At 39.8% G+C, this 72089-nt stretch overlaps 3 protein-coding genes across 4 annotated transcripts in view; 2 read left to right on the top strand and 1 right to left on the bottom strand.

The window, feature by feature from the left end:
• The window catches only part of LOC145410174 (diacylglycerol lipase-beta-like), a 20419-nt gene extending 10939 nt beyond the window's left edge, over nt 1-9480 (top strand). Inside the window, exons 8-16 of the mRNA XM_080280373.1 lie at nt 414-537; nt 1116-1226; nt 2584-2728; nt 4757-4887; nt 5382-5498; nt 6011-6145; nt 6568-6600; nt 8432-8568; nt 9318-9480. Coding sequence (XP_080136499.1) covers nt 414-537; nt 1116-1226; nt 2584-2728; nt 4757-4887; nt 5382-5498; nt 6011-6145; nt 6568-6600; nt 8432-8568; nt 9318-9480 — 1096 coding nt within the window. The remainder of the gene's footprint in view (nt 1-413; nt 538-1115; nt 1227-2583; nt 2729-4756; nt 4888-5381; nt 5499-6010; nt 6146-6567; nt 6601-8431; nt 8569-9317) is intronic.
• A 15062-nt stretch (nt 9481-24542) lies between these two features.
• On the bottom strand, nt 24543-25521 carry LOC145410173 (uncharacterized). The gene has a single exon (XM_080280372.1). The coding sequence runs from the start codon at nt 25467-25469 to the stop codon at nt 24543-24545; it is 927 nt and encodes a 308-aa protein (XP_080136498.1). The 5' UTR covers nt 25470-25521.
• A 452-nt stretch (nt 25522-25973) lies between these two features.
• Nucleotides 25974-58184, top strand: Snx6 (sorting nexin 6). Of its 2 annotated transcripts, XM_080280264.1 has the most exons (13): nt 25974-25989; nt 26092-26136; nt 28870-28974; nt 35162-35272; nt 37034-37155; nt 37604-37727; nt 39513-39717; nt 41090-41205; nt 41951-42133; nt 46713-46730; nt 50974-51037; nt 52021-52106; nt 53507-58184. In XM_080280264.1, exons 1-13 carry the CDS (start codon nt 25984-25986, stop codon nt 53555-53557), a joined length of 1236 nt encoding a protein of 411 aa, XP_080136390.1. In that variant the 5' UTR covers nt 25974-25983; the 3' UTR covers nt 53558-58184. The 2 variants fall into 2 exon arrangements, with proteins under 2 accessions (XP_080136390.1, XP_080136391.1); XM_080280265.1 differs by lacking the exon at nt 46713-46730.
• The last annotated feature ends 13905 nt before the right edge of the window (nt 58185-72089 follow it).

Below are 72089 nucleotides of genomic sequence, written 5' to 3'. Positions count from 1 at the left end.
CCCAATATCATTTTAAGTGCTTATTTAATGATCATGTACATATGTCAAATGTTTTCAAAGAGCCCTCCCAGTAGTTCAAGAAAACCAGTAGTCCAAAAGACCCTCAGTCCCCTGCGATTCGGATTACAGGACTTTTACTGTACCTTTGTTTCAAGATATTTTTCATCCCTAGTAACCAACTTAGCTAAGTTTTTCATTTTACTCTTCCTACCATGAGACAGTTTTATTTGACATAGCAAAGGACTTCCAAAGGTGAAAGGGTTAATGAAGCCAGTGTTTAACCTCTGCAGTTTCAAAAGTTTTCTCCAGGCTCAATAAAACATAAAATTAACAAGAAAAGAAAAATGGACTCTAGGGATTAATATTTAGAAAAGTTTTTTTTACCACTTCCATTTTTATTACTTTTTTTGCAGAAGTGGGGTAAGGGATATAGAAGAAGACAATTGCTGCCAGTGTCACACTGCTGCTGCCAGGGCCATCACTGGGTTACAGCAAGAGAACTTTACCTTCATCACCTTTCACAACTCCATCTATGAGGTCTGTGCCCAATTAAGTTTGGCATTCCTTATTGACATCCTTATGTATTGATCATTGTACAGTAAGTTCTGGTGGTTTAGTAGTTAGAATGTCCCAGTGAGAGTAATGACCTTCCTTAGGTATGATCCACAAGAAGTGATAGAAGGCTTTTCAGTCATGTAATGTTACTGAGGGAGGTAGATGCAAGGTTGTCTGAAATAATGCATATTTGATCCCAGGCTGGGGGTAGAGAATAGTTTCATTTTAATTTAATTAAAATACTACTTCACAGATCTGCAAGACCCCCCAGCATTGTATGAAAACACCCTTGCTATTGATATAATGCCGCTTCTGAATGAAACAACCCAAGCTTACTGTATGTTGAATTGTTCAATATGAACAGTAGACTTTAGTGTTGAAGTGGCTTTTGTGAAGGTATGTGATGTACAGGAAGGGTGCTGGTCCTTTGGGAACAAATTGACAAGTCTATGCCCAGAGTTAGACAGATACAAATTAAACTCCACTTTCATTTGAAGTCCTCAGCCTCATCCCCTTTCCTCAACTTCTGTTCCCATCCCCTCTCTCTAACTCTTGCTCAGGTACCTTTCTTTGTCGCCCTGGATGACGAGAGTGAGAACATTGTGGTGGCCATCCGAGGAACTCTCTCCCTACATGATGCCATCACCGACCTCAATGCTGTTTCCACTGCGGTCAGTGCACCACATTGTCTACTGTGCAAATGATCTTAATATATCACTCTTAAGTATAGTAATCCATCCATCCATCCATCATCCAATCCTTTGTTGCCCCATGAGGAGTGGAGGAGCCCAGGGCTAGGCAAGTTGCTCCTGACATTTAAGATGAGAGTGACCAGCCACGCTCATCCCTGAGTGGTACCATGTGAGCAACAAACCCCAACCATCCCTTGGATATAAACCTACACAGGCTTAATCCGATTGGAGCGCCTTAAATACTTAACCACCAGGATCTGTAATTTGGTTATATGGTTACCACCCAGCGATGTAAATGATTTCCTGGTGCACAGGAAACCATTTGGCTTGTCACTCAGTGTAGAGTCACCCATAGGCAGAAGGAAGAGAAGAGAATAAAGGAAAGAAAGACAGAAGAGGGAGTGTAAAGTCACTCGTAGGCAGAGGGAATTGGAATAAATGAAGGAAAGAATGACAGAAGGAGAAGGAAGGACAAGAGGAAAGGGCAGACGCCCAAAACAGCACTACATCGAGTGAGTGGATGGTGAGCGCCCCCACCTACCACCAAAGGATAGTAATACATACATACATTATAATTCATGGATTGGTCCCTAAATATTAAAACTTTTTCCCTACAGTTACATGAATCTACCTTGATAGTCAGATTAATAATAAGTCGTCACTTTAAGCCAGGGATTTGTTCTGGACTACAGTACAGTGTCATAACATTTCCATGCAATTGATTCTATAAATAACAATAATCCTACTGTATTTGAGGTGTGGGATGGAGAACTTTTTAGTTTAGCAAAGTTTCTCATTACTGTACAGAAAATTATGTTACATAGTTGTTTAATAACTGGAATCTAATGATACATTGTATTCCGCTGGTTTATTCTTCTTACCTCCAGACAAATTTACTAAGTGTGGAGGAGATCTCTTGAAATGAAATGATTAATGAAGTCTTTGTTTAACCTCTCCATTTCAAAAAGTATCCCCTAAACTACCTGTAAGTAAAACATTTTGGTGGTAATATGATTCGAATGAAGAATATGTGACTGAATTCAAGGGATTCAGTTTTTTAGTCATTATGTTCTAAAATTCTGTCTGTCAATGGCCAGATGCCTTAGTCTCAGAGAGGGTGGCCACAAACAAATCACCTCCATACCTCCCCATCCTCTGATATTATGCTGCTGTACCTCTAACACCACCCTCATTTACATACTTCTCTATCCCATCCTTTCACCCCATCCTCAGCCTCTCCTTCCCTCTCCACCCCTCCTCCTTACATAAACCCGCCTAATCAATCATTTATTCTCCATTCCCACAACATTGTAATATTTTGTCCATGTTACATTAGGTTGAAGGTGAGGGAGTACCTGGTGGTTGGGTGGCCCACAAAGGAGTAGTAGAGTCGGCAAGGAGTGTGCGTCGCCGCCTGGAACTGACTCGTGCTTTGCCTGAAGCGCTTGCTGTCAGACCTGGCTATGGCATAGTCATCACAGGTACAGGATGAGGAGGCAGTGAGAGTCTGAATTAAAATACATTATAGAGCTTTATTTCTCTAGTTAGTTTATTTATACCTGATGAAACTCAGCCAGTCCCACAGGTCCAATACTAAGCTGAGGTTGCATGGAATTCAGTGAACTTTAGTTATGAAGTTGGTTACTTTTAAAGTCAACCCTCCAGCTTGACTGCACTTTGCCATCAATTGGGCAGGTGGAGGTTCGGGATCTTTGTCAGGTTAGAACAAATATGTCATAGTAAGGGATGAAGTTGATATATAGGGCTGTATTTGTAGTTGACATTAAATATTATAGCCCCTCTTTCTCAGTAATTTATTTTGCATATTATACCTTAATGTGGTAGGTGGAAGTGCCCACCTTCTTGTTTAATGTCGTGATGCCTTCAAGTGACTGAATACCATGTGACAAGCCAAATGATTTACTGTAGCTCAGGAAACCATTTACCACACTGGATGGTAACCACATAGTCAAGTGTTGCATGGTGGCCTAGTGGGTTAAGGTGCTCAGACTAGATGAGTTCTGCAGGGGTTTACACATGAGGGAAGTTGAGTGTTATTGTTCACATAATGTTACTAAGGGGTGATTGGGGCTGGTCATGCTCATCTTAAATGTCAGGACTAAGTAGACTATCCCCAGGCCCCTGTGCTCCTAATGGGACAGAAGAAGATTGAACAATGGATGGATAGACACCTTAGTAACCCGTCTGTATGTTACTTATTCAGATTGTTCTGATGTTAAACAAATATCTATCTAATACAAAAGAAAGTAAGGTGTAAGACAGAATATATATTGCTAAGGAAAGGGCAGTATGAAGTTTCCTATGCCAACCAGAATACAGTTAATATAATGATGGTTGACTTCTCAGTCTGTACAGTATATATTAGATAAAGTGGATGATTATGAAACCAGCCCTTTAGCCAGGAGAACAGATGAAGGTAGATTAAAGTATTGTGTGTTTGAAAAGGTGGATTACTTTTACATATATTTGGTATGAATGGAAAACTACTAAATACTGTCAAGATTTTTCTGATGGTGATGAAGCTTGTGGAGGAGTAGGTGGATGTCTGAGTGATTCAATATACGTGTTACGAGTGAGACGGGGGTGTACAATACCCTCACAGCTCTTCAGTGTGCAGGTATATAAGTATGAATAGGGTTATGAGAGTGTAAAGCTCAGTTTGTGAAATGAGCAGTGGGGATGATGATTAATACTAATAATGAGCAGAACCTCTGCAGACTGGTTTAGAGTTTTATCAGTATCTGTAAGAAGTATTGTCGAAAGGAAGAGTAAAATGATGATCATTGAGAGAAAATGTAATTCATTGTGTTTTTCTGGTGAATGGAGAGAAATTTTCTTTGGTGAGAAAATTTTGGCCATGTGGAGAGGATGGAGAGCGAGAGACTGATGAGGAGAGTGTATGTGAGTGAGGTGGAGGGGGGAAGAGGGAGGGGGAACCCAAGGATGAGATGGAGGCTTGGAGTGGAGAGGTATATGAGAGAGGCATGTGTGAGTTGAGAGCAGGGCAGTGAAATGGCGGGGGACAGAGCAACATGGAGGCGATTTATTTGTGGCCACCTCTTACGGGATTAAGGCGTCTGGCAATAGACAGATAGATAGATAAAAAATTTAGATACCTCAGTACAGTAATAGAAAAGAGGTTGGTGTGCAAAAGAAGTGAAAAGTAGACTAGCATAGAGAAGGAAGGTGACTAGTGCTTAACAACCTTGATACTAACCAGACATTTTGAGTGTGAAGGATGCAAGGATTGTGTGAAGGTGTGGTCGTCCCGACCTTAATGTATGGGTGTGAGATTTTGGTGTGAAATGAGAATGAAAAGCCATGAAAAAGAACAGTGGAAGTGGGATTATTGTGGAATATGTGTGGAGTCCATAGAGTGATTAAAATAAGAAACGGTGTCATTTATGAAAGATATGGACTTATTATGGAGTAAGGGAGTCTGTTGACAGTAGGGTTGAAGAGCCTCTGTTTTACTTTCACTGTTCTAGGTCACAGCCTTGGTGCAGGAACAGCAGTGGTGCTGGCTGCCCTGCTGCGACCTCAGTATCCTACATTGAAGTGCTTTGCTTTCTCTCCGCCCGGTGGTCTCTGCTCTAGAGAATTTGCCATTGCCACTCAGGTTGGTACCATAAGAAAACATAGCACAACAGGTATTATGCATCAAGACAGCAAAATAAACCACAGTTAATTGCAGTACTAAACTTTCCAGCTCATCACCGTATAATACCTTCAGTGTAAAAGGTTGTTGACACCTAGAGAGTTTACAATCTCTTAGACCATGGCCACACCGAATGGTTGCTGGCGTGGGTGGTAGTTTTGCTTACTGTAGTCCATACACTTGGCCCCACTGGATGTGGGAGGGTGGGTGAGTAATTTAATAGGTTACAGTGGAGCAGAACTCCCACCTGCACCTGCAAGCATTTGGTGTGGACATGGCCTGAGAAACTCAATAAACTCTCCAGATGTCAACAGTTTTCTAATTAAATCTTTGGTGTTGTACTTGCACCAGCACTGAATGTATTATTTTATATTATTTTTTTGTGTAGTTTTATGTCAGGGTCCTAATTATTCTTCTTTTTCATTATCCCTCCCCTCTCCTTTTTTTTTTTTCAGAAGTTTGTGATGTCTGTAGTTGTGGGTGATGACCTTGTCCCTCGACTGTCCATGAATTCCCTCCATGATTTGAGACACAAAATCACATGCGTCCTCCACACCTGTCCCCAACCCAAGGTCAGAACATAGAGTATGTTACTATTTTAGGTTAGAAAGCTCTTGAGTTCCATAGCAGTTGGGTGGCCACCACCGACCATGTAAGGTATTGCTATAAGAATGTTGTGTGGCTGCGAACATGGTAATAAGCTGTTAGGTCGTCACTCTTAGGGAGGAATCTCAGTCCCAGGCACATTGAATGACAGTCCAAGCTGAGACATTGCAGTAAGCAGTATTACACACCCTAGATTTCTTTTTCCATTTTCTCAGCAAGAGAAACAGAGCAAAGTAAGTACAGTATGGTAGAGTTGTTTTTAAATATGCTAATGTAGACGGTATTTTAAAGGAAACTTGAATGACTTCAGTGGAGGAAAAGCATAGCCCATTTTTTCATTCAGTTGATCACTTTTCTGAATATTTTGTTTTTCCTTTCTTGCTGCTGGATTCTGCATACCACATTTTAATATGGAAAATGAGATTGAAGTGATGTTGTTGATAGTCATTTAGCTTCAGAACGTTTTCCTCCTCCTCAGTATCGAGTGTTGGCACGAGGATGTTGGTATCTGCTGTTTGGCATCTCTTCAGCTCATCTACATTCTTCAGGAAGTGGGGAAAGTCCTGCCATTGACCGACCACTTCTCCAGGGCTCTGGCAACTCCTGCACCTACGTAAGTTTTCTAAGATTGAGTTTTAGGGGAAGGGAATATATTGTTTGTTGGCTAAAACAAACTCCTGACTGTTCATATAAAACTGTTTCTGAGATGAATTCACAGTACTGTATTTGGAAAGAAGACATCTAACTTAATTCATTGAAGTCTAGAATTTCCTTTAGATCTTTCCTGAGGAGTTGTGGGTCACATGAAGTCCAGATTGGTGGAAGAAAAACAATGACTTCATATGGTAGGTTTTCAGTTATTAATATAGAGTTGATCCTGAGGTATTTGCCATTTGGGAGTGCTTGAATTCAGAATAATCAGTCTTGACTACCATTGGCTAGTCATTTATGTTGGAAGGTTTTAACATAAGTGATAAATACCGGTACAGGACATCTATCAATAAGGCTATTAATGACATTTGTTTTCCCTTGAAGTTCAACCCTGTATTTGGCTTTCACGATGAGCAGGTGATTATTTGTGGTTAGAGTATATGATTCTGTTTTGTAGAGCCAGGCACAAATATGTTTTCTAGCACCACACTGCAGAATAGCCACAAAAAATGAGCATAAACACTTGTTCCTTATGAAAATGATAAAGAGAAATGTTAATACACAGGATTGTTCCAGTGTGTGCATGTTTGTGTTTATCATTAAAAACATACTATACCAGTAATGTAAAAGATGAAGGTCTCTGTTATATTTGCAGTACAGTACAATACCGTTGCCCTTTTTTTTTTTTTCTGAGAGTTGTTTAATGTGTCAGGTACTGTTTTTGCTTTTTACTTGTGGTTCATCTGCAGTTGTGTATTTCATTGGTAAAACTGAAGCACTGTAGAGTTGAAGTAGGACTAGTGATTAAATTATATTGTAGACCTTCCCAGTAATGTATCAGGTATACTGTATATATATTAGACTTTCCATAACATGACATAACTACCTTATCTATATATATAAAAAAAAAGCAATAAGAACTGCTTCACGTCACAGAAACCATTCTGTACTGAATTAACCCCAGTCCCCATTCAGCAGATGTATGGCATTTACTGACCTTTCTTTCAGTTAATCTCATTGTTGTAATCTGCCTGTAAAACTGTAATATTAACTTCTTCAATCTGATGACATAGTTTTTTGTTAAATTCGTAATAATGCCACTTGGTTTTATTCAGTCTCGGAGAGACTTTTCAAACTATAGGGGTTAGGTATACTGTAGCCATCATTAAGCCTTTTACTACTAGGGTCTGTCTTTAAGCAGCTGGTGACAACAGAGAAAAAAAATGCCATCAGATTGAAGTGGCTAACTCCTTCCATCCAAGGACATCAAATGTCGTTATATTCTTTGCTTTTTTTTTTTTTTTCCCCTTAATATATATAGGAGATGTTCTCACAGCGCTTCTCATGGGGAAACAGTTGATGAAGACCATATCAGTTCCTGTACAGTCAACAAATCTCTCATAAGTTTAATATGTCTGGAGAGTAGCACAAATAAAGTACAAATACATGTACTGTATGTCCTTTGATTGAGGGGGTTACATTTCTTTGATAATATGAAAACCTGCACACTGCATCAGGTTTTAGGATAAACACTGCAATAACTCTTGTTGTTTTTATTATTGGGGTATTATTGTATTTTTTTAACCCATAAATTGCAAGGCATAATATAATGTGTAAGAGTTTAGTGCACTCAATAACATTGTAAATTTCTTGTTGGTAGAGCTGATACAAAGCAAATGAGTTTAATCCAGGTGTTGGGTATGTGTTCCTGAAGTACAGTAATCTTTGAAACACTCTTAGTAATGTTATTCTTTATGTTATTTGCATTTTGATACTGCACACTGCAGATAGAAAAGTGAAATATTGGCACAGTTTCAAGCATTTGCTGTGGAATTTTTTTGTTGTGTGCAATTCATTATAGCATTTGCTGAGGGGAATAGGACAAAGCTGACCTTTCAGAAGCCCTTGCGCTTAGGGAAACCTCACATAAGCTGTCCTAAGTGAGTGGACTCAAGGAGCTGGTGACTGATTTTGCAAATCTCCCAGAATAACAAACCCAGTAAAACTGAGCCAAGATGCAGTAAAGCCCCTCCCCTCTAGTGACAGCTACGTTATTCGAGGCTGTAATGATGACTTGCAGTACAATACCATCTCATTTCCTCATTGAGAGTAAAATTGATGTTATTATTTCATCACTAAGATTTCATTTCATTTGTATTATGGGTAGGAGTACAAGTACATTACAGGTACAAAATGTCCTGCCATCAGTATTTTAACATATTCATACCTTCCCTTCCCACCCCCACAGGAGAGTGTAGAGGATGTGCGTACAAACTTCACTGAAAGAACCAGTTCTCCCCCTGTACCCCCACGTCACACAGAAACTCCTCTTGTTCCCCCAGGCCGCATTCTCTATTGCTTCCCGAGTCTTCCCATCGAGGACAGGTCAGTCATTATTAACTTCTGTCTTTCTCAAGTTCGTCTGATAATCTTTGAAATTTTTGCCACCTCTTCTATATTTCTTCCTTTACCTGTCTTACAGAATACAGCCATAGTCTATCTATCAGTCTATCTATTGCCAGACGTCTCAGTCCCATGTGGGGTGGCCACAGACAAATCGCCTCCACGTCGCCCTGTCCAGTACCACTTCATTGCCTTGCTCCCAGCTTATACTGTACCTCCCTTTATGATATACCTCTCCACTCCATCCCTTCATCTCATCCTAGGCCTCCCACTTCCTCTCCCCCACTCCACCTCACTCGCATACACTTTCCTTGTCACTTCATTATTATCTGACATCTTGCTCCCTCATGGGAACCCCCCACTGGGATGTCCCAGTAGGAACCACATGCTTTATCATCATTTCTGATGACTTGTTCCTTTGTGGAAGCCACATGCATTGCAAAACTATGGCCATGTGATTCATGGTCCATGGATTCATCCTTTTGTGATTTATTTCACTTAGCAACATGCATCCCATTCCACAACACTTTTTACAGTTGAGCATTCAAAATGGAGAGGTGGCAGCTTTAGGCCAGTTTAAAGTGGCAATAGTATCAATAATCTGTTGTGTGCCCTTTTTTTTTTCTTTTCCAGTTTTAATAGTAAACCATTTTTAGGACTGAACATTCAGGATGGAGAGATGGCAGCTTTAGGCTAGTTGAATGTATAAAGAATACAATATTTTTTTCCAGGCTTGATGGGAGTTTAGGGGAATGGGAGTTCACATGGTGCGAGGCACGAGAGTTCTCTGACATCCTCATCTCTCCCTTCATGCTTCGCCACCACCTTCCTGAGGTGGTGCTAGCCGCATTGAAAGAGGCTGCTGCCCTTGCTGCACAGGATGCAGAACCTTAGCCCATGAAACCTGATGATGTGTCTTCAATTTTATTTTTGCTACATCCAGATATTATTATTTTTGGAGGGATAGTTGTGAAGTGGTTAATGAAAGCTACATGTAACCTGTTCATCTGAGAAAGTCTTCCTAAAGTGAATTAAAATGTAGGGAGACAATGAGAATAAAATGTGAAAGCACATCATTGGACTGAAGGGGTTAAAACTGTCAGCATGTAGGAGCTGGTCTCAGGCATGTCACGTAGGGGTCATCCGTAACCCCTTCAGTCTAATGACATATTTTATACGGTATATTGCTATCACTGTTACTGGATGATTTCCTTTAGCTTCGGAGTGACTTGTGGTAGCAAAAGGAATAGAAATAAATTACATTAACCTTATTTGCAGTGAGAAATCTCCCTTTCAATAAAATTGTCTGTTGGTAGCAAAAAAATACCATAGACTGAATCATTGTAGTGAAGGGGTTAAATATTGTATTATACTGTACTTCTGTATTTCAGTTAGTTTCCCAGAGATGATCCTAAAATTTTGTAATCATTTGTCTTGTGTCCTTGGATTCTTCAGTTTTATAGATGGGTTTTATATAATGTACATATTTCAGTTTAGTAGGTTATATATACAGTATTTATATTCCCCATATCTTTACAGGACTAATGCAGTAACTTTAGCTCTTTTTGCATCATTCTCATGATAACCAATATTATATTTATAGCATTTATGATCATCTCTGTTCTCTCTCCAGACTTTACTGTGACCTTCCAAGGTGAACCAGGATGACCCATTTAACTGTCTAATATGAAGTATAGTTATTGCTGTGATAAGTGCAATTTTGCGGTTCATCCTTGGCCTTTATTCTTGTTAGTTAAGGAAGCTCAGTAGCACTTCTTTCTTACCATTATGTTCCTGTTTCTGGTGCATTAATAAATTCTTGTATGCTGTTTATGTAATCTGTGTCGGTATAAGATAGATGTAAGCAATATTCAAGAGATGTATGAGGTGTAATGACTGAAATAAATTTTTTAGGAAGAGGTGCTAGAATGCCTCCCAAGACAGTGAGAATATGGCCCTTTGTCCAATTCCTCTCGTCCAGCTGTCAGTGGAAATACAATTCCATCTTCAGCATACTTTTTATTTGTAAATTTACTCACACAATGCCTTCCTGCAGTTTGAATCAAAGTTTGTCTCTGCAGTTTAGTCACAAGAAAGTAAATAACATTTGATCTGGATATTCATAAACTTATGCTAAAGTTTGGACTGGCATATTGATTACATTCTTCAATTTTCTTATGAAAAATGACTGTTGTTACTCAAAACTGAATGTGTGTGAATATCAGGCAAAGAATTTCCGTTGCTGTTGAAATGCTCATCCTCATGCCTGACACACTGTTGTTTGTGTTAGGTCATATCAGATGGCAGTTTAAAACTAGTGATTTTAATGTTCATCCACTTCCATGGTTGCCTTGATATTGTGAGGGTATGTGGTGTTGAACTTTTTTTTTTATGTTGATTGTAGAAATTGTCCATAGTTGTATCAGAGTGCAATTGGTATTTCTCCATATACAAATGAGAGCAGTCATGTATGTTTATGTTTGATTAGGTAATGGTTTATGTATGCAGCTGTAATGTTTACAGGAATACTTTGTCACATTATGATTATCTGGAATCACCCACCCACACACAAACAAATGGAAGATGTATATTTGTAATTTAAGCTGTACATTTAGCAGGAGCATGAATGTGCTGTACATGATCTCCCAGTTTTTTGCTCATGTAGTTGTAGCAGTTCCATGGCATTGGTATGTTATTAATTCAGGTTTTGTATGGTGGTGACTGGGTAGCAACTCTATGCATTTTATGAAGCCAAATATCTGTATTGTTCAAGACCATTGTAGCCATGGGTCTTTGTATACTTGTGGATGTTTTGCTTACATTAGTCATGTGATTTTTGTCCATAGAATTAACCCCTGCAGCCTGAGGAGTCTCTCCTGAGCTGAAACAAGTATTTTTCATTAATCAGAATAAATACATGTATAAAGTACATCCTGAGACTGAAGGTGTTAATACATAAATAATTAAGTGTACAGCATTTTGTTATTTTTAATACTCCATTAATTGAGATTATTGAGTTAGGTATATTGTGAATTAGTGTCATAAGAGATGTTTCCTTATTTTAGATATATGTTATGCTGTATGCAGGTTATGATAAAGATAATGGTTTAATAGTTACATTATTACACCAGTATGGTTACTGTGTCTGTTTTTTTTAAGTTAAGGTTTTATTTTCTAGCTCTGCTTCTCTGTATTCTATGAAGTACTGTATATCAACATAATAGTGTATTAATATTTTCTTCAAGAATACCAGCTTTATATATATATATATATATATATATATATATATATATATATATATATATATATATATATATATATATATGTATATGTATATATATTGCTAGTCGTCATTGTTCTTGGCTTGGTACTTCCTTAGTCACTGTTGGGAAACTATAGTACTATATATGGGCCTATCTCAGCATAATTACAGCTTGCAGTAACATTTAACTCATATGCCTGTATTCAGTGCCAGACAGGAACTCTGGTCATTGTTTTGCAACATCTATTAGCTTTCAGATACCATGCATTTGCTTTCTTAATGAATACGCATGGTGGTCTGGTGGTTTAAAGGCACCATTCGAGGTGATGGTCCTGTTCTTTGTGTAGAGACAGATCCCCAAGAGGCAGCTGGAGATTTTTTGATGTGTAACAGCACCAGAATCATTACCAGTTACCTACCCCTCAAGGTTTTTGGCTGTGATAGCTTGGCATCTGGCACATGCACCTCAAACTGGTGCTGGAGAGAAGGCCTTTTCACAGTGGCATTGCTGTAACTAAGCTGCTCTGCTGCCTGGTTTTACAGTCATCCCTCAGCACCCTCCCTCTCCCTCAAAAGAAAGGTGGTGTCCTGCAGCAGGAGTATAGCCTCAGGCTGCAGTCCTTTGGGCTCATGTTTAGATGAACTTGGGGTGCAACCTCAGGCTGGGTAATACAGTACAGAACTGGCTGGCATAATTTTTATTGCCTGTTTAATGGATTGTAATTTTCACACATCATAGGTATTAGATTACAGTATGATAAACTTGACATCTGATGTTCTTGACGATTTTGCTTGTCTGTGTGCTTCTAATGCTTTTATTGGCTGAGTGTATATATATATATATATATATATATATATATATATATATATATATATATATATAGTGTATGTGCAAGGCTGAGGACCTATAAATGGTGTAAACACAGAAGTAGGACAATATTGTTGTGAATAAACTTAATTGTTTAACTCTTGAATCCAGCAACATACATATATTTTCTTTGTTTACTACTGCTGCCAGATTATTTCATTGAACTTAGGAAAGGCCCCCCCTCACTAAATGGGTCTAACTCCTCTGGTTCAAAATGTCTCTCCTTAGCAGAATAGAAGCACCTGAAGGTAGCAAAAATAAAGTAAATACTGTCGTTTGAAACCATAGTGTAGTGGTTAATATAATGGTATATTCAGTGATATATTTTTTCCTGTACTTTTGCTATTTACAGACAATTGCATTCAGGTTCAGAGAGAATTTTTGAACTGGAGGGGAGAGAACTATAACCTATATTAACTAATTCAGTAGAAGAGATTCCTCCTAAACTTTGATAAAATTCATTTAGTGGCAGCTTGATTAAGCCCTTGACTCCAATGAATTTTTTTTGCTATATCCAGTTACATATTCAGCCTTGGAGAGACTTCTTTCTCAGGGTAGCTATAGCAGTCATTTACCTCTTCACCAGAAGACATCTCCCAGAAGCTGAATATAATCATCTGTAGGTAACAAGTATAAAGCAATAAAACAGGTGATGAGATTGAAGAGGTTAAACTGAATAATACGATATGTCACTGAAGAAGTTGAAATGTAGTTGCCCTGGCTTCCATGTGATCAGATTTTGTCCTAAAGTTGCCCTCTTGATGAACAGTGAGGGCAGCTTCCAATCTGAGACATATGATATTGCAGTTTCTTTATAACATAATTTTCCTTAGTTTAGAGTTTGTGATAATGTTTTATTGTGATGTATCCTGGAATTTGGTAGGTATTAAATATGAATAATTGTGTTGTACTGACTTAGCATTAGTTTTTCAATAGTCCTCTGCCTATAAGTTAGGGTGAGCTGATAATGGAATGCCTCAGAAATTTATTACCATCCTTCATACTACTGTTTATACATTCTTCTATCATACAAGCACAGTTTATATTCACCTAAAGATGTCCTGGATTATTTAAATTTTTAAACGGTCACCACAGTGGCTTGGTAGATAAAGGTTTCACATTGAAGGAGAGTGTGTGCCAGTCTACCACAATTCAAATCCAAGAGATGGCTTGAAGTTTTTCTATTATCTAAATCCTACCAGGGATGTAGGGTGATCTATGGCTTAAATGACCTAGACTGTGGCAAAGTAAGCTCAGATCCTCCTGCACCCTTTGATAGGGTTAATAAAGGATTGGCCTTTTTTCCACAAATGTAGCACCCATCTTTATTCCTGTACCTGTGGACATTTTTTGGTCATTGTATGTGCTACCACCTCCACTTCTTGGTCAGTGTTGAATGTATAAAACAGTTTAGCCAGCCTGTCCAGTGTGTTTTCTCATGCACTTGCATGGAGTGGCTGTGTTTTATATAGAGTACCTTAGCTACTGGTAGTTGTTACCATGTCCAATACAGCAAAGTGTCCATAAATATATGCTGTGGTACAGCTGGGGACACATGTTCATCTAATATATCATTGTGTTTGTTTCTCACTTCCCTTTCCTAGTAAATATTACTAATCTGATAGAGGCTCGATATGTTGTTCTGCCCATAGATACATCAGGGAGAAAAGTGACAGATATATCACAAGTATGAAGTAGACACAATGGAATAGTAGTGAACCTTTGACCCTGACTTTGCTGTCTTTCATGTAAAATGGTATGCAGCATGTTTTAGCCAGGCTGTATAATACATTTTGATCTTTTACGTAAGGATTACATTACATACCAGTTTAGAGTAGGCTGTCAGCACAGTGGAGGGTTTTCACATTGATATGAGTTTTGAAAAATGCAGTTTGTGTAGCATTTTACCTGCACTGAGATATTTATCTCACAGATGGTAAGGCTGTACTGTAAAGCTCCAGTATGGGTGTTTAACATTAGCAGTATCATATTGCTTTCTTGTAAGGTCATTTGTTGTTCATGGGGTGAACTAGACAACAGTCCGTTTCAAATAGCATATAGGAAGGCCAGCAGTGGTGCACCCAACTTTAGATTAATAAATTTCTGATCCCTTCAGTTTGAGAAGTATCCCTTAAGCAGAATAAAGTTATGTGGCATTACCCAGAATAATAGAAACACCATTTTACAGTACAGAAAAGGTTAAGCCTATACTGATCGACTCATTTTCGGATCACAGTTTTTCTGTCTTGGTTCGTAAAGAAAGGGCTAAAAATATATTGACAAAAACTTAGAAATATTTTCATCTCATCCACTTCTGTGGAGGTTTGCTTTAACATCAAGGAAAAAGAATGTTATGGTTGGGGGAAGAAGTTTCACCTGTGTATTTGGGTGTATTATTATTATTATTATTGTCCTTTCGTATTTGTAGTCTGGGGATGCCCTCGTTATTTCAGAGGTGCATTATTGCTAAGGCTGATAAGTAATTAGTTAGGTTATTGAGAATGGATTGTATTTTGATAGCACTATTAAAACAGGACTGGCAAGAAATTTCAGATCCTGAGTTTGTTACTAGTGTATCTAGTATATGTAGGTTCTTGGAATGTACTGTACTTTTATATGGCTTTGTAAGATACCTATTTTGCATCCGTGTTATTTGTATTGATGAAGTGGTAAATTATGAAGACTATTTGCCTAAGGTAAAACTGCCACAAGTTGTGCCACTCATTGTGCTTCCATGTTCTTGTGCTTTGTTGTGAGCGGGAATATAATGACTGATAAGTACGTAATTTTTTAAATAGCTAGGATATCTGGGTAGCATATGACTGTTTTAACTCCTTCAATCTAGTGATGTGTTTGATTTATTCTTGCAGCCTCCAGACAATTTTTTTTTTCAACCTAGGAAAGATCTCTCATACTGAAGGAGTCAGTTTAGGCTGTATCTGACCCCTCCATTTCAAAAAGTCTGAATAAAACTGTATGGAGTTTGGAAGAATGTAAGGAAGAAACATGTGGCTGGATTGAAGGTTGTGTTTGTTTAGGTCATATATTAATACACAGTTCATCCATCCAGCATGACATAGTAAATCGAAATCAAATTTTACACACTGCTGAACAGACTATAATATTAATGTAAGGAATATTATAAAAACTGGTTTATGTTTAGAATTTAACTGGTTTAGAGCAGTGTACAAGAGTCCATTTAGTATTTGAGTAGATTTTCATTTTTAAAATCTATTGAAAATAGTGCTCCTGATACCATGTCAGACTGGCATGGGAGAGGAGATGGTATTGTACTTCAACACAATTGTTCTAAGTAAATGAAGATCCCAAACCCATTTCAGCTCAGTTGTGGACAAATGTTGTCAAATTGGAGGGTTGATTTGAATAGTAGCCCAGGAAACTCAGTTCTACCTCGTTACACCATATCATATTCAGATTGTGGGAAAGGCATGTTCCAGCAGATGAAAACTTCTACTGGAGTGCTGTGACAAAATTCACTTAAGACGGTGCAATCTTGAATAATATAATTAAGAAAGTTTGATGTAGACAGAGGGCAGAACGAAGAGAAAGAAGGAAATGAATAACTTGACTGTAATCTTATAAGAGGCTGTTTCATAGGATCTTAAAAACTATCTATCTATCTATTGCCAGATGCCTCAATCCCGTTCAGGGTGACCACAAACAAATCGCCTCCACGTCACCCTGTCCCCCGCCATTTCACTGCCCTGCTTCCAACTCACACCCCCCCTCTCTCATATACCTCTCCACCCCATCCCTCCATCTCATCCTCGGCCCCCCCCTCCCTTTCCCCCCCCTCCACCTCACTCACATACACTCTCTTCGTCAGTCTTTCACCCTCCATCCTCTCCACATGGCCAAACCACCTCAGTGTATTCCTCCTAATGCTTCCTATCACCTCCACACCACAACGCACCTTTATATCCTCATTTGTCAACATGTCTGTCCATGTGACTCCACAGGCTCCTCTTAAGTAACTCATGTCCACTGCTCTCACTCTTGACTTGTGCCCTTTCAACAATGTCCAAGCTTCACTTCCATACGTTAAAACTAAATTTGAGAAAGTTGTGAGTTATTTTTCACTGATCCATTTTATATCTTTTTTTTGCCTTCCATCTCTCTTATTTCTGAAATGTGAATTTCTTTCTCCAGTTCAGTTTATTTCTTTTAGTGTTGTTTTCCTTATTAATTTCCCCTCATTTTAGAACTGCCCCTTTTTTATACTATTTTTCATTCATTAATTTCTTTCATATTGCCATTTCTTCTTAGTGCCGTTACATTAAAATATTTAGTACCATATGCCCTTTGTCACCTGGTGCAAGAATGATCATTCAGCCAGTTAATTGTCCAGAGATTGAGCTCTCCAGGGGTTCAGTTATTCTGCATTAAGTTATCTTCTGGCTCAATAATCCAGAGTCCAGGGGTTCAGTTATTCTATGTTCAATTGTCTTCTGGCTCAGTAGTCCAGAGTCGAGTTGTCTGATGTCAAGCTGTTTGGGGGTTCAGTTGTCCAAGGTTTTGTCTGAGGTAGAGTTATTCATTAGTTCAGTAGCTGAGGGTAGAGTTGTTTGAGGTCTAGTTGTTCAGGGGTTCAATATTCCAGGTTTGAGTTGTATAGGGATATAGTTGTCCAGGGGTCCATTGACCATGGTTAAGTCCACCTGGCACTCTGTATATAGCTCCTCGAGTTTGGAAAGCCTTTCTTTGGTTGAATAATGTCATCTGGTGGTAGGAAGCATATAATGAAGATGTTTTTGAGCTGAAAGAGTTGAAGTATAGTAACTGGAGCATATTGAAAAAGTGGTTGAAAGCCTCCCATGTTACAAAAGTGTTCATTGTATGCAGACACAGTAGTGCTAAATAGAGTGTAGTTTTTTTTTTATGAGTTTCTTCATTCTTTTTAAAAAGCTAAGGAAGTTCTTGTTTATGAATTAGATACATTACAGTTAAGTTTTCAAGGGTAAAGTTGGTGAATGGTACTGTCCTATCATGAAGCAGATAACTTCCAGTTTGATTTATCCAGCAAGGAAACTATCAGTGAAGGGAAAGCTAGTGTTAAAATTAATTGAATTTGTACCTGTTACTGTTGTTATGCATTTTAAGTTGTGTACCAACCATTTGTTCTCAAATACTGTAGTTTCTAATTGCATATTGCAGGATTGAGTTAGTCTCTTAATGTCCTGTTTCCATTTACTGTTGTATCATTTTTTTTTTTTTTTATTTTTTTTTTTATTTTTTTTTTTTATGAATGTTTTTGATACATACAACTCATCTAGTAGCTGGTTCCAAGAGACAGTCTTACCAGATGTGTACATCATAAAAATATCATGGATCCCCCCCCCCCTTTTTCTTTTTGCATTAAAATTTACTCAGCATAAGTATATTGCTAATATATAGTTGTATTTTTGTGTTAAGTGCTGTAAAGTGATGAGTAGTAGTAGGAGCTAGTGTATTCACTACTTGAGGTGAAATATACAGTTGTGTGAGGCTGTAGCATGGAGCATTTACTGTAATCCCATGTAGCTACATAACATAATACCATACACTACATCGACATTGGTTGTGAACCATTTGCATTTTGTTAGGCTTTGCAATCCTTTTCGCTGAAGCATTGTTTGTAATGTATGTATGGACTCACTGAAATGTCACTCAAGTATATACTAAACTGTGTATGTTTCCATCTGGTAGCTTGTTGCTGAGAAACCATGCATTTCATAGCATCAGCATCTTTAAACTTGCCTGTTTGTCTTTTCTGTAATGGTGAGTTTAGTTGTAATATGCCCCTGCAAATGCTATACCATTTAGTTTATTTGCCCTGCTGCTGCTAATGCTCGTTTTCGTTTCGTTTTCATTTCTCGTTTTATGGTTTTTTATATATTGTACTGTCTATAAAGCTACAGTTCCATGATAAAATATTGTGCTGTACTATTCAATCAAAGCATTTTTGGTCACTAAATTATGATCTGTTGCTGTGCGTCATGTCATACTTCAGTGTTTACAGTGAATTACATCAATTGCCTTTTAACTGTTTTTGCTTATGTAGTTGCCTTTTTAGTAATACCTAATTAGGGTGCAGGCAGTTACTATTAACCTATTGACCTCCCTTTAAAAGCTGTCTTTGATTAAATGTAATGTACAGGCTATAAAAATTTTGGGGGGGCACGATACATTATGCCACACCACACGAGGCATTCTGAATCAACTCCTAAATTACGGTGCGTGGTTGGTATCCCTGGCCCTGTGTTGCTGGTGTGTGTGTTAATTCGTCTGCTAATGATGAAATTCAGTGGGAGAGGGAAAGAGGTACAGGGGTACCAACCACACAATGTATTCCCGCCATCTGTCCGACTCTGTAACAGTGATCGTTGCGAAGGGTATCGGAGCAAGGGGTGCCGAAAAATTTTTGAGAGGGTGTGCCTTCTATTGTCCCCAGGTTACTGTATTCCCTTAATTGTAGAACAGGATATTTTGGCAATAGTGTCCATTCATTGTGAAATTGGCATAAATATGGGAACAAGGATGATCACAGTTGCACTGTAGTGTAAGTGAGATAGTTAAAACCAAAGTGAGACAGTCATTTTGCTCAGGTGTTTTTGTAAGTTATGGAAAATTATCTATGAATGGCACCTTCACTGAACTGCATGTGGCAATGTTGGAGGTTCTGAATTTGTATCCATAGTGCCAAACAAGATTCTCAAGTGTTGGTTGAAGTCTTAGGAATTAATTTTGTGGCTAATCCCAATCCTTTGTTGTTTATTGTCATGCAGATGGTTAGTGTAGTACAACAAAAAGAATAAGGTACTGCAAAACTAATTACAAGTTACCTGTATTAACATATCACCTGAACAAATAGGACCAAAGCATATAATACTTGTATGCTGAGGTAGATACAGTTAGATGATTACATGTTGTCATTTATAGCTTGTTGATATGGATTTCTACTCTCTTCTGCTTATGTAACGTTACCTAAATGGACTGACTATGATCCTGATGCATGACATTATAATTATAATATTTGAGTATGTGGAAGGATGCATTGTGAATATCCCACCTCTTCTTTCTTTTCGGTTGAAGTTTAGAAACCTAAAATGATGGTTATTCCCTGAGAAATTTAATACAGTACATGGATACCATTTTCTTTTGTGTTAACCCCTTCAGTATAAGTACTGTATACATTATATTTAATTTTTGCTAATTTCAGATATTTTGTTCTGTTTAGGAGAGACCTTTTGTACTGACTGGGTAACTGAATGCTATATTCAGCCTCTCCAGTGCAAAAAGTCAGTCCTAAGGTGAATAAAATCATCTGGAAATACAAAAGATAAAATTGATATAACTGGATCGAAGGGGTTAAAAAAGCAAATGTGATTGATTCTCTAGTGTGTGTGTGTGTGTGTGTAGGTAGATGGATAGATAGACAGGTAGACAGAATGAATGATTGATAGATGGATAGATAGATAGATATACTAGATAGATAGATGGATTGATAAAAAGATGTACTATATATATACAGATAGATAGATAGGTTAATAGATAGATAGATAGATAGATACAGATATACACACAATATATTACCCTCTAACACATTGGTGTCAAACTCAGTCCTTCCCAAGGACCACACTTCAGTTTTGTTGATTGTCTGAGGGCCAAGTAAACCTAAACTATAATAAATAATATGGTAAAGCTGCAGCCTATTCAAACGTTCGGAGAAGATCGGTAGGCCTTCTAACCCATGCAGTGGCATTGGCTTCTGCTTCAGGTTATTGATAATACAGTATTTAAATAAAAGTTTCGTGACAAGTTTGTTCACCAATAAATTATTCAAATGATTTTTCTATCAATCAAATTATCAATAAATATTTCCTAAGAGTGCTGTAATATGGTTTACTTGATCATATGACATATTTTATGGGATTTTCCGTTTGTTATTTTTCATTTTTTCTTAAGTCATTGGGGGCCACTCTTTTCCCCTTTGAGGGCCAAATGTGGCCCACAGGACACCAGTTTGACACCTCTGCTCTAACATTTATGCCTTTCTGCTGCTGCTACTTATTTATCCATGTTGAGCTGATAGTTACCAGTTTTAGTCTCGTTATGTTTAAAGTTGGGAACAAAAGCTTTGCTAACCATTTCGTTGTTTCTACTCTGCTGGTTGATATTCAATAGCTAAGACTTGGTATGTTTCTCTGTCATTTTTGCCTCTTGTACATTTCACTTCCTTGTCCAGACATATTTTTTTAAAGCTGGGAAAGACTTAATTTGTTTCATTGCCCATAAATGATTCTCTTTAAGATGCATTGGGGAGGAAAGTAATGGATATGCCCTTAGTATGAAGTAGACGTAGTGGAATAGTGGCTAATCTTTTGTCCCTCACTGTACCTGAGCTGCGTTTTAGTCTCTCTGTTATTGCATTCTTCATAAAGGTCTGTACTTATTGATTTTTTTTTTTTTAAGTATTTATTTATTGCCTCGTTATAAGAGTTAGGATATTTTGTGCATTTACAGAGTATGCATATTACTGTTGTACATAGAAATCATAAAAGGAGAGGGAGTAACACCCCGCTAATACCAATACACTGGTCCTGTATGAGACAGCCTTAGCATGTATACAATATGGGCAGTGGGTGTTGGTGCCAAAATGGTGGCATGTGGAGATGGAGTACTACTGGGCCTTGGGAATATGCCTTGGGGATAGGCCCTGAAGCCTTTGCCCAGAGTCGAACACATAAAAAACAACAAATATTGTTATATCTCTTGTATGCATTCCTTTAGGTCATTTACTACATTCATACTGTGTATTTCACATTAGAAGGAAGATAAAGATGAAGACATGGTAATTTATTTGCCAGCCACGAGCTATGAGTTAAAATTTTTTCAAGAGTACATTTTTCTCTTTTTTGTGTCTGTCTATCTATCTATCTGTCTGTCTGTTACCAGACACTTTAATCCGGTAAGGGGTGTCCACAAACAAATCGCCTCCATGTCACCATCCCCCAGTTCCCCTCCATTTCACCGCCCTGCTTCCGGCTCACACACCACCCTCTCATATACCTCACCACTCCATCCCTCCATCTCATCCTTGGCCTCTCCCTCTCTCTCCCCCCTTATACCTCACTTACATACACATTCCTTGTTATTCTCCAGCTCCCCATCCTCTCCACATGACCAAACCACCTCAGTGTATTTTTCCTAATGCTTTCTATGACATCCACATCCACACCACAATGCTCCTTCACTTCCTCATTTGTCAGTCTGTCTCTCCATGTAACTCGACATGCTCCTCTCAAAAAACTCATATCCACTGCTCTCATCCTTGACTTGTGTCCTTCCAGCAAGGTCCAAGCTTGTCTTCCATATGTTAGAGTTGGTATCACAATACTGTACTGTCATGCTTATTTCCCTGCTTCTTATTACTGCTTTCAAATAACCAGCAACCATTCTTCCTTGTTGTACCCTTTCAAGCATTTCACCCTCCAAACTTCCATCCTTACCCATCACATTACCAAAGTACTTAAATGCACTCACATTTTCCACTTCCTCATTTCTCTACTGTGTACTGTATTTAAATTTTTTCTGAATGTAAATTATTGAAAGTATTTACATGAAGACATAATACCTTATTTACCAGCCCCATGAGCTATGAGTTGAACTTTTGTCAAGAGTATGTATTTACCAACCACATGAGCTATGAGTTGAACTTTTGTCAAGAGTATGTTTTTCTCTTAATTTGTACTATACTGTGTGTAATTTTTTTCTCTGTAAATTGTTGCAAGTCTTTACAAATTTCAGTACTGAAGGGAACTTTTATATGGTATATTGGATTCATACAGTGTACTGTACAGTATTATTAAAAAGTAATTTGTGCATCACAAGAAATTAGGAGAAGAAAGTACTGTGTAGAACAACTTGAAAGCAGTAATGATATTTGCAACAGTTAAATTTTTTCATTAGAAATGCCGTTAATTCATATGTATTGGTAATAAGTGCTCTGTTTCTATGACCAAGGCCTAACATACAAGCAGAATGACTGCAGAATCCATAAGCAGCAAAGACAATCTGTTGTGGAAATTGAGCCCTAATGGGTGCTTGCAACTAAGGCTCCTTGTGGTTCTTAGTCATTTAGTATTAATTTTTTTTTATACAGTACTTTGCTATGACTACTGTGTGCTTTGATAGTCAAGGTATTTATTAACTGCAGTATTGCTTATAATGTATGAAAATCATATAGCTACTTGTTGATCAAATTATTTAGATAGATTAATATATATTGTTACACAATCACTGAATCATATAAAAGAATGTGAATTAAACCAATTTGACAAACACTGTTCAGTGTTTTTAACCTTACTGGACTCAGTCATCATGCATTTACATCATAAAAAGTTTAGTTCATTTGACACTAGGTGTATACTGTTAGTGTGGCCATTTCACCAGTCTTGGATTACCGGTAGTTATCAGCATAGGCTAGGTTGAATTAGACAAGGTTTAATCACAGTACCGGTAATTAAATAATGACTTGAAAAAGACCTTTTGTCCAGCAGAGTGTATCCTACCTATCTACCTACTGCCAGACGCCATAATCCCGTAAGGGGTGGCCATTTGACTTTGAGTTAGTTGTTTTACTGGGAGGGGCACTAACCCTCCACCAACCCACTTGTTGACACGTAGGGAGCACGTATGGTTTGGTTATATGGTTACCACCCAGCGTTGTAAATGGTTTCCTGGCTTACAGGAAACCATTTGGCTTGTCACTCAATGTAAAGCCACCTGTAAAGGAAAGAAAAGCATTAAGAAGTGACAGGAATGATGGGAGAAATAGGAAGAGAGGAGGGCAGGCACAGAAAAAGAATGATAAAGGCTAAGGAAGGAGTAGAGTGTATCAAGGTAAAAATTAATACAGCATATACCTAATGACTGCTCGTAGAACTTGGCGTGAATAAAAAATAGTAGGCTATTGATAAATAATACTTACCGTACCGTGGCTGTTGGTCCATGGAAATTACTAGATTCCATAAAGCATTTAAATGTATGGTATCTGCCGTTAGTACAGTAGGTCACTCACAGCTCTTTTTCACCGGCACTGAAAACCTGTACCGGATAGCTAGTTGAAGTGATTGAAATTTGTTCCTGCTGATAAACTAACTGTATTTTGTGTACCAGTAAATGCTGTAGACTTTTTTTTTTTTTTTTTTTTTTTTTTTTTTTTTACCAGTACATCATTTTGCCCCCCCCTTCTCTCTCTCAACACTCGCTAAGGTTTCATAACAATATAAAGCAAAAGTGAGTTGTTGAAAATCAAAAATCTTTCATCTTGTGTAATTTACTCAACTTATGTATTGATTCTTTTTATGATGGACCAGATACAGTATCTCTCTACACTGTAAGTCTAGTGTCAACCATGTTTTGCTTTCCCAATTACAAGAACCCCAAATTCTCTTAATCCCTTCATCTAACTCTCCTTAAATAAACAGAATCAATTATATACAGTATCTCCTCAGAGTTTATGTAGCTACTTTGCTAATTACAAAAAAGATTAGCAAATAACAGGTTACACTGGACTGTAAAAGATCAAAGGTACATAACTATACAGATTATCAAGCTGGTACCGGTAACTGATACATTCCAGCATCTCACTAAAATATAATATTATCTGTACCATTACTCTTATTCATATAATACAGTAGTTGCATTTTATGTACTTCTATATAGGACACTGTTCAATCGCAGCTTTGTACTAGTTGCATTTTATGTACTTCTATATAGGACACTGTTCAATCGCAGCTTTGTACTGTCTGTCTGTATTTCAGGTCAGCCAGTCCCACCATTAACACCACTCTGCTTATATGACAAAATGCTTTTGTTCCCAAATATTTTTATTTTCTTTTTTGCAGAATTTAAAGGGAATTCATTAGGTCTCTTAACAGATCTATTAACCAAAGGTAACTTTTCATTATCAAGACATTTTACTGATGTAGATGGCAGAGTATCACACTTGTCAGCTGTGATACCAAACTTGGCAGGCTTTTGCACTGATTCATTTACAGCAAATAGACCTAGTTCATCTGGGATTTTGTAGGCATCAGCAGGGATTAATGAGCCAAACTCTTCATAGTTTGATTCAGACTCTGATGACTTTGCCTGCTTACTGTTTGCATTATCATTTACTGGACCAATGGGTACATTAGTTCTCTTGCTATTCTGAAGTTCCTGCAGTTCTGGTCTCAACTGGGAGAGGAGTTTTCCTACATTTGGGCTGACTTTCTTCTTGGCTGGGTTGATCACGGAAGGGTCCTGCTTGTACCTGGTAAGGGCTGCAATAATTTTCCGACGGTCCTGTAACTTCTCCCTCGTCTCCTCTACAGACTCAAGTTCAGGTGCATAACACACGTGGAACACCCCGCCATAAAAAGACTTCCCATCCAGCTGCTTCTTGGCAAATCTGGCACTCTTGATAGCTTGATACTTCACCAGATAAACCTCCGAAAATTCGCCATGGGGGTAGTCTGCCAGCAGTTTCATAAAATCAATTTGTCCATATTTCTGACATAAAATGTCTAACTCTCGTGCAATGTTGACAGCTGGTACTCCACTGATGATAATGTACTTTGATTCATCATTCACCGTGTACACCTTAACAGCTGTCAATTTTCTGCCTTGTCTGTACTTGGCCCTATTGAGGCAAAACTCCATTTGGTCATGGTGGGGCAACTTCTTGACACTTATATCAGATTCCATATTGCTATTTAATCTTCGCCTTAGTTTTGAGGGCTTGCAGTAAGTCAGCACGATAACAACATATTCTGGTTATTTCTATCAGGAATAACTCATAAACCAAAACCTTTCGCTTCTCCTTCTTCCCTCTTCCACCTTTTGTTTACGTTGTTATTTTTACAGCGGATGTGCATTACGGCTATTTTAAATGAGAATAAGTCGTTTTGTTTCAACTGTCAAAATTTATTCACTGTGTCCTTTACATTTAACATATCAAAAGACATATACAACATTAGTTATCTACAGTCATGATACAGTTTGACTGTGAAAATAATAGGCGACAGTTTGTTTACTCCATGTGATCCCCTGTCGGCGGATCACCTGACGACCAATACAAGGATCTAATACTATAAGGTCGGCGACGTTATATTATTCAAGCTTTTATAGACCCCAACAGCGACCCTCACTCCCGGCTGACCCTCCTCTCCACTTGACACTTGAGCCCCACCAGTTGCGTCATTTATCGCGTTTTGCAGCCATGATGGTAGGCGTTGCTCTGTTTATTGCCGCACTAATTGCTGTTTTTGCTTGATATTACTTGCTTTCTCGAGCTTGATTGTTCGTGCTAAAAGTAGTTGTGTTGCAGGACGGGATGGAAGAGGTGCTGCACGCGGAGACCAACGGCACGAAGGTGAGCTGGGTGGCAGGGGGTGGTGCTTGCCGCTGTTGTTATCTATTTTCTCGTGTGTTTTAGTGAAGTTTGTAAATGTGACCCTGTTTTATATTAAGCAGCCTTGGGTAAGTATAGGTAATAGTTATATTTTCTCTGACTGCATACTTATTGTGGCTTTGGTTTGGTTACATCCTGTACGGTAGAATGACAAGCCTACAGCAAGGCTGTTAATTTAGAAAGTCGCAAAAGGAGAGGAAGTATAGTCAAATTACTAATACCAGCTTTTCTGGTGAGTGATACTCAGGGGTTTTCTGGTGTATTAGGGGATGTGTGGTTAAAAAATTTGCTGTGTAGCATATTGTTGAGAAAATGTAAGGATTCTGCCATAGATATTAATGGCACAAATCATGAATCGCGACATACGTAACTGGATGAACAGGGAAGGATTGTAATTGCTTCTTTACCAAACGGGCGCAGCCTTTCCATATTTTTTATTGCAGTGAGTCTTTTACAAGTTACTTGTTATTCCTGGACTACCACAGCTGATGGGGCTATTTATAAACTTACCTCTGAAAGCTGTAAATGAGGATTTAGAATGCTTAAATATTCCACCGATGTCTGCCAGTAGCCGGCCATATTTAATGTTCCTAACGTGCATTTTTAAATTTGAAAGCTGGATGTCAGACTCAAGTAAGGTTAGGTTGGATTAGGTTTAGTTTGGTAAGCTTAGGTATGATTAAATCATTAAGATTCCGATTGCTTTGACATGGAACACTGATGCATTTAGTTAGAGCGATGGTTGGTCAGTAATGTGGCCAGTTGGAGTGATCATCAGTAGACGTGGCTGTGGGTGACTGCTGCTTCTTTAAATTCCACGCAGTAGGTATATTTTGTCTTTCTCCAATCACATCTTGCAGTCACAAAGGAACAGTTACCCATCTGTAGTGCTTATGTAGGAAAATTACTTAACGGGGACTGGGTACCTTGAGATCATGAGTTTGTTTTAAAATAAATGGAATTGCCATACCCATTTGGTAAAGAATTACCAGATTTTATGTACAGTCTAAAGATACTGTATATGGTATGGAAGAGGCAACTCAACATATGCTGTTTCAGCGTTGGTAGTAAAATATATATATACCCTTTTCAGTAGTGGTTGCTATCATATATGTTAATCAGTTTTTGAGTAAGTGGTTAATATCATTCATTGTTGTAGTACAGTGAATGTATGTTGCAATGATGGCTATTTAGGATGCTGATGAGGGATGCTTTCACAGTAGCCTGATTATAGGCTACGGATTTTTCTCACATCCCTTCCCATCACCCACATTGAGGATGTGGACTGTAGAAAGGAACATCAACCTTCAGACCACTGGAATCAGGCTTAGATGAGCCTGAGGCCACAATGGCATTATTATTTAGTACTGTATAAACAATATTTTTTGAGACAGAGCTGTGAATGATGTCAGAGCACAAGTGAGAGAAACTGGAATATAGCGAAGGATGTTAAATCACCAGTTGAAATTTGGTGTGGATGCTTTTGCCAGTAAGGTAGAGATTGGTGAGTTAATGGAAGTGTGGCCGATTATCATTCAGCACCAAGATGTGGTAGCTCTTCTTCTGTACTGTATTTCTTTTTTTTCTTTTCTTTCTTCATTTATTTTATTTTCATATTTCTGATTCCAGCCTATCCCATTTATATAGCAAATGGCCCAAATGGGGAATAGTTTATGATGATGATAGTGTGTGTAATGGACTAGAAACTGTTGTAATCCCATAATGTCATAGCCATATCATACCAGTGTAGAAAAATTACTTGGCAGTTTGAAATTAATGCCGCCCATAATTACCATAACACTTTGATTACCGTACAAGGATTTGAAATCTATGTAAACTTTTGATATAGGGATATTTCAATTAGCTACCATAAGTTTTAGGAGTACATATAGTCCACTCATAACCACCAGGAGAATGATAATTAGGGCACCAATACACAACTTATAAATAAGGGTCTAAGCAACCATAGTTTGATGTACATTGACAGTGTGAGAATGGTCATCTTGCTTCCTTTTCTTAAAGGAAGGTAAGCATATTGCATGAATTTCTGTTATATGGTGGCTACTACTGGTAATAGATACAACCATATTTGGTTTAGGTAAGTGTGAAAATTGAAGTACAGTATTTTTGAATGTAATGTTTTTTCTTTGGACTGAACAGGGAGGCTGCAATGGATCGTGCAGCATGGAGAGCCGCCATTAGGTGACCAAGGCCGACGCATGCAAGCATGTTGGAGCCTTTAAAAACTAAACAAAAGGAAACGAGTTTATTTATATATCCCCTTTTTTACAGTTGGGATGACTTTATGGAATCTCACTACATTAGTATTGTGAACTGTGTCGCCACAGTGCTTGAGTTCATTGTGATTAATTTTTGTAGATCAACAATGTGCTGGATAAAAGAGTGCCATCATGCAGTGATACCAATATTACTGGACAGCTTCACTGCCTGAGTATACAAACATCCATCATTGCTTTCCTTATCCCCCAAAGAGAGGATGATGAGTTGCAGACAAAGGACAACGTAACCTGCAGACCATCAAGTGGGAGATTAAACACATCGCTCAAACCCAGCATGGGAAAAGAAATTGAGATGACGGTGGTGGTGATGATGATGATGATGATGATGATGATGATTGATGATGATGATGATTGATAATGATGATGATGGTGGTGGTGGTGCTTTAAATTTCAGAGTGGGAGATCTGACACGGTGGACCTGAATGACAATTCACTCCAGGTTGACATATCTGATGCCTTAAGCGAGAGGGAGAAGGTCAAGTTTACCGTCCATACCAAAGTAAGTACCTGGCTGGTATTGGTTTGACATTTTCAGTTCAGTTTATACGAAATATATACCGGTATATATATATAGATAGATAGATAGATATAGTTCATCACAGCTAAAGGTCCTCCCAGACTTGAATAAAATTGCCTGGTTGTAGTGTTAGCTAATAAAATGAGAAACTTCTTTAGAATAAAGAAAGTAATCTGCTCAGTATGGATTTTTTTTTTTTTTTTTTCATGCTACCAGACTTTATTAGTTTAGAAAAAAAAAACTAGCAGAGAAGAGGTTGTGAAAGTTGAATCCTGTCCCCCAGTTTGAAGTCTGTCCTGAGGTGAATATTTGTTTTTTTATGCTACCAGACTTTATTAGTTTAGAAAAGTCCCCTAGCAGAGAAAAGGTTGTGAAAGTTGTATCCTATACCCCAGTTTGAAGTCTGTCCTGAGGTGAATAAAATAATGTGATTTTGATAGCAAGAATAGAATACTGTATAATAAAGCTACACCATCAGAATGAGGCAGTTTACTACAAATGGCAAGATAAGTTTCTGGAGACCTTTTATTGTAAATCCTCATAAGTGTTCCCTTTTTAATTTTTATTTTATTTTTTTATTTTATTTTATTTTTTTTTTGTTTTTTAGTCCACAATGGGTGCCTGGAGAGGGGCACCTTCATGAGGTGGCACTGATATAACTGGGTAGTAGAGCTGCCTTCATGGATTTGGAGAAAGCATATGGCAGGGTGGATAGACAAGGTGTGTGGAAAGTATTAAGAATTTATGGAGTAAATGGGAAGTTGTTGGATTCCGTGAAGTGTATGTGTGAGGGGGGCTAAGGCTGCAGTGTGTGTGGATAGTGAATTGAGTAAATTTTTCTATTTGAATTTTCCTTCTTTCCTCTTCCTTCTGTCTGGGGGTGACTTTACACTCCCTCTTGTGTCATTCTTTCCTTCATTCTTTCCTCTTCCTTCTGCCTATGGGTGACCCTACACTGAGTGACAAGCCAAATGATTTCCTGTACACCAGGAAACCATTTACTACACTGGGTGGTAAACATATAAACAAATTGTGGCACCTGGTGGTTTAGTGGGTATTTAAGGTGCTCCAGTCGGATTGAGCCTGTATAGGTTTATATCCAAGGGGTGGTTGGGGTTTATTGCTCATGTTATGCCACTCAGGGATAAATGAGGGTGGTCACTCTCATCTTAAATGTCAGGACTAACTTGCCTAACCCTGGGCTCCTTCACTCCACATGGGATGGATGGATTGAAACAGGGATGTGTCATGTCCCCATGGTTGTTCAGTTTGTATATGGATGGGGTTATAAAAGAGGTACAAAGTAGGGAAGTGGATGATAGAGTGACCCTACTGAGAGAGGGCAGTGTTTGGAAACTCCTTATACTGTTGTTTGCAGATGATGCTGTATTGTTAAGTGAAGACAAAGGGGAGCTGCAAATCTTGGTGAATAAGTTTGGGAGAGTGTTTAAGAAACGGAATCTAAAGGTGAATGTAGGGAAGAGTAAAGTTATGGTCTTCGAGAGAAATGAAACCGCTGAATGTACAGTGAGGCTGGATGAGGAGGAAATGGAAAATGCAAGTGCATTTAAGTACTTGGGTAGTATGATGAAAAAAGATGGAAGTTTAGTGGGTGAAGTGCTTGAAAGGGTACAACAGGGAAGAAAGGTTGCTGATTCTTTGAAAGCAGTGCTAAGGAACAGGGAAGTGAGCATGGAAGTAAAAAAGTTGCTGTATGACAGTATTGTGATACCAACCCTAATATATGGAAGTGAAGCTTGGACCTTGTTGGAAGGACAGAAGTCAAGAGTGAGAGCAGTGGAAATGAGTTATTTGAGTGGAGTATGTAGAGTTACATGGAAAGACAGACTGACAAATGAGAAAGTGAAGGAGCATTGTGGTGTGGATGTGAATGAAAGCATTAGGAGTAATACATTGAGGTGGTTTGGTAATGTGGAGAGGATGGAGAGCAAGAGACTAATGAGGATAGTGTATGCATGTGAGGTGGTGGGGAAGAGAGGGAGGAGGGAGGCCGAGGATGAGATGGAGGAATGGAGGGGAGAGGTACAGTATATGAGAGGGGGGGGGGGTGAGCTGGGAGCAGGGTAGTGAAATGGCATTGGACAGGGCAACATGGAGGTGTCTTGTTTGTGACCACCCCTTACAGGATTGAGGCATCTGGCAATAGATAGATAGATAGACAGATAGTATTCTATATCCTTAAAACTGTTCCCGACACTTTGTAATTGATGTTGTAAGTCATTGCAGCATTCTCAGTTTTTTTATTGTATGAGATATGAAAGGTAATTAACGCAGGCTGTTAAGACTTACTCTGCTGAATAAAGTTGTCTGGTGTTTGGTGGGATAGGAGAGCTACTAGAGTTTTTCTAACTATGAGAGGGTTAATAGTGACAGTAGTACCACTTTCAGGCTCATATACTATCCCTCAGCTCATTAAAATCATGTGATGTTAGCTAGAATAAAGTACAAGAGAAGATGTGATCTTAAGAGGTTTACTGTATGTCCTGGATTGTGTCAGATTAGGCATCAGTTGTCATGTATTATGTTAGATACTGATACCTGTTGTTATCTTATGCCAGATTTAGATGTGTAGGCCTAGTATTATGTTCTGTAGGTATGTAGTGTTAGTTGTGGTGGTGATTGTGTTGTGTGATGATACTGTTGATAGTTGTGTAGTGTCAATGAACCAGTAGTTTCATAGTGTAATACCCTTTGCTAATTGTCTGATAAAGTTAAGTGTTATATGTGCTAGTAGTTTTGCAGCATCATATACTGGTGGTCATGTAATGTCAAATATGTCCTGTATTTTTGTCAGTTATTTAGTGTTAGGTATGTTTAGTGTCAGCTGTGAATGGTGTGGCAGAGAGAGAGAAAAAGAGAGGCAGGTCTGTTTAACAGAAAATGGAGTTCATTTGGTCCACAGTCCATCACTCTCCTCCCTCTTCCCCCCTCCCATCTCACTTCCTGGCTTACACTGGCTTCCCTGTTCTCCCCTTCCCACCCTTTATGTTCCCTCCTCACCATTTCCTTTCTCCTTCCCTCCCATTATATTCTCTTTCCTCTCCTTTCTTCCATTTCACCACTCTCTTTTCCTTTCCTCCCATCCCTTCTCCCTCTCTTCCTCTCCCTATTCTTCTTCTTTACTCATATTTGGCTTCTGACATTTCCTTCTATCCCCCCCCTTCCCCTCACTCCTCTCCCTTGTCACCCTCCCTCCACACCTCTCCCCTTCCACTTCCTTCTGCTTCTTACCCTCATAACTTTTGCTCCCTTCCTCTTCTTCCCTCCCCTCCTGTTACCTCTCTTCTTCCTTCCCCTCCTCTTCCCCCCCCCCTCCTCTTCCCCCTTCCTTCTCTCCTTGGTCACCTTCCCTCCCCTCCACTTCCCTCTCACCTCATGCCACCTTCTCTTCCTTCTTCTTTTTCATGCCTCACATCTCCATTTTCTCTCCATTAATCTCGTCCTCCCTCTTCTGTACTCCCTCATTTATCCCCACCAGCTTCAAAGTTCCCTCCAACAATCACCATCTCTTCAACCATTTCTCTGTTAGCTACCTTATTTCTGCTTTTTTCAGCCTCATCTCAAGCAGTCCTCTGTCCCTCTCTTCCCATTCATTTCTTTTACCCCATTTTTATTCTCTGCGGCTTCCATAATCTCCATTACCCACTCTAATTTTACTTTCCTTTCTCTGATACTCTATTTCCTCTTTTTTACATCTGTCTGACTTTGCTCATTTTTCTCTCCCTCCCTCCCCCATCCCCCCTCTGCTATCTTCCTCTCCGTCCTTCTCACTTATTATCATTCAAGGACACTACCACCATGCACCACAATAACTAAACTCATACCCACCATTCCTTTTGCCTGCAGACATTTTAGCATGCTTTCATCCAGGAAGGTGCATTTATTGTATTTATAAGTTATTTTTGTCTATACTTGCATAGAGAGAGAAAATAAGACTGGTATGCTTGTCATACCATATGTAAATATTTTTTTTCCGTGTATGTATACATAAAAAGCCAAAAGCAGTAAAGAAAGTTCACCTTTATGTGTTGCTTTTGTTTTTTCTTCTTTGCTATTAAGTCCAGAGTAATTTTGCAGATACAGTACTTTGTCAAAGTTCCATCACTACCAGTAAAGACAATTTGCTACTCTTCCCCAGTCTGCACCACCAAATATGAGCAATGGAAATAGCTGCAGTAGTCTGGAACACATTACCAACATGTAACAAGGACTTAGTATAGTACTGAATGTATGATGCCAGTATCAACAAGGAGATAAAAACATGAACTTCTCAGGTGCTTGGAGAAAGTATACATTAACTGGAAGTACAGCAGCTCTTCATCATTCAAGGTCATGTTGAAAAACAGATGTGTAACACTCTGGCAATAAGCACATTTATGGATCATGTGCTTCTATAGTGATTTTTCTTTCACACTTACTGTATCAAGAGATGGATAAATAGATAGGTAGGTAGTTTAGCAAGACAGTATTTATCTGTAAATTTATTTTACTTTCCCACTCACTACATATATATAAATAGATAGATAGATAGATGTACTGTTTAGCAGCACACTATTTATTAGCTTGTATGTGGTTAGGGACTGGTAATTGGTATGAAATGGAAGTGTGTGTTCATTATCTTGTCCCTCCCTGCTTCTTGCCAGTGCTGCCACCAGCTTGTATTAGACAGTTGCTTATATTTTCTGCTCATAATGCTTTTGTGGAAATTGCGATTAAGCTGGGATAACATAGTATAGCTTCAGTTTGTTTTGTTTGTAGTGACTTAGGTCCTGGAGAGGAATTCCTTCATATGATAACACTGAGATAACCAGGCAGCTCCATTATCCAATTATACCAATGTTCCTCAGCTTCCTTCTTATCCATCAAAAGGAAGACGGTGGACTGCAAAGAGACAGTTTCAGTCAGCAGTTCATTGGGATCACATTCAAATGAGCATGAGGTAACAACAGTAACATTGTTCAGACTGAATCCAAGTGCACATCTAATATGCTGTAGTGTAACTAGCAAACTTGGATTTGCAACATTATGATGTAGCCACAGCTGTTGTGCAGCTGTGTAGAGCAATTATGGTGCAATACGGTATACTGCCTCTTATCATGCAGCATTCATATTCAAATCTTAGATCTCTTACTGCAGGATAAGATCACATCCATACTATGTTGTTGGCTGTTTGTACAGTAATGGATTCCTAGGTCTTACACACACACACACACACACACACACACACACACACACACACACACACACACACACACACACACACACACACACACACACACACACACACACACACACACACACACAGACACACACACACACACACACACACACACACACACACACACACACACACACACACACACACACACACACACACACACACACACACACACACACACACACACACACACACACACACACACACACACACACACACACACACACACACACACACACACACACACACACACACACACACACACACACACACACACACACACACACACACACACACACACACACACACACACACACACACACACACACACACACACACACACACACACACACACACACACACACACACACACACACACACACACACACACACACACACACACACACACACACACACACACACACACACACACACACACACACACACACACACACACACACACACACACACACACACACACACACACACACACACACACACACACACACACACACACACACACACACACACACACACACACACACACACACACACACACACACACACACACACACACACACACACACACACACACACACACACACACACACACACACACACACACACACACACACACACACACACACACACACACACACACACACACACACACACACACACACAAGGAAATTTAACCACAAGTAAACAATGTCAAGGTCCAGGCCAGAACTTATTTCACATTTGAGGTCTCTTTTTTCCCAACAGTTGCCAGCATCTTTTGGGAAGTATTTGACTAGTTTTGGCATTTGGCTTAGCTTCCTGTCTTTAGGAAACATGAGCTGTACCATCACCAACTTCAGCATGGGGATTCCCTACGAGAAGCATGGAGTCATTTCGATTAATTAATTGAATTATTGATCTCTCCCTCAGACGACGCTACCAGAATACAGTAAGAGTGAGTTCTCAGTGGTACGCCAACATGAGGAGTTCATCTGGCTCCATGACCGCTTCCAAGAAAATGAAGACTATGCAGGATATATTGTAAGTCAAGGTGATGGGCAGCTATAGATTAAACCAGTTCTGTTAATTTGACCCCTACTGACATTATAAACATGACAGGATTAAGCTGCATGTAAACAGTATTAGGGGCCTACCAGATAGTAGCTTTAAAGCCATTATCAAAAACCAGCAAGATTCATTGAAAATCCATCTGGTTTGCCTGATTTTAAATACTGTATATTTTTGGGTAGGTGGGGGCACTCACCATCCACTCATTTGATGTAGTGCTGCTCTCAGGTGTCTGCCCTTTCCTCTCCTCCATCCTTCTTTTCTTCCATCCTCTTCTGTCTTTCTTTCCTTCAGTTTTTCCATGTCCTTCTGCTTACGGGTGACTTTACACTCCCTCTTCTGTCTTTCATGGTTGACCATACACTGAGTGACAAGCCAAATGGTTTCCTGTACACCAGGAAACCATTTACTATGCTGGGTGGTAACCATATAACCAAATTTTGGCGCCTGGTGGTTTAGTGGATAATTATTGCATTCCAGTTGGATTGAGCCGGTGAAGGTTTATGTCCAAGGGGTGGTTGGGGTTTATTGCTCACTTAATGCAACTCAGGGATGAGTGAGGCTGATTACTCTTATCTTAAATGTCGGGATCAGCTGCCTAGCCCCGGGCTCCTATGCTCCTCATGGGGCAACGTTGGACTGGATGATGGATGGATGGATAAAGAATTTGAATCAGAAGTAAATTCCATCCATCATCCAATCCTACATTGCCCCATGAGGAGTGTAGGAGCCCAGGGCTAGGCAGTTGGTCCCAACATTTAAGATGAGAGTGACCAGCCTCACTCATCCCTGAGTGGCATTACATGAGCAGTCAACCCTAACCACCCCTTGGATATGAACCTTCACCGGCTCAATACGACTGGAGCGCGATAATTACCTATTAAACCAGAAGGTGCCAAAATTTGGTTATGTGGTTACCACCCAGTGTAGTAAATAGTTTCCTGGTGTAGAGGAAACCATTTGGCTTGTCACTCAGTGTAGAGTCACCCACAGGCAGAAGGATGAGGAAAGAAAGACAGAAGAGGGAGTGTAAAGTTACCCGTAGGCAGAAGGACAAGGAGAGAATGAAGGAAAGGAAGACAGAAGAGGATGGAAGGAAAGAAGGATGGAGGAGAGGAAAGGGCAGACACCTGACAGCAGCACTACATCGAGTGAGTGGATGGTGAGTGCCCCCACCTACCACAAAATGGTTTTCAAAAACGCTCTTCAACTGCCTAAGTTTATCTGGAAAGATGAGGAGTCTGGAGTGGGTGAGAAAAAGATTGTGGTGTTGAGTAATGATCTGAATGGGTTTGCAGGTGAACAAGCTTATAGGTATTAGGGAATGCATAATGGACTGGGATAGAGCACTAGAAATATAGAATATTGTATTAAAGAAATTGCTTGAATTCAGTGATGTATTAAACTTGATTGTATGCAGTTGTCTACTATGTTTATTAAGAAAATAAACAAAACTTTGGAAGGGACAGTCCATACAGGCATACCAAGTAAAGTATGAGATGACTTCTGGTGAAGGGATGCCAGAACTGGGGGGACCTTGACTGGATGGATGCAAGAGACCAAGCATTGTAGAAAGTAACCAGTATGTGTAAAAAGCCAGGCTCATCCAAGCCTGGAACACTGCCTTACAGTATGTCTGCCCTATGTGCATAAATGTTGGTGAGCTTGCTGTGGAATCCATTGATATATTAAAAATGTGGCAGTTGTTTTAGTGACTGTCCTCTCTCTTTGCAGATACCTCCACCACCACCCCGCCCTGATTTTGATGCCTCACGAGAGAAACTACAAAAGCTGGGGGAAGGGGAGGGTAGCATGACTAAGGAGGAGTTCAACAAAATGAAGCAGGAGCTGGAGGCGTGAGTCAAGCCAAGGACCCTTATTTTACACCCATGTGTAGATACACACAGTCTTATCAAGGCACACCTGTACTAGGACCTTTTTTTTTTTTTTTTTTTTTTTTTTTTTTTTTTCTCCCATAATCCTTATTTGATTCTGTTTATTATATTTATATCAAGAATACACTGTTGTAAGAAATAGTTTGATATACTTTTACATAACTAAGGCCCATATTCTTTTTGGCTAAGGAAACTTTTCAGTATCTCTTTGATCACCAGTATATTTCTGCATACAGCACAGCAGTAATTCTCTTGCATGTTATTTGAGTAGTCTCTATTGATGCTGAAAAGACATGGTTCACATACCAAAGGTTATATAGATCATTAAGTAAGAGGTACTGGAAGCCTGTTGAGAATGTGGGCCAGTGACACCATCTTGGATTTATAATTTCTCTCTGTTCTTTTGTAGGGAGTACTTGGCAACTTTCAAGAAGACAGTGGCGATGCATGAGGTGTTTTTGACGCGCTTAGCCCAACATAATATTTTCAGGAATGATCACAACTTTAGGGTCTTCCTTGAATATGACCAGGATGTGAGTACCTCCTTAAACACTGTTATAGCTTCAGTGTACCTCTTTTACCCGTTACTACGTTTTCAAAACACTTGAGCCTCAGATATTATGTTGTATTCACTTTAACTTGACCTGAAATTGCCAGGTCTCCATCTTCAAAGGCAGGTTGAAACAGTGGATTATTACTAGAATTTGATGCTAGTCAGTAATAATTGTTATGGAGCTACAAGTTACAAAAGTATGGTATGAAAATGTTGGCCAAGTTAAGATGAAACAATTATAATATGCCACTCAGATTGTCATACAGTCTTTGTCCTCACACATGTTATAAACTTTGTCATGCAGCATTCTGATTTGGTCAGTCAGTTATTTGTTTGGCTCCTTTGCTAGTCCTGCATACCTCGTTATATTACAAGAAGTAGTACAGTGTAGGCACAGGTACTGTGTTAGATATTCACGTGGAAGAATGTTTGTGGATGTTTGTTTTGTCGTGGTTGTTAATACTTGAAGCATCAATAAACTGAAAGCCACATAGGTTATGATAAAGGTTTGACTTGGCATCACAAAGCCAGGTACGGTATATCTAACAGCATGAATACCCTTCATAATCATATTGCTGTCATGGTGTACAGAAAATGAAGACAGTCCGGATATAATATTGTGAAACATATTAGTATAAAACTTAGTGAGAGCAGCACTGCAGTAAACCCTCAATATAACGGACCCTGGTATTGCAAATTTCGGATGTAACAAACGGCCAAATCATGACCAAACTTCCCCCAGGTTTTGCGAACAAAGTTTGCTAAATAAGGGGGAAGTTCGGGAATCAGCCCATGGTGACAACAGCATCCCTTCCTGGCACAATAAACGTACTGTAACAGTACTACATTATACTGTTTTATATGCTGTATTCTTCATCCATCCATCCATCATCTAATCCTACGTTGACCCATGAGGAGCGTAGGAGCCTTGGGCTAGGAAAGTTGGTCCTGGCAATTAAGATGAGAGTGACCAGCCTCACTCATCCCTGAGTGGAATTACGTGAGCAGTAAACCCCAACCACCCCTTGGATATAAACCTTCACGGGCTCAATCCAATTGGAGCACCTTTATTACCCACTAAACCACTAGGAGCCAAAATTTGGTTATATGGTTACCATCCAGCGTCGTAAATGATTTCCTGGTGTGCAGGAAACCATTTGGCTTGTCACTCAGTGTAGAGTCACCCACAGGCAGAAGGAAGAGAAAAGAATGAAGGAAGATACAAGAGGGAGTGTAAAGTCACCCACAGGCAGAAGAAAGAGGAAAGAATGAAGGAAAGAAAGACAGAAGTGGATGGATGGAAAGAAGGATGGAGGAGAGGAAAGGGCAGACACCCGAGAGCAGCACTACATCAAGTGAGTGGATGGTGAGCGTCCCCACCTACCACACTGCTGTATTCTTATTATTGTATTTATATGTACAGCTTCATACAGTATTGTATTTACATGTACAATTTCATAAACCATTGAATTCTCCAGGTAAAACTTCATAGAATAAGTTTAGCTTATGTGTGAAAATCTAGGACCGAACAACTCCCCATATAAAGTGAACTGAGTTCGGTAATCCCTCGGAAATGCCGACCCCTCGTATATAGCGAACTTTTGGTATAGCAACCCACCCCTCCCCCCAATTAGTTCGTTATATCGAGGGTTTACTGTATATTGTTTTCTGTTTTCCCTCCCATGTCATCTCCCAAGTCATCGGTGTGCACCATGAACAAAAAAGTGATTACTGTACTGTACATACTCCTCCCTCTTCTCTGCAGTTATCTGTGCGCACTAAAAACAAAAAAGAGAAGGTTGAAGGCCTTTTCCGCAGCTTCAACAAGAGTACTGATGAGTTGCTGTTGGGAGCAACGCAGCGTGATGTGGATGAGATGCTGGAACGTGAGAAGACTTTCCTCCTTGAACACCACAATGCGCTAAAGGACACCACACTGAAGGCAGACCGCATGACCCAGGCTCACAAAAGTTAGTATATTGGAACATTATGTACAGGAAGCACACACCAGTGTTTTTTTTTTTTTTTTTTTTTTTTTTTTTTTCCCCCCCCAACATGCACTACTTTTGTTGTTGTTGTTGTTGTTCAGTAAATATCAGTTTAGTCATTTCCAAAGTTTTCTTTATGGTATCAGTAACTTCATACCTTAAACTGGGCCTTTAAAATGCAGTTCATCACCACCTGATGCTCTGCTGAAGAAAACATAAAAAATATTAGAATGGCATTGGCATTAGACAAGCTTCTGACTGGTGTGGGTTCATAACGATATCCATCCATCCATCCATTATCCAATCCTACGTTGCCCCATGAAGAATATAGGAGGCCGGGGCTAGGCAAGTTGGTCCTGACATTGAAGATGAGAGTGTCCAGCCTCATTCATCGCTGAGTGTGAGTGGCATTATGTGAGCAATTAACCCCAACCACCCCTTGGATATAAACCTTCTCTGACTCAATCCAATTGGAGTGCCGCAGTTACCCACTAAATTACCCAGGCGCCAAAATTTGGTTAAATGAAAATGTCCGTACATTTCATGTTATATTTCATTCATAATACTTTGGGATTACCTTCACGTCATGTCATCACCAGTCTGTGATGTTTCACATCCATACATTATAACAGTTTAATGTGTAAAAAGAATGTTGATTACCAAAGGTAATGAAACTACATATTCTTATATTGACCTTAACATAAGCCAGTATTGGTATATTGTACAGTATTCTGATGTTGAGTACTGTATTAAAGGAGGGAGCTCATTCTTCAACCTTCCCTGGTAAAGAGAACTGTAAGCTTATTGCTTTTGTAGAAGATTTAACAGCTGTCAGATACCACATGGTACCATAAGAAATGCATGCCAGGGTAAAGTTTGCATGGGAGTTTTACTCACTTTAGACTCACTCGATGTAGTCCTGCTCGAGTGTGCTTGACCTTTCCCCTCCTCCTTTCCTTTTTCTTACCATCCATTTCTGTCTCCCATTCCTTCTTTCTTCTCTCTTCCTTCTGTCTGCGGGAGACTCTACACTGAGTGACAAGCCAAATGGTTTTCTGTACACCAGGAAGCCATATACTGTGTTACACTGGGTGGTAACCATTTAACCAGATTATGTCACCTGGTGTTTAAGTGGGTAATTACGGCGCTCCAATCGGATGGAGCCTGTGCAGGTTTAAATCCAAGGGTTGGTTGGGGTTATTGCTCAAGTAATGCCATCCAGGAATGAGTGAGGCTGGTCACTCTCATCATAAATGTCAGGACCAACTTGCCTAGCCCCAAGCTCCTACACTTCTCATGGGGCAACACAGGATTAGATGATGATGATGATGATGACGATGATTTCTTTCTTCAGATGTGGCTGACTCGTACATCAAGTTATCGACTGGGCTATCCCAGTTGGGCACCATTGAGGGGCCCAGACTAGAAAAATTCATCAATAAGGTTGCAGACACATTTGAAAAGGCCAGGGTAAGCCATGGGTTTTAGTTGTGTCAATTTGAGAGAAGGCGAGGATATTATGAAGTGTGTATCTGTCACTCTGTCTTAGGTGTTATTTTGTTTCCATGTAAACTTACAGGTGTAAAGCAATTTTTGTGGGCCATATCATGAAATTATATCTACCAAAACCCATACTAACATAAAGCATCACAGTACAGTAGTCTCCATATTATGAGGCACATGACACAGATTAGTGAATGGGTATACCGGTATATGTTGCTGAGCAGTGTCCAGCTGCAACCTTGTGTTGGGATTACACCTTCTGCATAATATCAGGACACACATCTTCCCGTAATGGAACTGTCTTTTGTATTATGAAATATGTTCTACACCTACTCTGTCTGGTTTACAGAGAAGTCTGGTGCAGCCAGGTCTTGTATACTGGCAGTTTACCTTAATGTATATCCTTATCAACAGACGAAGCACAAGGTAAAATATCACATTTGGTACTGATAATTTTTTATCCACATACAAGAGTATCACCTTTGTCCTTGTGGGCATTCATGTTTTCATTTACAGCAAGTCCTCAACATAATTTTATACAGTGTTTTTCTGCTATTGAATCCTCAAGATTGTACAGAAGAATTTCCTTTTCAAAATTTAGTCTTAGTTATATGGAGACAGATGTGATATTTTGAAACAGATGTCATATGATGAGCATAGCGTCAACCCAGATCAGACATCAAATACCAACAGTCTTTCCCATTTACCCCAGAAAGTAGAAGGCCGTGTAGGATCAGATGAGGACTTGAAGTTGTCGGACACTTTGAGGTACTACGTTCGTGACGGCACTGCAGCTAAGGACCTGCTGTACCGCCGCCTTCGTTGCTTGGCCAACTATGAGCAGGCCAACAAAAACCTTGACCGTGCCCGGGCCAAGAACAAGGATGTCCATGCAGTGAGTTTGTAGTGATGAGTGGGAGTGAGCCAGGACCAAGGCAGTGTAGCTGAAAATTGATGTGTGTGCAAGAGAACCACGACAGAGGGTTATATTTATAAAAAAAATTTAGCTTAAGTTGAATGTAATACTGGTTGTTTATCCTTTTGTCTTCACCTGCGTTGCTACCAAAAACTTAACAGTGAAATCAGCAATATATTTAAGTTGTCGAACACAATGAAAGTCCTCTTATGTGACTTCAGGACTTCCATGAGAGATGTTGTATGCTGATGATTTGGTATATATTGCAGAGAATGAAAGGGAGGTGGAGGAAAGATTTGGAAAATGGAGAGATGGTATGGGGCAGAAGGGTTTAAGGCCCCATTCACACCATAGGGACGGTCACACTCCAGTCACGCTGCACTCTCACTCCGCTCACGGTCTTGGTGCATTCACACATCCGGTCCGCTCTCACTTCGCTCATGGTCCCATCATCCCCTCTCCCTCCACTGACAGAGGATGTGTGACATTTCACAAGTCACACATCCTCAGTCAGTGGTCATTAGATATTTTATTTCAGGAGAGAGAGAAAGAGAGAGAGAGAGAGAGAAACTAGCAGCAAAAGGACAAATAGTTTCGCTGTAAACTCCACAACACACAAACGCTTAGAATACGGGCGATTTCTTGTGTCTTGTGGGGACGGCTAAATCAGTGTTATCAGTGTCCATCCTGCCTCACTTATTCATTTCCTACTCTCACTGCCACACCCACGCCCACACCAGCATATTGAACCATCCACACAACACACAAGATACTGTCAGGCAAGTTTCCAGTGTAGCGTTATTTACAGTCCACCCTGAATGATATTTCGTACTCACTGTGGGTTTAGAGATTCCGCAGGGCCTCTCTCTTAGCGATTTATTCTGCATCTGACACCTCAGTATTGATTAGTTTTGTGTTTATGTAAACTATGTCCATATTAAAATGAAATAATTTATATACTACAGAAAGCTAAGGGGTAATGTTCAAAATAAATCGCTAAGGAAGAGTGTAAGGAAGAATGCTATGCAGCTAGATGTACTCGTAAAACAGGAATCTCTCTCTCTCTCTCTCTCTCTCTCTCTCTCTCTCTCTATCTATCTCTATCTTTTCAAGAGAGCAACAGTACCCATCTGTACAAGGGCTGAATCAGAGCGAGACCGTGGCGGGTGTTCTTATTTGCTCCACTCTCGGTCCACTTTCGCTCCGGTCAAAATATCTTTTGACTGGGTCTTGAGTGGAGCGTTCCTTGATAGTTATTGCCAGTGTGAATGCTTCCACTGATATGCATGTAATGATATTTGACCGGACTGTGAACGGAGCGAGAGCGGAGTGCGACCGTCTCTATAGTGTGAATTGGACCTAAGAGTAAATGCAGATAAAACAAAAATTAATGTATCTAGGGCTAGGGGTGGTACTGTTTGAGAAGAGTGGGAGTGGCCATGTACGAATTTGCCACAAGGGCATGGGAAGTAATTCCATCTTGTGCAGTGTTTGTGATAAGTGGGTGCATTGGAGATGTGGTGGTATTAGAGGTAGACTGCGAGATAATGCTAAGTTCATGTGTGCGGTGTGTCGGGGAGAGCATGTGGAGATTGCCAGTCACGAAAGAATTGAACTTGCTGGTGAGTCTCATGAGTGTGTGGAAGAGTTTTGTTATTTGGGAGACATGTTATATGCTGGAGGTGGAGCTGGAGCTATCTCTGTGGCTAGAGTGAGGAGTGGTTGGAAGTTCAGGGAGCTGTTGCCTCTCCTGACATTGAGAGGGCTTTCCCTCCATGCTAAGGGATCTTTGTATGCGGCATGTGTTAGAAGTGTAATTCTGTATAGTAGTGAGACCTGGGCAGGAAAGGAGAGGATATTTGCAAGGTCAGACATACAGGAATGGCAGTGATTAGGTGATTGTGCAGTGCGTCCTTGAATGCAAGGTCTGTGATGGCTAGGTTTAGGATGGAAGAGTTGAGGAGTGGGATGGGACTGGATTGTACTGGTGTTGTGATGAGGAGAGGTAGATTGAGATGGTTTGGGCATGTGGAGAAGACAGGGGATGATAATCGGGTGCAGAAAGTCAGAATTGTTAATATCTTTTTTGACAGTACTGCCACCAGCTCAAGATACCATCACTTTTGTTTTATCTGCATTTACTCTTAAGCCCTTGTGCCCCATACCATCTCCACTTCCTAAATCTTTCCTTTGCCTCCCTTTCATTCTCTGCAATCAACACCAAATCACCAGCGTGCAACATCTCCCATGGGAGTCCATTTCTGAAGTCATGTGAGAGGGCTGCAAGTACCATGATAAACAATAAGGGGCTCAAAACTGACCGCCGGTGCATACCAACATTCACGGAAAACTCATTTCTCAAATCCCCACGCTCGTGCGTGCACACACACACACACACACACATATATATATATATATATATATATATAAATGAATTTCCAGTGCTTGAAGTCTGATGGAGTACCATGTGGTAAGGTACCAGCAGCTTGAAAACTCTGCTTGGGGCTTGCAAGGAGTTGCTCTTTAACAGAGCTCATATGTGTTTCTGTGTGTGTTTGTATTATAATTTTACACATGAGGGAGAGACAGACGGACAGAGGCAGAGACACAAAGAGATCCCAGGTGTTCTGATCTTGGTAGATGTCATAAAAAGCCTACAGGTAACTTGCTTTGGGTGATGAATACATGTGCAAGTAAGGGCCTTGTCACACTGGGGTTGGCAACTAATGTATTTGGCGCAAATTGTCAGTGTGCAGTTCGGTTGGAATAAGAACACCCCATTTGTTTAGCCCATGTTCTTAGTACTCCATTTCTCAGTGCCAGACATGAGGCAGGTGGTATTGAGAAACAATCTGCCTATATTGTGGCCCTGTGGTATAGTCTTCTTTCAACTTTTACACTATCCTGCATGATGTGATATTTACAGTACCACAGAATATGTCAGATTCCAACGGCAGTGTTAAGAGCCTCTATTTATGGTATTCTGAGTGTATGGTACAGTGGGTGTCAGGGTAATATTGTGGTTTAAATTCATGAATGTTTACCCTTGATTATTGCTAGAGATATCTACATGAAATTAAAGGCAAGATTACTTTCATATCAGTTTATGAAATTAATGGTTTTGGTTTGAAATGTTACAGTATATTTTTTATGGAAGGCTTGGTTTGTTTAATGTGTGAGAGCGGTGTAGATGGGGTGGGTGATAGTCTACACCTCTTTCTACTTATATACTGTACTTCCTTTGCCATTGTTATTCTCTTCCTCATACTGGGTAAATAGTGTGGGATAGTGAAGTAGTGTGCTGAGCTACTTTCTGCTCTGAACTAGTTTTTGTTTATGGGTGCAGAGAAATAAGTATCTGTGTAGTGTATTAACAATTACAGTAATGCATGTTCAAATTATCGAGTACAGTCACCACAGCACTGAGATGGAGACGGCAGATACCTGGGCAGATATTCTTGGACATATTTTCAGTTCACGTAAATTATTACCAAAATGCTTATCAGAAAGAGAAATAGTAAGTGCATGAAGTACAGTATAAAGGATGCATCACCACAGCTGTTAGTGAATGGAAAGGTGGTAGTAATGAATAATTTTAAAATTAGGGGCAAGAGAGTGCTGTGAAGACTTACTATGAAAAAAAAAAATTATAAGACAGCAATTTATTTTACTTATTTTATGGTAGACAATACAGTATACTGATTATCTTTTGTTATAAATATAATCACTGCAAATTCCAAATGCACAGTGCAAATCCATTAGCACACTAGTTAATGTTGTTTTTGTTGAATGAAGTTGAGCACAAAGACAGGAATGTGTTGTAGTCACAAGATTCTTAGCATTCACTCAGTGTAACTCCTGTATATTGTATAAGCTCTCTTGGCCAGCACTAGCCATGTAAAGAAAGGTAAGGAAAGTACCTGGTATAGTCACTAACTGAACATGCTTCCCAGTTTGTGTCCCAGCTGGACAACAACATAGAAATTTAAAATGTCATTTATTTCATTTTGTTTTACTGGGTATCTGGTACATTGTCAGTTTCACACTTTATTTCATTTTTTTCTTAATTTACAATTTACTCTAAACCCTTAGTCAAGTAAGTTGAGTTAATGTACCTACAACTGAAGCTTTTTGCAACTACACTTAGAGTAAGCTTTGTAATTTGGAGGGAATGAAGTACAGTATTTAGGAAATAATCACACTCTTTAAAGTTCACAAAATGCAGACTTGTTGAACAACAAAACCATTACATTTTTTTATATGCTTAAAAGATTGTTAATGTGTATGTTGCAGTTCAGGGCATAATTTTGCATCAGCAGAGCATCATTTTGTACGTTATACTGGACTGAGGGTTTATTGTACTTTTATATCATTGCTTCTGTGATTTATTCTGTCTCCATAACTGGCTTTCGTGTGTTTAGTGCTTTCTCCTCCATCTTGGCTCTCAAACTGTGGTGCCAAATAGTGTGGTGGCGGTGTTGATGTATATTGTGTTATTGTGAGTTTACTAACGCCTCCCATTTCCCCCCTCCCCTTTCCCCCCTCCCCGCCACCCCAGCCAGTGGACGTAGCAGATGTAAGTATGACAAGAAGTGTCCCATCAGCACACACCCTCCACATGCATGTGTTGACACCACCACATTGCACACTTTGACATGTACTTTCATTGGTTGACCTGTTGAGTCTGGGGATGTCTGTCATATCACCATTTGCAATGTCCTGAATATGTTATTCAGCTTAGAATAAAGTTTTAAACAGGAGGGATTAGATGAAGCTGCAGTAAACTCCTTCAGTACAATTTGCCTTTCTCAAGTTGAATAAAATCATCTGGTAGCAACAGGAAAACTAAAAAGAATGTCATCTGGTATCTGGATATTAGGAAGGCTGCTTAGCATGTCTCCCTTACCTGTCTGTTTCTTTACATGTGTGGGTAATATTCTTCTGTGCCATATTTATGCAAACTGTTTTGCTCTAGAAACTATATAAATACTGTAATGCAGAAGTGTCCCAAATTCCATATTGTATCCTTCATTTTCTGTATTTTGATTTTGGCACATTCAGAGTTACTCTACAGATCACCTCATATTTAACCCTTCCAGGTTGAAATATCTGCCCTAAGCTGAATATAACTGTAAGATGACAAAAAGAAAATATAAAAAGATGTTCCTGAGCTCAGGGTGTAAGCCAACGAGAATATGTGTATTGACATTTGTTATCTTGCCATTTTGAGTCAGTTTTTCGTTGTTCCATTGCTCAGTATTATGTATTTTAATATTCTGCATCATATTCTTCTTTCCCTTCACAAGAAAGTGAATATTTCTATAATGAGCCAAATTCTGAAGAAATTCATCAGCCTCAGTGGTTAGTCTTCATGTTGGACCAAGACCAGTAAAAGCTAGGATAACAAGTGAAATTTTACAATTTAAGAATTGTTTCCCAAAATGGCAGATTTCTCCTATCTGTGTTGCATGATCTGAATGAAAAAGTGTCATGACTTGCTATCAGAATCACTATCTGTTATGCACATTATGTACAGTTGCCCTAAAGTATTCCTATCCTCCTATGTCTTTTTGGTATACAAATGGCAGCATGACTGTGATTAGCTAAGTGTATAGATGAATACACACTGACTAAACTGTCAAGACAGGAATGTGTATACGTTCTTACACTTACAGTATCCTGGCCAGTATGCCAGAGCATCACAGGTGGAGAGGAGTAGTTACTTTGAGGTTACTGTAAAGTACATTAAAAATAACTAAAACAATGAGTGTACTGTGTCTCATGTGTGGGCACAGCACTGAGTGTTGCATTGTAACTCCATCAATGCAGCAACTTTCATCTCTCAAAACAATCATATTTGCCTTAAGAAGTATCTTGTAATGAAGAGGTTAATGAGAAACTTATCTAACCTCTCAACTTCAGTCTCTCCTGAGCTGAATTAGAGTGTCCGGAAGTAACAGGAATAGTATGTAATAGACATCATTGTGGTGATGTTGTTAATTGTGAATCTCTTCATTACAGGTGTACTTATTTTTTGTTTTGGTAACTGCAGGACTATTATATTCAGAGTAGGGAGGACTTTTCACACTTAGGAGGAAAAGAGAATGCTCTCCCTCAATCCTTTCACCAAGAGAGGGCTTCCCTAAACTGAATTAAGTTTTCTGACAGTAGCATGAATAAAGTTCTAATGGCATCTCTGTACTGAAGGGTTAGCGGTAAAGTTTCTCACTGTGCATCCCAGAAACCTTCAGAAATATTATGGCCTGAATGGAAGAATTTTACCCAGGTGTTGAAATGTTTTTTGTTGTGAAGGTATGGTAGTTGTGTCCAGACTTGAACCCTCTTCATTAGGGTTGCCAAATCAAAAGGAAACAGAATGTTGGTAGGGTCTCAAACATTGTTCATGTAATCTGTCAGACATTAAAAAACAATAGATAAAATCAGTAAAATATCACTTTTTATTGCGCATCATCGAAATTTGGTACTGGATAGGTATTAATATAGATACCATTTGTCCATCCAACTATCCATCCATCATCCTATCCTTTTTTGTCCCATCAGGAGCATAGATTCACAGAACTATGCTTACAGTACGTTTTCAGACATCATGAGCAATCATTCACTCATCAGAGTGGCATACAGGTGGGTCCTGTTATACAAGTGGGGTATGTGAATGGAGGACTCCTTGGACGACGGAAACCCGTATAATGGAGTGAAAAAAAAAAATCGCAAAAACTCTTATAAGGGAGTGTGTAATTTGTGGGGAAAATAGGGTTAAATTAACTGACCCTGCTCACATCACAAAATTTGGGTTTAAATTGACCATTCTTATATCATCGGTTTCTCATATGAGGTGCCTGGAGGTAAAGGGGCTAAGTTGCCAAAGCAGTGTTTTGTGGGGGGGGGGGAACAAACTACCAATTTCCAGGGTAAACCAAAATTCATCATTTTGGCATGTTGACTCCTTTATCTCCGGGCACCTCATATAGCAGATGCTTGTTTAATGGGACCCACCTGTGTTAACAATGAATCCAAATCACCCATTATCTTTAAACCCTTATGGGCCACATCTGTTTGGAACATCTTAACCTACTAGACTATCAGACAATCATATGTTAGTTACGTAGATATTGTTGTGTTTCATTTTTAAAGGCTCCAAGATGCTTCCATACACCGGTCTTGGTCACTGAATGGCATCTGTTAACAGACTTGCTCTCCAGGAATTTATTTTCACAACGAACACAGTTTCAGCATTTGGGTATAGTTCTTCCATTTGAATAGTTGACAGCACTATGAGATCGGCACGTGTCGTGGTTTGACTCAATGGTATTCATCCTTGACCTGCTGACTCCACTTAACACTTGTTTTACCTCTTCAGTATGGTAACTTTTCTATTTTATTCAAGGTGCCACCAGGGGATGTTATTCACCTTTGATGTCTTGTGGTGGAGCTTTAGTTTCTATTCTCCCCACTATAAGGTGTCTCTAAATCTGAATGCAGTCATGTGGTGGTAGCAAAAAAAAAATGTAAGAGATGTCTTCATATTGAAAAGTTAAACATTGAACTTAGATATTTGTTAAACTTTACAGGTTATTTCAGTTTCTCAGACGGTAATGCTGTGTTCTAGCTTTGAATCTGCAGACTTTTAAGCAACAAAGATGTTATGAGTTGTCACTAAATTCTGAGGTTTATGTTATTAAAACTATTAGTGCAAAGGTGTAAATAAGGTTCCCCCCCCCCCCTGAATCCTGCAGTTATGATAGAACATGTCCATTTGTTCTGTATGATTTCTGAGTACTCATTGTAATATCGTTAATCAAAGCAAACCATTATAGATATTCCATTAATGACCAAAAAAAATTAGGGGTTTTCATATGCCTTAGCACACTCAGTTTTAATATGTCTCCCAAGTGTCTGTGAAATTGTGGTGGTGGTAGCACAGTGGGTGTGTGAGAGGGTGTGTGCTGTTTGGGGTTGGGTGAGGCCTCTGTTTATTTTTCCCTTCATCTCTTGTCTCTGTTACACTAATGTGTTTTATCAGGTGCTAATAGAGAATGTTACTAACCACCTCAGCAGAATATTGCCTGCATATTCACATCCTTTTTAAAGTTGAACATCACTGAATACTGCTTTCATCTAAGATTTACCGTATATTGTAGTGCTTGCTATGAACTAATTATCATGGTGCAGTGTGGCTATGTGGTTCTGGAATACATACAGATAAATGCTCTGATATGCTTGTCTAATCAGAAATAAATTTTCCTGGTATTTTTTGATGCAGCTACATTTCTGAAAAGCTTGTGAAACTCAGAAGCTCCCTTGATAGAGGTATCGTTTTTTACTTCACTACTGCACTGTTATGTTATGTTATGTATGTTAATATGGCTTGTTAGCCATTAGTTTTAGATAATGACTACAGTCTAGGTAAAAATCACTGTGTAGTAGTGAGTTGTCGGAAGAGTGAAACTCTCATGTGCTAATGCAATACAGTAACTGTAGAAATTATGTCCAGCACATCTTTGTCATGATTCAGGACTCTGTTGCCTAGACTTCACCAAATGTCATATGTATGTATGTATGATGATGATGATAGATTTATATACATGATCCCATGATGGATATGTAAGAAATTAAAGTAGCACAAAATCATTATAGGAGGCTTTTCACATAGCATGGTAAATACTGTATATGATCCATCACTGAATGATGGGTTCTACAGTATGTATACCTATAAAGAACTTCATTAGAGAAGGAGCTCATTATGTTTTGTTGTACTTACTGAAACTGATGAAACTTATTCACTCTGTTGTCTCCCACAGGCTGAGTTGGCACAGCAAAATGCCTGCGAGAAGTTTGAACACATCACCACTAGAGTCAAGGATGGTGAGTTCTAGTCCTCATTGTTGTCACTTCAACCCAGTGCCAGAATTACTACTGTCTGCAATATGTCAAGCCAGCTGTTGCGCATACCCTGGCATTAGGCTGGTATCTGCATTTATGTCCAGAATAATGTTCTACAGTAGTTACTGTACTTCATGATTGTGTTGTTATGTAAAGTATGTCATCGCTGAAGATAAGGAAGGTGGACTGTTACTCATGTGTTCCCTGCATGCCCTGGAAAACATTTTGTTTGCACACATCCTAGACATGTAAATAATTGAAATATAAGAATTGCAACTCCTGTGTGATGTATACGAGGCAGGTGGGAGTGTGGTAGGTGAGGTGCCCACCATTATTTCACATGATATAGTACAACCTTCAGGTGACTCTACATTGAGTTACATGCCAGATGGTTTCATGTTGCCCAGGAAACCATTTACCACATACATTGAGTTACATGCCAGATGGTTTCATGTTGCCCAGGAAACCATTTACCACATTCATTGGTAACCATATACCCAAATCAATGTCTATTGGCTTGTTAAAAGGTAATACAACTGAATGTGGCTTGCAGGTATTTTCATCTGAGGGATTGTGGAGGCTCATTGATCAGTCTTACCTTCAGTGTCTGGACTAATAAGCTTTGATCTAGGTTCTAATTCTTCTTAGGCATATACATAGGATTGGTAGATGGATGATTGGAATGAGAGATATAAAATTTGATAGCAACCCCATATTGAGTTTTTTTTTTTCTTTGGACCAGCAAATATTCTGTGAAATTTTATTTTAATCAGGAAAAACAGCTTTAAGATAAAAAAAAAAATTAAATTCCCATACTTTCACTAGTACCCGTGTTTCTCACTTATTTTTCATCATATTACGTTTCTGGCAGTATCATTCTGTTCGACGAATGTTCCACCATTTGCAGTTCAAGAGTTTTGTTGTTAAACCTGTGAATTGTATCAAAACCTTTTGTGTACCAACAGAGTTGAGTGACTTTAAGGTACGACGTGTTGCTGCCTTCAAGAAGAACCTCATAGAGTTAGCTGAGTTGGAACTAAAGCATGCCAAGGTCAGTCGTCTGATATTGTCACATAGAACTTGCATCATTTACAGGCATTGTAATCGCTTGAGTCAGTTTACAGCTTTACCCTTTTCTTTTGTCTTTTTAATGTATCTGTACATTTTTCTAGTTTGTTTCCTTTTTCTTTCTTTCTTTTAGTGTCCTTGTATTTTGTTTGCTTGTTTTTATATGCCCTTTACTCCCATATTCATAACCATCATCCCTATCCTCATTCCCACCTAAAAAGATGAAGTGAGGCAGGATCCAAATACAAATGAAGAGGAATTATAAAAGTTGGAGAATGGACCGCATAGTCATTCACACATCATTCGAGCTTTCAGAATTCAGGCCCCACCTCACAAATATATCTGTCTACCTTCTGCCTCCCCACCCCCCTCCCCTCCCTTTCTTTTTTCCTTCCATATACAGTAGGTGCACTTCACATACACTTCTTGAATGCAGCCTATCAACTACCTTGTTAAAAATGGGTTGCAAAGCCCTTAGTGTTCTTTTTCATACAATCTTTTACTTCATTTGTCCATTATAATCTCTCATGCACATGCACCCTTTTTATTATCCTTTCTATGTCTATTCTCTCTCTCTCTCTATATATATATATATGCTTTTAAGCTTTTTTATTTGTCTTATTATTATTTTCAGAACCCTCATGTAAGTAAACTGTCACTTTAAATAACATTGTGATTCTGGTACTGATGAATTATTCACTGATCAGTCACCTTTGTTTGTACACAACTTTGAAGTTTATACATTATATGTATCCCATTTTGACCATTCTTTTCACTGTACAGTACAGTATGGTACAGATCATTGTTATGCCATTGATTTATTCATGTTTCATTGTTCAGTTCCTCATATATCCATATGATGTATATTCATGTGATATTAGGATGTGTACCAATAGTATGATGCATTTGACAGACTTAGGTTACATTCAAGCCCTTTTCTGTGTGTGTACCATTTTTCAAATGTTTTTCACCTGTGAAGTAATATTCATTGGATTGACTCCAGGTAATAGATAATATAAGGTGCATAAGTTTGGATGTTTTTGCCAGTGAAGTGGAGTCAGGATTCTGGGTACTTGAACGATGGTGAAAGAGAGTGTGGCCCACTTAACTGGGCAGATGATTGATAGTTCACCGTTTGGTGACATGTGGAGGTGTATGGTATGTAGGAGGACTGCTGGGCCTTGATAGCAGGCTTTGAAGCCTATGCCCAGAGTCGGACACACACACACACACACACACACAAAATCAAGTATTTTTCTTGCTCTAGGGACCCTGCTTCACCCCATCCTTAGGTGGGAAGGAAGTTGGAGTGATTCTGATGTGATTAAATTGTGCTAACGTGCATCAGTATGTGAGATTTTTAATCTGTTTTTCTTCACCCAGGCCCAGGCGCAACTGCTGAAAAGTTGCTTACAAAGTTTGTCGGAGGAGTGACAGCAGCTAGCCAGTCAGTGCACTTTGGGCAGCCATATTGTTGTGGCCGGCCATGTTGGTGGTGTTTAAGGGGGCGGCCAATTCAAGTTCTAGGGGGTTGACTGTAGTTTCATATTGGCAGTGTAGGTGGAATGTGAGGAGATTATATTGGGGAACTGCATGGAAGTTGGTATATTACAAAAGAGGGATTGTGGCTGTGTATTTTAGGAATGAGGACTGTTGGCTATAGTCATAGGAATCAGTGATCATGGAAAATTTCAGAGATAATATTTAAAATACAAGGTGTTGGTACAGTATGTTCTATTAGCCAGCCATTATTAGAAATGTGTTATAATGAAGGAGCCCTTGTTATAATGTTATGGTAGGATGGATCTGTTGATTAACAACAGTAGTAGTATTTCTACTTAGGAAGAGAGGAGAGGGAGATCAAGGGCTTGGAGAGCATCACTGAAATTCTCCTTGAACTCTGTTGGATCCACCATTTATACTGAAAATATATTGTTCACTGATTACATATTGTGACTTGTGATATGGAGATGTGTATACAGTATTTGCAGTACAGTGTATGTCTGCCAGTTGCATGTATGCTTGTGAGAATAAATTGATGATGATATATTGAGTGCATATGCAAGTATAGCACCACTTTTGCAAATTTATAAACTTGTCCTGATGAAAGTTGTTATTATATACAAAGAAATATAGATCTGCAGACCATGGAAGTTAACCGAACAGTAACTACAACATGACAGAAATAATTTGGGATTCTTACAACGAGTGAGGATTGTATATCTTTTCCATGATACCAAATAAGTGGAGGGTAGTTAGGAGGGGGTGTCAGTGAGGTTAGAGGTCATATTTCTAGTCGCTTTGGAGATTTTGTAGCACTTCTTACGCAGTGATTTATTTTGGCTGTTATATAAGTTTATCTGCTTGTAGATTATTGAAGTTAATTATGTTGATACCAGAAATATATAAATAACAAAAAATGAGTGGTTTGTGAATGTGTGTGAGGTCCATTTAATTGAGTATACTGTTGATAATTCTCCATTAGATTTTTCTTGCTTTTCAAACCCTGCCTGACGCCCATCCTAAGATGGGAAAAGAGGTTGAGATGGTGATGATTAAATAAAAGGAAAAATTAATGTGTAATATACATAGTAAATTACTAAGGAAGGACTGTCACAAAATCTCCAGAGTCACTTTAAATATGGCCCTTACTCCACCCTACACCTTAAGAAGCCAAGAACAGCTGGTAATCTGTTGAAGCTTCACTAGCCAGCTGTTTCAAGTTAAATAAGTATTCTAAAAAGCATCACTTATTTTCTTACAAATGTTCCTCAGAGTTATATTGTACATCTGTCCTGTATATATATGCAAATAATGTCCCTAAGTGACCATAAGATGTACAATTTATATGACTTTTTTGCACTACTGTATAACAGGTGTTTTGTTTTGAGGGAGTTTCTCATGTATCTGATTTCAACCCATTACCTGGTGATTCTGTTTTTGTTTTCTGTTTCAACATATCACCACATAAGCAGAAATTGTATGACATCCTTTGCTCAAACTGTTTTTTGGGTTGGTCACATCCCAATATAAAAATTTTTCACAGCTGTATGATCATTAGCCAGTAGTTCATAAGTTCAATTGGTTGTTGTATATTTTGTAAACCCGTCCACTGCAGTGGCATGTTTTAATTTTATTCTTGCTACCACCAGACAGCTTGTACTCATTTTTAGAAAGGCCTGTCATACAGAGGCAGTGGAGAATTTGTCATCCCCAGCAGTTTGAAAAATTTATCCTAATTTGAACAAAATCATCTGGTAGCAGCAAGAATAAAATATGAAATACGGTGTCTGAGTGGAGGGTTAATCTTAGTTCTTGGATATATATATAGACTAGGCATTGTTTTCCTGTCATCATCTGGGTTTGGTGTACAGTTGCAGACAGTAATATTGCTTCACTTATGACATGAACAATTATGAAACACTTGCAACTGTTCCATGTACCAAAAGATCACATCCCTTGGTTTTGAAAGTCATTACTCACCATCTCATTATCATAACAAAGTTGGTTAGTGTTATTGTCTGCAGCTGCACTCTCGTAATGCCTTTAATTTACACTAGGGTGCCGGAGATTGCGTTGGTTAGTGTTGATGAGAGGGGAATAGAAGTGAGGAACAGGAAGTCATCTCTAGGTTTATATCAGGACTTGACTCATAGCTGTTGAAATCACTGTGAGGTCTTTTTTAAACTAATTCTTGCTATTCCCCAGCAATTTTGTTCAGCTTGAAAAGCTTTTTAGAACTGGAAGAGTTCAGTGGTAGCAGTAGTTGCAACCCCAAGCTCATTTGGACATGAACCTGGTGCACTGCCCTTTTCTTACAGTCTACCATCCTCTTTTAAGGGGATACGGAAGAGACAGGGAAGTTTGTATAACCAGACGGCTCCACTGCTCAGTCATATCAATGTTAACACATGAAGGCACCCCTCTCCAGCACCAGGGGTTTGGTATAGCATTCAGTTAATCCATTCATTACGAAAGATCCTTCCTAGGGTGAATAAAATCATTGGGTAGTGGACTTGATGAAAAATGTCATAGGATTCAAGCAATTTTATTTAGCTCTGATGATACATTGATAGGGGTGAGAATGATGATGATCACATACTTTTGAGTGGAGGGATTCACCATGGCCTTCATTAAGCTATTCCTCATAAGAGAGCTCTCCTAAGCTGAATAAATATAATTGGTAGTTATAGGGGTATATTACAAATAGATTGCATCATTCTGAAGGGGTTAAATCTATAATCTGATGAGCCAAAAGAAAGAATGTCAGTGTGAAGAAGTGTTGGAAATGTTTCACTTATTTTGTTAAGGGCCATATTATGAAAGCAGAGAACACAAAGTGTGGACAAGCCCAAGGTTATTATAATACCCAAGGCATGTGGTGATGATAGAGCTTACATGCACCTTTCCGCATCAGTGCTGACTCCACTCTGATTTGGGGTCCAGACAGATCAAAGCCAGTAGCCATGGATTTTTCATAAATGCTTATCAAAAATCATGGGCTTGCATATGCCACACACATTGCTTTATTAAATCTGCATTGAGACTTTAACCCTTTGAATCTGGGTTGTGTCCTTTTTAATGTATTCTTGCTTCCAGATTATTTTATTCCGCTAAGAAAATGTCTCGTACATCGAAGGGGTTTATGAAGGTTATATCTATCCCCTGCAGTTTATAATGTACCTCTTAAGCTGAAGAAAATATCAGGAAATGGCAGGAATAATATGGAAAAGAAATTCCTAGCATCAGGAGATTAAGTTATGAATATAGAGATGACCTGTATGTCCCTCGTATGTTGAATAAATTACTGTAGGCTCTTTCATGTTAACCACCTCCAGAGAGTGCTTGGTTGGAAGAAACACATCATGGACACCTCATACTGCAAAGGAAAGATATTTGCTTGGTTTTTGTAGCAATTTTGTATGCCTCAAAAGCTGTCTAGATGACTGCAATGTGTCCCATCAAAAGCAGCTTGATGTTATGTGGCCTATTTCAGGGTATTATGTGGCCTATTATAGTGCCCTGTTGCAAAGTTGGTCAACCCTAAAGAGGGTGTAGTCTAATTATTTTACTACTATATTTGAATCATGGTTACCTCATTTTTAGTTAATTCATGTTGCTACCAGATGATTAAATTTAGCTCAGGGTAGACTGTCTGAGCAGGAGTGATTAGATAGAGCACCAGTAAACCCCAACAGTATGATAGGCCCTTCTTAAATTGACTATCATCATCTGGTAGCCAGAATGCCCAACGAAATAGGACTTCGTCCAGGGTCAAGAGGTTTAATACATGGAGGATTTGTGGTGTTGGCGGGGGATTGGCTGGAATAACATCATGAGTGGAACCATGTAGGAAATGGATGTCCAAAATTTTATCCTACTCTGACAGGTATCTGTACCAAGTAGCTGATGGAATAATAGTAATTGTTATGGCTATATCTTATCTATATCAGGATAATAACTAAAGGACAGGCCAGGTAAGATATATTGTGGACACCATTTTGGCAGTAAGTCTAAGGGACCCTGCATAGAAAAACTGTGACAAAACTTATTATTTCTGGTTCAGATTCCTCCATCCTGCTGAGGACTGATAAAATTGCAAATGATACTAAGCTGGTTAATTACAGAGGCTTTTGTTACATTTCCCAACCATACAGTTTTGATGGGTCTGGATCACGTAATAATTAGGTTGTCTGATCTCATTATGATTCTATCCAATGATGTGTTTTTCATTTTATTCCTCCTACTTCCAGATTGTTTTACTCAGTTTAGGGGAGGTTTGTGAAAAGAGGGGTTAGATAAAGTCTCTATTAGCCAGCTCAGTATGGAAAATCTTTCCTAAATTACCCACAATTATCAGGAGGTAGCAAAAATCAACTGAAAAAAGACATCACTGTGCTGAAGGGGTTGAGGTCTCGAATCGGAGGTGCCATGGCAAGTGTCCGAAGATGCCACCACAGGCAAGAGGTGCCAGCTGTTGACATAGTTTTCCCATTTGTTAAAGATTTTATATCTGTGATTCAAGAGCTAAATGTTAATATTTCAGGATACAATACATGAATTGGTTTCAGGATGCTGTTTTTTTTATAACCATACCTGTTATTAGGTCACAGTTTTTTTTAATGACAGTTTTCTTTATGGCACTACAGTGAGTGTCATCTTCATCCTGATCTTTTCTTTCACCAGAAACTGAGGTGAGGTAGGATCCAGATACAAAGAAAGCGAAAATGTGAAAAACAGAAGAAGTTATCAACACGCTGTGAAATTCATACAATCATTTACATGTCGTTCATAGCCCCGGACTGAGTGTGAAGACTCCACCTTACATACTTTGCTTTCTTTATATAATGTATTTTACATACACCTGCCAAATAGTCATTCCATCAGTAATTATTTTAAAAAGTGCAAAACCCTTGTGAGCTTCAGTACACATCTATACTCATCCAAGCAACTCTCTCTGTTGTCAATCCCGTAGCCCTATGAACTTTCATACTGTGTTTTCGTATAGTCATTTGCCATATCCTTCCACATTCTTTTGCCAAACACACCTATCTCATCTTCAAACTCGCATACCAACCCCATCCCTCTTTGCCCAACTTGAGTTTTAACTTACTGTATTATCCCATACTGAATAATATGGGGACATCACCCACCCTTGTCTCACGCTAACACTAATGTCACTTCACACCAAAACTAAAAGAATAGGACTTAGATTCAACCATATCGACTAGAAACGAGTCATAAAGCCAACCAAAATTTTGTCGTCGCAGTCTAGTAAATGGTCTATCTATCTATTGCCAGACGCCTCAATCCCGTTCGGGGTGGCCACAAACAAATCGCCTCCACGTCGCCCTGTCCCCTGCCATTTCACTGCCCCGCTCCCAACTCACCCCCCCCCTCTCATATATATGTCCACCCCATCCCTCCATCTCATCCTCGGCCACCCCCTCCCTCTTCCCCCCTCCACCCCACTCACATACACTCTCCTCGTCAGTCTTTCACCCTCCATCCTCTCCACATGGCCAAACCACCTCAGTGTATTCCTCCTAACACTTCCTATCACATCCACATCCACACCACAACTCTCCTTTATATCCTCATTTGTCAGCCTGTCTCTCCATGTGACTCCACAGGCTCCTCTTAACTCATTTCCACTGCTCTCACTCTTGACTTGTGTCCTTCCAGCAACGTCCAAGCTTCACTTCCTTACGTTAGAGTTGGTATCACAATACTGTCATGTAATAACTTTTTCACTTCCATGCTCACTTCCCAGCTTCTTATCACTGCTTTCAAGCAACCAGCAACCTTTCTTCCCTGCTATACTCTTTCAAGCACTTCACCCTCCAAACCTCCATCCTTACTCATCACACTACCCAAGTACTTACACGTACTCACATTTTCCAATTCCTCACCATCCAACCTCGCTGTACATTCACTGACTTCACCTCTCTCAAAGACCATCACTTTACTCTTCCCTACGTTCACCTTTAGAGTCCGTTTCTTACACACACTCCCAAACTCATCCACCAAGCCTTGCAGCTCTCCTTCTTCACTCAACAACACAGTATCATCTGCAAACAACAGTACAGGGAGTTTCCAAACACTATCCTCTCTCACCAGGGCCACTCCAACATCCACTACCCTACCTTGTACCTCGATCTTTTATTACCCCATCCATGTACAGATTGAACAACCATGGAGACATGACACATACCTGTTTCAACCCAACCTTCAAAGAGAAAAATTCACTCAGTTCACCATCCACACGCACTGAAGCCTTAGCTCCATCATACATACTCTTCACAGCATTCAAAAACTTCCCATCTACTCCATATATTCTTAATACTTTCCACAATCCTTGTCTATCCACCCTGTCATATGCTTTCTCCAAGTCCATGAAAGCCGCATACAACTTCTTTCCCTTCTCTAGAAACTTTTCCACTAAAGATCTAAGAATGAATATCTGATCTACACAACCTCTTCCCTTCCTAAATGGTGCAACCATGAAATTTACATTCTGTTCCCCAGTTATACGGCCGTGTGAACGAGGACAAAGGGGAATATGGCAAGGTAGGGAGATAGTGAAGGTAAAGAGAATGAGAGAAGTGAAATTAAAGTAATTTAGGGCAAGGTAGAAACAGACGGGCAGAGATTATTTAAAGCAATTTTGTTAACTTCTGTAAGACAAGGTTATGCTAGCTTACGTAAGATCAAGAGAGGTAAGGCTTAGGTTAAATTAGGTAAGGCAAAGTACTTTGCCAATAAGGGGAAGCGTTAACTGTCATTCTCCTTCTGAGGAAAAGTTCGGCCCTGCAGTGAACCCCACGTGGCATGATAAGAGATACAGTACAGGAAGAAAGGAAAACTCGAAATTCTTAGTCACCTATAGTTTCACTCATTTTTAACAAGAAGATTTTGCTCAACATCTTTCCATAGAACTTTGCATCGTGACTAGCTCCGTATTCTGGCTTTAATCTTGTCATACCTCATCAGGATGAAACGATGGATGTTTTGTGCCCAGTCAAAGTGGACAGAGTATACAAACGTTTTAGACATCATGAAATTAGGAAGAGTGGCCTAACTTTTGAATATAATATGCTACTGTAATACATTGTCCGATGACGTATTTTGCATATTGTTAACATGGGACCATTTAATTTATCTCAGGGGAGAGTTTTCGAGATGGAGAAGTCAGCTATAACCTTAAACGGCATTCTTTTCACTAGAAGTTTTAAGTAAACTCGTCTGAAAGCAATGGGAATTCTCGTAGAGTTGAAATGTGCGGCATCCGACTGAAGGGATTAAAATTTAATCAGGATGAAGCTGCGATAGACAGTAGTAACTTGACTAGGCCAACCAAACTGAAATATCCGGATGCTAAATCGTGGGGAAAATGGAATTCGCTTGATCTTGGCTCAGATGTATGTCCTTTTGCAGTTTATTTCACGTAGAGCAGTCACAAAAAAGGACAGGGAATGTACTCATCATCTTTTCCATCTGTCTCCCTGACTTGCATCTTATTCCAGTCTTAATCTATTGACACACTCAGTATTTAAGGTGGAGATGATATTTTAGGCCAGTACATAGAGGAGATCTATCTATCTATCTATTGCCAGACGCCTCAATCCCGTTTGGGGTGGCCACAAACAAATCGCCTCCAAGTCGCCCTGTCCCCCGCCATTTCACTGCCCTGCTCCCAACTCACACCCCCCTCTCTCATATACCTCTCCACCCCATCCCTCCATCTCATCCTCGGCCTCCCCCTCCCTCTTCCCCCCTCCACCTCACTCACATACACTCTCTTCGTCAGTCTCTCACCCTCCATCCTCTCCACATGGCCAAACCACCTCAGTGTGTTCCTCATAACGCTTCCTATCACATCCACATCCACACCACAACGCTCCTTTATATCCTCATTCGTCAGCCTGTCTCTCCACGTGACTCCACAGGCTCCTCTTAAATAACTCATTTCCACTGCTCTCACTCTTGACTTGTGTCCTTCCAACAATGTCCAAGCTTCACTTCCGTACGTTAGAGTTGGTATCACAATACTGTCATGTAGTAACTTTTTCACTTCCATGCTCACTTCCCTGTTTCTTATCACTGCTTTCAAGGAACCAGCAACCTTTCTTCCCTGCAAAAATTGTATTAAAGACGATTATCACTCAGTATGGTAAGAACGAGCCGTTTGCACAGAGCTGGAACTGTATGAACCCTAGAAGCTCCGAATCAGTCACCCTCTAGCCTCGGAAGGGGGAGGATGCTGGAGCTGTGTTGGGTATTTCGTCAGTGATAATATAAGTCCATCAACAGTTTCCTCATCTTGTTGAGATAAAGAAAGGTAAGCAAGAATAATGTTCGCCAGTCTTTGGCACCTACGACTTCTCACAAATTAACCATATCATCATCCCTTAAATCGGAAATTGAGATGTTGACGTGGATATGTTGGGAAGTGTCGGAGGTATTCAAAATGGTTTGGTTATGCGAAGATGGAGAATGAGAGACTAACTAGGAGAGTGAGTGAAGTAGAGGAAAGGAGACCGAGGTTCAAATGGAGGGACGGGGTGGGGAGGTATATAATAAGGATAGTGAGAGTTAGAAGGAAGGCAGCGTGATGATCGATGGCAGGGTAACATCGAGGCAGTCTGTGGTCATCGATTCCGGGATTAAGGAGGCTGGCTACAGATTGATGGAAAAAGCAATGGCATATACTGTAATTATTGTGTTCATAGTAAAGAGATAAAAATTTAGTTGAGATGATGATGATGATGATGATTATTATCAGTTAAGATTTCTGTCAGTTGAATATGATAGTCGAATTTTAGTTTTTAAATCCATATCTCGAAGGGAGAGTGATAACCAGAATTAAACCTTCCCCATGCTGGTGGGGTACGAATGAGAAAAGAATATCTGTATGAAGAACTGGGTGTATGTAATGGATGTATTGTACAGTACTGGGTATGTGTATGTGTGTTGTGCTTCAATACAGTCATATCTCCGCAAAGCCACACCTTAACACATACAACTACACCTCTTACACACACAACTTAACCTCTACACACATATAGCCCCCCCCCCACACACACACACATCGCAACCGGAGGTACCACCATCAGGCCCGTACGCTGGTGGTAGTTGGTGGTGGTGGTGATGGTGGTACTTGTTGTTAGTGGTGATGATGGTGGTAGTGGTTGGTGGTGGTGGTAATGGTGGTAGTTTGTGGTAGTGAGAGATGGTGGTGGTAATCCTGGTTGTGGTAATCCTGGCTGAGATCGCAGAACCATTAATATTGGTGTAATTATCATCATCATAATAATAACATAGATAATCTTTGTGTGTGTGTGTGTGTGTGTGTGTGTGTGTGTGTGTGTGTGTGTGTGTGTGTGTGTGTGAATATATTAAAAATCAAAATATAGAATGCTCTTAGAAACCAGAGCGAATGGTTGAACAGATAAGGGAGGAAGAAAGGTGAACAACAGGGGGGAGGAAGGAGGGGGTGAAGGGGAGGGGGAGGTAAGGGGGTGGAGGAACTCTGGTTTTCAGGGAGGAGGAAAGGATGGAGGCCAGTAGGAAGACAAGAGGAGGAAGGGCAAGGAGAGGATGTGAAGGAAAGGAAATGGAGAAAGGGGAAGAAAAGAGAAAGGAGAGAGGGGGTGGAGGAAAAGAGGAGAATAGAAAGGACGGATGTGAAGGAAGGGGGATGGGAGAAGCAGATAAGTTAGTGGGGGGAGGGGGAGGAAACAACTGGAGGGGGGGAACTGTGGGGAGAGAGGGAAATTTGCGGGCTTCGGTCAGTTTGGCTTGAGGTGCGGCAGGTGGAGGTCGTTCGTGCTCTTGGTAAGCTGTTTTTTCCCTTTTCCTCCCTGTAATTTTTATGATGTTAATGATTCTAGTTTATGTTGTAAGCACTGTTGACGATTGAAATCTTAATAGCTGAAAATAGAAGAAGTACTGAGCTGCGTGTGGAATGTGGGGTGGGGTGTGTGTGTGTGTGGACTTTGGGGTAAGGATGTGTGTGTGGAGTTTTGGGGCTTGTTTGTGGACTCTGGGGTATAGATGGTGTGGAGCTAAGGTTTTGGGTGTGGAACTTTGGTTTTTAAAGTTAATTGGTGTTTTGTGTTTTTCTATGGCTGTGTGATTTATAAGGATTTTCTTTTTCAGGGGTATGTTGGGGGAGAGGATAGCATGATGAAGAGCAGAATGACAGAGGCAAACTAGCGGCCGCCCTTTCGGATTTCAAGCCATTTAGCTGTACAAGACTACCACCACCACAGTTACCATAACTAGCCTACCGCTACCACTACTAGCTCAACCACAACCATCACTTTGGGGCAGTTGTGACGCCAGATTTTAACTACAATCATTTTCACTTTGGAGGGATCGTTTAACTGGATACTAATTTGGTGAGTATGCCAAACCCTTTTCATTTTTTTTTTTTTTGCTTGTTACTTCCACATGGCTTTTCTGGAGTAGTTACTTTAGGTATATTAACTTAGGTAAATTTTAAAATAATTTAAAACTAGTTTGTCTGATGGAGCCCCAGCCCCTTTCCAATTACTTGATGGCCAGGTGTGGTTTGATTGAAAAGATAATTTTAATAACCAAGGAGACTTCTTATGTCCTTTACAATAATTTGGGCCAAATGTTCATTCTTTTGTAGTTATCACATAGCTTAGTGACAGAAAATGACAATGGTATGGCTACGCATTTATCCCACAGCACTTCACGACTAGTCTAATATGCTAGTAGTATTATAACTTGATGGCAGTTTTAGGCCAAGTTAGAGTAAAAGCAGTTTTTTAACCAAGGACCTGTTCATAGCACTTCATGACTAGCTTCATATTCTATTAGTTTTCTGTATTACAATTTAGCATTAAAGACGGAGAGATGACAATTTTAGTAGACATAGCTCAAGTTGGACTTATTTGAACCAGAGGAATTTCATAAGTTCTGAGTCTTTTCCCTTGGTCATCCTTGCACATTGCTGATTCTTCACACATGAATCAGTTGTATGCTGGTGGGATAATAAATTCGAACATGGATGCAGTGAGTAGTATAGGGAAGGCCAATTAGGTGGTGTCAATACATGATGATACTTTTCCAAAAAATTCAGTTTTCCAAAAGCCTCTTGATCCCAACCATTTTCGGTGTGGGGGACGGTAATCTAGTAGTTTCATATACCATATATTTTTATATCTACTGTATGTCTGCCTGTTAACGTAAATTTGTACTATATATTTATACTCTCTTTGCAGTGGTGTTCCTATAGGTCCTGGGGTTCATCTGGATGTCAACGAACTATCTAGTTTGGTTCCAACGGGAGGTCAGGTTGATGGCCTGGTTCAAGATGGAGACCGCCTGGAGGGCTCAAGTGATGGTAGCACCTGGACTGGTTGGAGGAGTTTGTGAAAGTCTGTTCAGATAAGTATAATACTGTCTTGTCTTGCATTTTCCTCGTGTCTGTCTCTATCCTGTCAGTCTTTATCCTGTCTTTCTCTTCCCTGTCTGTCTGTCCTCTGTCTGTCCTCTGTCTGTTTCTATCCTGTCTGTCTTTTTCTTGTCTGTCTCTTGTCAGTCTCTCTCCTGTCTCTCTCTCCTGTCTGAATCTCTTTCCTGTCTGTCTCTCTCCTGTTTCTTCTCTCTCTCTCTCTCTCTCTCTCTCTCTCTCTCTCTCTCTCTCTCTCTCTCTCTCTCTCTCTCCTGTTGCCTGTCTGTCTCTCTTGTTTCTTGTCTGTCTGTCTGTCTCTCTCTCTCTCTCTCTCTCTCTCTCTCTCTCTCTCTCTCTCTCTCTCTCTCTCTCTCTCTCTCTCTCTCTCTCGTTTCTTCTGTCTCTTTCTCGTCTCTTTCTCTCCTGTTTCTTGTCTGTCTCTTTCTCTCCTGTTTCTTGTCTGTCTCTTTCTCTCCTGTTTCTTGTCTGTCTCTTTCTCTCCTGTTTCTTGTCTCTTTCTCTCCTGTTTTTTTCTTTCTCACCTGTTTCTTAATTGTTTCTCTCTCTCTCTCTCTCTCTCTCTCTCTCTCTCTCTCTCTCTCTCTCTCTCTCTCTCTCTCTCTCTCTCTCTCTCCTTCTCGTCTCCTGTTTCTCTTTCGCCAGTCTCCTGTCCATCAGTGTCTCACCTGTCTCCTGTCCATCTGTCTGTCTCCTGTCTCTAGTCTCCTGTCTGTCTCTAGTCTCCTGTCTGTCTCTAGTCTCCTGTCCATCTGTCTCTCTCGAGTCTCCTGTCCATCTGTCTCTCTCGAGTCTCCTGTCCATCTGTCTCTCTCGAGTCTCCTGTCCATCTGTCTCTCTCGAGTCTCCTGTCCATCTGTCTCTCTCCAGTCTCCTGTCCATCTGTCTCTCTCCAGTCTCCTGTCCATCTGTCTCTCTCCAGTCTCCTGTCCATCTGTCTCTCTCCAGTCTCCTGTCCATCTGTCTCACCTGCCTCCTGTCCATCTGTCTCACCTGCCTCCTGTCTGTCCCTCTCACCTGCCTCCTGTCCGTCCCTCTCACCTGCCTCCTGTCCGTCCCTCTCACCTGCCTCCTGTCTGCCTCGCTCATCTGTCTGCTGTCTCTCACCTGTCTGCGATCTCTCACCTGTCTGCGATCTCTCACCTGTCTGCTGTCTCTCATCTGTCTGCTGTCTCTCACCTGTCTGCTGTCTCTCACCTGTCTGCTGTCTCTCACCTGTCTGCTGTCTCTCACCTGTCTGCTGTCTCTCACCTGTCTGCTGTCTCTCACCTGTCTGTTGTCTCTCACCTGTCTGCTGTCTGCCTGTCTCTCCTATCTCCTGTCTCTCCTATCTCCTATCTCTCCTATCTCCTATCTCCTGTCTCCTATCTCCTGTCTCCTATCTCTCCTGTCTCCTATCTCTCCTGTCTCACTCCCTCACCTGTCTCTGCCTGTCTGTCTGTCTGTCTGTCTCTCTCTCTCTCTCTCTCTCTCTCTCTCTCTCTCTCTCTCTCTCTCTCTCTCCTCCCAGGTGCAGGTAGATAAGGAAGGGATGGAATGGACTGGATATGGGAGGGGGGGTGAGAGTTGGAGAAAGAGCAGCCAAATGGCAGAGGACAGGGCGTTGTGGAGGTGGTTTGTGGCCACCCCTTGCGAGAGAAAAGCATCTGGCAATATAGATAATTTTCATGCAGCCACTGTGTTGGTGATAGTTGTCTGGTCAAAACAGTATTACACCAATCAAGGTGACTCGCTCCAACCTCCATGACTAAAATTAATGAAATTTTGTATAGTCACCTAAACACTAAAGGTGAGAGTGGACAAGTTTCGTCAAAGCAATAATTATTTTCTAGTAAAATAATTTTTTTCTCGGTTAAGAAATGTAAATGAGAATTTTTCATCTTAATTTGGTATAGAATTTTGTCCTTTTGTATTTTAATATAGCTTAAGAGCAGAATGAAAATACCTTGTCTATATGCCTTTGCCATATCACTACTTTGAATAGCATAACTGTTAATCTCATAATTCATTTAGATAATGATAGTTAACAGAATATACAGTAGACTGTTCAAGGAATATTACAGAACAGTTGTGACTGCAGCTCTGAGGCCTAACTTTTATCCAATGTGGGTAAAAACTGAAGGAAAGCATAATATCTACGTAGATGCAGTAATGAAAATTTAATTTGGTCCATTTTACTGGACATGTGAAGAGAAAGGGGGATAAGAGTGGAGGGTGTGAGAGATGAACGTTTAGGTTAGGGTTGAGAGAGGCTTACTGAAAAAGACCCGAGATGAAATCAGTGTGACCTTAGGGATAAGGGGTTAAAGAGAAGCTGCTCGAGATCAAGCAGCATGGAGAGTTGCCATTAGGTGACATAGGCCGATGTATGCAAGCATCTTGGAGCCTTTATAAATGAACGAATGAAATGTTGGTTAATTCTTCTCTCGTGAAATGAGGCTCATCCCATCCATAGGTAGGTAAGGAGGCTGAGGTGATATACTGTAGGTATAACGACTCCTCTTATTGTTTTCAGACCATGCTTTCTGCACCCTACCTGACCCTATTAGGCATAAAAGAAGATTGGAATGAAAGGATATTAAGGAAAATTATGATTGTCACTAAACATCACTCACTGTTTGCATTAGCCTGAATAGGGATGTAGCATATACTTATGGAAATTGAAGCAGTGGTTACTATGCAAATTTTGGTGTGCTTATATTTGTGAGATAAACTTAGTTACATGCTAGAGCCCTTAACTAAATTGTGGGTTCATGCTTATCTGTACATGAATCTGGGGGACTGCAGGCTGAAATTACCCTTCTTCACCCCACCATCCTCCTTTTGAGGGCTAGATTGATAACTGAATGGCAAGAATATTGATAAGACTTCCTTGAGGTGGATGGGTTAGATACTAGCCTTCAGTTAATATTTTTCAGCATAAGATTCACTTGTGGTTAGGGAGCACTGTCATTGTAATTAAAGGGTTAATGAGTTCCAGCGCGTTTTTGTACTTAAGGGCAGTTGGAGGGGAGGGGCAGCTTGATAGGAGAGGCCACCCTTGGTGGGTTGGTGTCTGGTGGTAAACTTCCACAGGTGTCACCCACCACCACCACCACCTTTGGTGGGGTGGGAGCATTCAGCTGGATACTAAAATGAAGAGTACCTTAAATGTGTTACAGCTGCTTAATTTACTGCCAGTCTGTTGAAATAACCATTGTTGGTCTAGTGAAGTGTACTGTATATCAACTTGTATGGTTTTTAAATCTTTCCATGGTAGTAGCTCTAGTTGCCAGGCAGTTGCAGAACTTTGCTCAATAGGTGTTGAAATATTGAGAATGCACCAAAAAACCTATACTTAAATAGCTTAAGAAGTTAAAGCTGTGAGTTGCTTCCTTTTACCAGTGACTAAAATGTTTCCTTCTGCCTGCAACTGTTTCCTTTTACCAGTGACTGTAAATAGTTTTTGCCAGTGACTTTGGCAGAAGGAAAGTTATTTACGATCTAGGCACATTTCAGTGAATGAATCGCGACTTTGTTCAGTTTTGGCTTGGAAAAATTTTTACTGGTCTAGATTCTTTCATGTAATATAGACTTTAAAAATACTGTCCCTAGGAGTATTGTAATATAGATAGATACTTAAGCACACTGAGAGTATAGTGGATTATCTCTAGGTGTATGAGCGTCGTTAGTGTGTTTAGATGCCTGGTGGGATTAGTGGGTTTGGGTGCTTGGTGGTCCTGTGGGTTTGGGTGCCTCATCCCTCAGCAACCACAGCTTAGCATTGTTTGTGGGAGTGGTGCAGTTTGAAAAAAAAACAGCTAATGTCTCTATATTTTCAGGAGGCAAGTTGACTTCTAACAAGATGGTTGAAGATGGTATCAAGACAGCAAGATCAACCCAGCTGTGTAAAGGAGAATGGCATGTTCAAGAAGATTGGTAATGTGTTAAAACTGCTTCTTCCTTTTTTGCTTTAACTTGGCCAAAAATTACCATGCTAGTCATGAAGAGGTGCTGTGGGAAGGGTTTAACTTTGGCCAAAAAATTACTATCTTTGAATATTGAGTGTTTAGCTGTATTAGATTAAAATTATTGATTCTTGTCATGAAGTGCTCTGGAAAGGATGTAGAGCCAGTGCTGTTTCTTGCTACTGAACTAAAGGAAGTAAGCCGCTAAAGGATAAATCTTGGCCAAGTTAAAGTGAAAGGATTGTAGTTATGTATACAGAAAGTCCTTGTTTATGTACTAGTCAGGAAGAAGTGCTGTGGAAAGCTAGTGAAAGAACTATAGCTATACTTACAAGTAAACAGTCTTCATTTACCTTCCCCCCCCCCCTCCTTCCCAGTAGTTGACTCATTTTGTTCCCTAAGCTCGTTTATATGTTAGTCATGAAGTGCTGAATTTTGTCCCCAGGCTGATCTGAGCATGAACATGATGGTCTGTAGGCTGAATTAGCCCTACACCTGTAGTCCACCATGATCCTTTGGGAGGATAGGGAGGTATATGACAAGTAGCCAAGGAGACACATGAAGGCAACCTCCAGTGCCTGTAAAGTGGGTTAATATGACTGGTAACCAAGGAGACTCCTGTAGTCCACCGTCCTTGGGGAGGATAAGGAGGGAAATGAGGGACGTTTTGTTTAATGGGATTGTGAATTGGAGGACTGGTTGTTGATCAACTCCAGTCTGGCCAAGCAGACCCATAAATCACAGGCAAGTGACAGCCTCTTGCAGAGCCATTCCACGCAGTGAACCGATGTTCCCTTGTGGCTGACAGCGCCCTGTAACAGCGAAGTGTAAGGAAAAGTGTGGAGGTTTGGTTGCTGGATGGATGCTGCATTTGCCTATCTCCCCCTAGTTCAACATAAGCACCATAGTAGGCTCCACATCACCCTATTATCTAGTTATATGGTTACCACCCAGCGCTGTAAATTGTTTCCTGCTGGAGGAGGTGGGGCTGGTGTTAGCTCTGTGGCTAGGATGAGTGGTTCGAGGAAGTTTAGGGAGCTGTTGTCTCCAGGCATTGAGAGGGCTTTCCCGCAGTGCCAAGTGCTTAGGGATCTTTTTATGTGGCATATGTTAGGGGTGTAATGCTGTATGGTGGTGAGACCGGGGTAGTGAAGGAAGAGAATATTCGTAGGCTCAAACGTACAGATATGACAATGATTAGAATTGTGTGTAGTGCAGCCTTGAATGACAGGCATTGAGAGGTGTGTTTAGGACTGTAATTGAAGAGCTGAGAAGGATGGGACTTGAATGTATTGATGTAGTGATGAGGAGGGGTAGATTGAGATGGTTTGGACTTGTGGAGAGGATGGAGGATGAGAACTGTGATTGTTTAGGGTAGAGTTGTGAGAGGCAGACTAAAAAAAGGCCTGGGATGAAGTCAAAGAGTGAGATCTTAGGGATAAGGGACTGGACAGGGAGACTGCCAGAGATAAAGTAGCATGGAGAGTTGCCAATAGGTGACCAAGGACCACTCGTGCAAGCATGTTGAAGCCTTTGTAAGCGATAAAGTAAACGAAGTAACCAAGGAGACCGTCATACCTCATAACTAAGGATCATTAAACAATGCAACCCCTTTCCTCCCCCATAATTTTTTTTTTCTTTTTCCAGTTCGTATAAAGCGTACAGCTGAAAAGTGTTCATATAAAGCTTAGTTAGGGTATAAAATTTTCCATTACCAGTTGCATGGGGGGAACACTTAGTTTAGGCCATACGTGTGACAAAACGAGGACATCTGTATATGCACTATCTGTATTTGTGGATGTGGGACCATCTCTTGGCCAGTCAGTCAGACCATTGGATTTTTCAGCAGTTCTTCACTCGTGTAGCTTTTAATAGATTGCTGCCCTCATGGTCCCACATCCATTACTTATATATTTGTGTGCTAACCATAAAATATTTTCTTTATTCCAATAAATGATTCTTTAATATAAAATGTTTAAATATTCTATGTAGTGGAGTAGAGTTTTCGCCCTTAAGACTTTTTAATACGAAAAACCGCTTGATTTTGACAAGGCAGTCATAGAATTTCCGATATTTTAGAGGTAGTAAAATTAATTTTGCTTTTTAAAATCTGTCAGTTGTTTTGCCAATGAGCTCTTAATCAAAATAATAAACACAACCAAAGAACTTCAAAAAAAAAAAAAAAAATCCATGCTCCTGGTGCCAAAAAGAAAAAAAACTATTAAAAATATCGACGTTTTGCTTCAGTGGCACATATTGATGCAGCGTGGCAGTTTTTATTCCATCTGACTACAACTGTTGCATGTTCATCTCATTTCTGTTGCATCGTCAATGGTCACTGCTTCTCTGAAACGTCTGCTTGCATTCCTCACCACTCGGGCGGGTGTGTAGTACCCACCTAGCAGCAAACTCTTGTCACTTTTCCGTCCGACTTTAATGCAGGAGTTAACCATTACTCCCATTCATTCACGTATGCAACAGGTCAACTCAGGAACTGCCTTTCTTTTCACTTCCTACTGCCTATGAGCCTCCAGTCTTTTAAATGCTGTGTCCAGCCATCTCAAAATTAATGGATCTTGAAATTGGCTTTTAACTTTTTTGTTGGAGGGAACAATCTTTGAAGCTTCCTAGCATTTGGTTCCTTTTTCCTTGCATATTTTTTATTTAAATCGTCGTGGGAACAACGTTGCCTAGAAATTATCTGCTGTAGTGTTCATCTGTCATGTTTGACTTAGACTAGTTGCATGGGTATGAAATGGTTGGGTAGGCCAGGAACAGCATACTGCTTACTTATACCAGACCATGAGCAATAAATTTAAACTTTAGCCCGTCTCGGTTAAGATGCATGTCTGTTTATTATATGATCAAGAAATTAATAAGGGATGTAAACGGAAGGAGGCTGTGCATAAGAGCAAAAAGTAACCCTGATTTTTTTTTCCCCCCGATTTTTTTAAGGGAACAAAGTCTTAAAGGCGAGAAATGTTACTCATAACTTGTAAAATATTATATAAATTGTGGCCTTATTATCGCTGGAGTGTTTTTTTTTTTTTTTTTATAGGAAAGACCTGTTTTT

Source organism: Coenobita brevimanus, chromosome 84 (assembly GCF_032717465.1).
Source record: "Coenobita brevimanus isolate Jiangsu-jjx chromosome 84, ASM3271746v2, whole genome shotgun sequence".
Lineage (NCBI taxonomy): Eukaryota > Metazoa > Arthropoda > Malacostraca > Decapoda > Coenobitidae > Coenobita > Coenobita brevimanus.
The sequence above is the reverse complement of the archived record's forward strand: the minus strand, read 5'-3'. Positions and strand labels throughout refer to the sequence as shown.

Bases quoted from the DNA above. Each gene is read 5' to 3' on its own strand.
- LOC145410173 (XM_080280372.1), bottom strand. From the start codon at position 25,469: ATGGAATCTGATATAAGTGTCAAGAAGTTGCCCCACCATGACCAAATG.
- Snx6 (XM_080280264.1), top strand. The intron at 37,728-39,512 runs GTGAGTACCTCC...TCTTCTCTGCAG, and splicing joins TCCTTGAATATGACCAGGAT to TTATCTGTGCGCACTAAAAA. The intron at 39,718-41,089 runs GTTAGTATATTG...TTCTTTCTTCAG, and splicing joins CATGACCCAGGCTCACAAAA to ATGTGGCTGACTCGTACATC.